Raw genomic sequence first — 72,089 nt, 5'->3', positions numbered from 1 at the left:
TAACTGCTGCTACAACGGCAGGTTATCAAGATTTAAGTGAGTTTCAACGTGGTTTTATAGTCGGCACACGGGCGATGAGGGACAGCATCTCCGAGGTAGCGATGAAGTGGGGATTTTCCCGTTCGATCATTTCACGAGTGTACCGTGAATACCAGGAATCCGGTAAAATATCAAATCTCCGATACATCTGCGAGCGGATAAAGATCCTGCAAGAACTGAAACAAAGACGACTGAAGAGAATCTTTCTACGTGACAGAAGTGCAACCCCTCCGCAAATTGCTGCAAATGTCAGTGCTGGACCATCAGCAAGTGTCAGCGTGCGAACCATTCAACGAAACATTATCGATACGGCTTTGGGAACACAAGGCCCACTCGAGTACCTTTGATGACTGCACAACACAAAGCCTTACGCCTCGCCTGGGTCCGTCAGCACCGACATTGGGCTGTTGATGACTGGAAACATGTTATCTAATCTGACGAGTCTCGTTTCAAATTGTATCGAGCGGATGGTCATGTACGGATATGGAGACAACCTCATGAATCCATGAACCCTGCAAGTCAGCAGGGGACTATTCATGCTGGTGGAGGATCTTTAATGGTGTTGGACATGTGCATTTCGGTTGATATGGGAGCCCTGAGACGTCTAGATACGACTGTACGTATGCATCCTGTCTGATCACCTGCATCTATTCATGTCCATTGTGCATTCCGACTGCTTGGACAATTCCATCGGCACAATGCGACACCCCACACGTACAGAATCGCTACAGAGTGGCCCCAGGACCGCCCTTTGAGCGTAAACACTCGTCTGGCCTCCAAACTCCCCAGATATCAACATTATTGAATATATCTCGGATGCCTTGCAACGTGCTGTTCAGAAGAGATCTCCACCTCCGCGTACTCTTAGGGATTTATGGAGAGCCCTCCAAGATTCATGGTGTCAATCTCCTCCAAAACTACGTAAGACATTAGTCGAGACCACGCCACGTCGTGATGTGGCACGGTTGCGTGCTTGTGGGGGCCCTACACGATATTAGGCAGATGTACCAGTTTCTTCGGCTCTTCAGTGAATATGACAATAAGAAAGGAGCTACTGTATCAGCACACTCTGAAAAGAATCTGATGGTACACTATGTGTATCGGAAGCATGCCTGTAATAAATAAATGAAGCTGGTTTGCTATCTGACTTCACTAAGGATATCTATTTCTAGGTTACTCGTTTTGGCAGTAGTTCTTGCTTCGCATTCTGTAATATTTACTTCTTAGATGAAGGAATTTCTGAAAACTGTTTCTGTAACTTCGCTTTAGTGTCACTGTCATCGTAACACTACCATTGCCATTACAGAGCCAAGGTATTATAGCGCCGTGTACTTCACACACAATCAGAATCTCTTTCGATTTTCTGCCAGATTTCTAAACAGAGTTTCGTTGTGGAAACTGTTAAAACCATCTCGAATTGAAGTTGACACTAAGTTTCGACATTCTGTGAAACTTGGATAATGTTGTGGAATTTGCGTTCTTTTAAATTTGGTACACTTTTACCGTTGCTTCTCCAACAGTGTTCTGGCCGGTTTTACGTACCATGCATGGTCAGTACCACGAATTATTAATTTACATGGAATATAACTCTCAATTTCAGTCAATACTATTGCTCTGAATTCAAGCCACATCTTGTTTACACTTACATAAACAGTTTGATAGGAGTGTAGAATGTCTGTGAAAAACGCGTCAAGGCAGTTTTTCTCTTCTTTTTTAAATAGGTAAATTTTTTTTGGATTTAGATGTTACCGTGTTTAGTCAGTCTACAACGACCTTTTTGTCTGTCACAATGCTCCGTATTTGCTCGGGATTGTTTGTCGGTAAGAGGTCAAGCACGTTTTCATATCTATTAACACCTCGAGCGGGCTCCTGAAGTACTTCCTGAAAATGAAAGTATTTAGCATTTTCGATGATGTTCTATGTCTAACAACGACTATAAACATGTACTTTCGGCAACATATCGAGGGGAGACCGAAGTCGCCATCAAGTACAATTTTGTGGCTTGAAATGAGACTCATGTCTTCCTTGAACTGTTCAGCAACTGCATCATTTGAGTTTGGAGTTCCGTAAAGGAAACAATCTTTTATTTATTTTGGTTGTCAAGTATAGACTCTGCCCATACTAATTCTCAACTATCTACTTCAATTTCGTTACAGGGTAGATTACTTCTAACAGCAACAAACACGCCGTCACTAATTGTACTTAACCTCTCTTTTCAGACATCGTCAGGTCCTTCGTAAAAATTTTGGCTGAATTTATCTCCAGCTTTTACCAGCTTTCAGTACCTATCACGATTTGTGCTTCAGTGCTTTCTATTAGCGGCGGCAACTCTGTTTCTTTCCCAACACAGCTACAATAATCTACTACCATAATACCCATGGCTCCTAGGTCAGCCCTTGCCCTGCCCTTGCCCTGCAACCTTTGAGATTACAACTGTTTTTGTTCTTTGCAGGGACACTCTGACATAAAAATCCTGTTAGTTCTCTCCACACAGTCCCACCTACTCGGGGATTCGTCTCTTGTGTGTGGTGGACCCCTGACCTAGTAAGCAGAACGTGAGCACCACCATCCTATGGCCCAAGTCGAGGGATCGCTAGCAAAGTCGGCTGTACAACTGGGGCGAGTGCTAGGAAGACGCTCTAAACCTGCCGTGTGGCGGCGCTCGGTCTGCAATCACTGACAGTGGCGACACGCGGGTATGACGTATACTAGCGGACTGCGGCCGATTTAAAGGCTACCACCTAGCAAGTGTGGTGTCTGGCGGTGACACCACATTCCTCCCCCCGCGAATCGGCGGACGGTTGTGGTATAAGGCTTCCGCCCGCCGTGGAGAGGACCCCATGTTGGCGTAGGCGACGAGGTGGGGAGCCTAACAACAGGCGAGGCTGTGCCACCCGCACCATGCCATTCGGCCCGAGGGGGGCTAGGAAACGCCTGAAAACCCGCATCAGGGTGCACGCCAACATGCAGTGTATGCGCCCTTAGAGAGAGAGGAGGGGCCGAAGGGTCGACCTCCATCGAGCTGGGGCACCCGGGCGAAGACGACATATGGTCCGGAGCGGGCAAGAGTTCCATGGCGGAGGACAACTGGTCACGGGAAGCGATCGGCGGCGCGTGACCCAGGGAGGCGCCTGGCGGTTGCAGCGACGCGTCCACTGCGGGCGTCGTCGGCGGGAGAACAGGCGGCGGCGGCGGCGGCGCGTCATGGGGCAAAATGGAAGGCAGCGTCGGTAACACCTGGGGCTGAGGCGAACCAGTAGATGGGTCCCCAGGGCGCTGACCGGACGGCACCGTCGTTGAAAGCAGACGGGGAGCGGCAGATCCCGTGCGACGACAGAGGCGCAGCTGATTGAGATGCCGTCGCACCTCACCAGAGGCCCCCAAAATCAGATACATAGCGCGGCCGAGGCAGCGAAAAATGCGCCCTGCGAGCCAACGCCGTGAACCTCGATAGGTGCGATAGTATACAACGTCGCCCGGGGCAAAAGCAGATGACTGCCGCTGCACAGGAACCTGATGCGGCGGATGTAGCAAAGACATCAAGGTTCGATGAGGGCGATCGTGAAGCAACTGAGCCGGCGAGTGACCATCTCGGGGCTGAGAGCGATACGAGGAAAAAAAAAAAAAAAAAAAAAAACCGCGTCCTCCCGAGAATGCGACTCTTTCAACTTCAACATCTGTGACTTGAAAGTCCAGACCAAACGTTCAGAGGCACCGTTGGACTGTGGCGAAAAAGGCGCGGACGTCAGATGTTGAATACCATTGGCCTTGCAGAATGACTGAAATTCTGCGGACATGAATTGTGGGCCATTGTCGGAAACAATAGTCTGTGGAAGAACTGCAATGCAAAAGATAGTGGACAACGCTTGGATGGTGGCAGAAGACGTCGTGGAAGACATCCGGACAACAAAAGGAAAATTACTGAATGAATCGACCAGAACCAACCATCGAGCATTCCAGAAGGGACCAGCAAAATCGATGTGTAAGTGTTGCCAAGGGCAAGTGGCTTTTGGCCATGCAAAGAATTTCCGTGGTGGTGCTGATTGTTGTTCGGCACACACCATGCAAGAAGAGCACATTTGTATAAGCGCAGCATCGATTCCGAACCTAGTACAGTGCTGACGAGCAAGTTGTTTCGTTCTCACTATACCCCAATGTCCTTGGTGGAGAAGCCATAATACAGAGGACTGTAACGAACGTGGGACCACGACCCTGGACTGATCATCATCAGAACGAAAAAGCAAAACACCACGTCATACAAAAAGTCTCTCCTTGTGAGCAAAAAATCGGCGAACCAACGGATCCTCGATCCGTGACTGACAAGGGCCTTTGCGTAGCAACAAAACGCAGAACGGTAGCAAGGACAGGGTCGGCAGCTGTGGCTGTAGCTACACGACGAAAATCAATCGGAAACGATTCGACCACGTCATCGGTTTCCGAATCAATGATCATGCAAGCAAGTTCGGAGGAATCGAATGCTCTATCCGCAGCAACAGACAAACGGGACAACGCATCGGCGTTTCCGTGCTTAGCAGTGGACCGATACAAGATATCGTAGCGGTACTGCGAGAGGAAAATAGACCAGCAAATGAATTTCTGCGCTGTACGTGGAGGTACAGGCTGGGTCGCATGAAAAAGCGATGTCAAAGGTTTGTGGTCTGTGATGATGGTAAAGTGACGACCATACAAGAAATCATGAAACTTTGTAACACTAAATACGAGAGCCAATGCTTCTTTCTCGATCTGTGAATAATTTCGTTGCGCAGACGAGAGCAATTTGGACGCAAAGGCAATAGGGCGATCATGTGATCCATCTTTGTGCGCAAGCACAGCACCGATCCCGAAATCCGATGCATCCACCATCAACAAAAGGGGCTTCCGGGGATCGAATGGCGTAAGGCAAGTATTGGAAAGCAACGCCGATTTCAACTGGCGAAAAGCGCGTTCGCATTCCGTCGTCCAGACGAACGGGACACCTTTACAGCGTAAGCGATGAAACGGAGCTGAAATGGAAGAGGCGTGGCGCACATAGCGATGATAGTAATTTATTTTGCCCAGCACACTCTGTAGCTGCTTCAAATTCTGCGGCGAAGGCAAGTCTTGTATGGCACGGAGGTGCTCTGGACTGGGATGTATGCCTTGGGCATTGAGTACATGTCCCAGATATGGCAAATCACGAGCAAAAAACACACATTTGTTCTTCCGCAAGCGAAGACCATTTTGTCGCAAGACCTGAAATAATGTTCTAAGATTGGCTAAATGTTCTTCTTCCGTCTTTCCGGAGATCACAATATCGTCCAGATAGTTTGCTGCAGTAGGGACCGACGCACAAACAGTTTGTAGATATAGCTGAAACAATGCAGTGGAGGATGTACACCCGAATGGCAGTCTTTTGAATCGGTACAAACCAAGATGCGTGTTAACCACCAAAACGCTCTGGGAGCCTTCGTCCACCGGTATTTGCAAGTACGCATCTGCTAGGTCCAACTTCGAAAAATATTTACCCGGGCACAGTCTGTCAGAAAGATCTTCCGGGCGGGGTAAAGGAAAAGTTGCAGTCACTAGCTGTGGATTCACTGTTGCCTTGAAGTCCACACAAAGTTTCAATTTTCCGGAAGGTTTGTGCAAAATTACTAAGGGTGATGCCCAGAGAGAAGCCTGCACACGTTCAATTACACCTTCTGATTCCAAATCGTTTAATGTTCTTGCGACCTCATCACGCAATGCGTGGGGAACATTGCACGCTCTGAAAAATTTTCGGTTGCGCGTTTACTTTCAGTTCCAAATGTGCTTCATAGTTCTTAGCGCAACCCAGGCCCGGTGCAAAAATGTCTGCCAATTCTTCACATAGACGAGAAACACTGGCTGAAGGCACAGTCTGGTTCACTGACAGGACCTGATTTACTATAGACAAGTTAAACAACTGAAATAAATCTCAACCAAACAAGTTCACTGCAGAAGAAGAACGAAGGACGTAAAATGACACAAGTTTTGTTTGTCCCTTGTATGTTGCAAGAAGGCTGCACTGTCCTAACACAGGGGTCGCTTGTCCAGAATGACTAGTTAGCTTAACATTGGCGGCACGCAATGGAGGTTTGCCCAGCTGTTTGGACGTGTCATGATTGATTAGGGAAACCACAGCTCCGGTATCGAGGTGGAACGGGATCACTTTGCCATGAATGTCCAAGTCGACAAAAAGTTTATTGTCCTGCTGATGACAAGAGCGACTCTGTCGTGCAAGGTGAAATGATACTGGTACAGAATCACTTGCGACTTTAAGGGATTTCCGGCGATGTCGACGCACACTATTTGTGGAATGAACACATTCACTGTTAGAGAGAGTAGCACTGGGCGGAGCGGCATGATCTACATGAATTTCCATGGGCGAAGTGTCGCGAGCCTGAGTATTCTTGGTTCGATTCCAATTCCGGCGCAAACCAATGGGCCTGGAATGGTTTTGAGCTTCCGATCTGAGCTTTTTCTGGCAAACACTCTGAACATGGCCTTTTTTATTACAGAAAAAGCAAATAGCCTGGCGTGATGGGCAATTCTCACGCGAATGTCTAGTAGCACACCGCGGGCATGATTTCACTGCATTTGCATGCTGGCACGGGACGTGGCTGAGAGCCAGGCAGCTTCGGCACAGCCGGGCGCGAGGACTGTTTACTGTTCTGTGCAGCTCGCCCGGCGGGCCGGTTAACGTGACAAACAGGTGGTGAAGTTTCAAATGATTCCTGAGCAAAGTCAGGTGTGTCCTGCCGATCCAATATGTCCATCACTTGTTGAAGGGAGGGATTGACTAGTTTCAAAATCTGTTCCCGTGTACGAACATCAGAAACGTTCTGTGCAATTGCATCACGCACCATAGTATCTGAATAAGGGAGTCCACATTCACACACAAAAGTACAATCCCTAGTAAGGCCTTGCAAGGTTGCAACCCACTCCCAATTAGTCTGACCGGCCATATGTTTTATACGAAAGAACGTATACCGTTTGGCAACTACATTGACTGATTCTTTGAAGTATGCATCTAATGCAGACAAAATTTCGTCGTACGACAGAGTTGCTACGTCGCGTCGGGGAAATAATTTCACTATAACACAGTACGTCTGGACGCCTACGGATGCTAACAAAAAAGGCTGCCGCTCATTACCTTGAATTCTGTAGGCGGCGAGATGGAATCCAAATTGGCGTGACCACTCCGTCCAGCTTTCCAGTGCTGCATCAAAAGGACGAAAAGGTGGTGCAACTGCGTGTTGTGGCTGCGAGAGCGGTGGAGCGGTGGCTGCCGCATCGTTTTGCACTGCACGTTGACCCTGGACGAGCTGTCCAAGGGCATCCAATAAGGCCTGCGTCTGCTGATTCTGCAAGCGATAAAATTCGGACAGTACATCTGGAGATTGTGTCGAAGCCATGGCACAAGTAAATCAGGAAAATCAAAACGAACGCAAAATTCTCGTCGCCAAACTGTTGTGACTTGGCAAGACAGCCAAGCCACTATGCGAGGAAGCCAAAAGGCACGCGTTTAAGCTCACGCAGGCTGGCGTGAGTTCTGGAATAGTTAAGGGAATTTATAGTAGCAAAGAACGTAAGTAACTACTGGAATACTTAACTTTAATTCGTAATTGGTGAACATCGGTGTGACGGTACATGCATCACAAGATAAATAGCAAATGATAATGGCGCCTTGCTAGATCGTAGCAGATGACGTAGCTGAAGGCTATGCTATCATCTCAGCAAATGAGAGCGTAATTTGTCAGTGAACCATCGCTAGCAAAGTCGGCTGTACAACTGGGGCGAGTGCTAGGAAGACGCTCTAAACCTGCCGTGTGGCGGCGCTCGGTCTGCAATCAATGACAGTGGCGACACGCGGGTCCGACGTATACTAGCGGACCGCAGCCGATTTAAAGGCTACCACCTAGAAAGTGTGGTGTCTGGCGGTGACACCACAATTGTATTGTATGGAACTGGGGACCTAGAAACGACGGAGAGGCTTCGTCCCCACTGTAGCCCTCAGTTGTTCACAACCACACAGCAGGCTACAGCAGTCCACTCACCCCACCGTCGCCCCACACCGAACCCAGGGTTACTGTGCGGTTCAGCCCCCAGTGGACCTGACCTGCCCCCCCTCCCTCTCCCAGGAACGTCTCACACCAGACGAGTGTAACCCCAATGTTTGCATGTTAGAGTAATTATGGTGTATGCGTAGGTAGAGAAAGCGTTTGTGCAGCAATGGCCTACATAGTGTAACTGAGGCGGAATAAGGGAAACCAACCAGCATTCGCCGAGGCAGATGGAAAACAGCTTTAAAAACCATCCATAGACTAGGCGGCACACCGAACCTCGACACTAATCCGCCGGGCGCATTCGTGCCGGGGACCGGCATGCCTTCCCGTCCGGAAAGTAGTGCGTTAAACCGCACGGCTGACCGGGCCGACTCCCTTTATCATTAGTAACAAAATTAACCACTATCAGCAGTTCGCTGCAACCTGTGCTCTTCATGGCACGTCGAAGGATCCGTTCCACATCCGGCATCACTCACTTAGGAATGCATATAGAATGCACACCTGTCTTCTTTCTCTCCACGACAGCCATGTCCCTAACGCATCCCCACAAAACACATAAAATTTGAGCTCACAACTACCAGTAGTCCAATTCTCTGGAACTACCCGGATCTTGCCGGCTGAGCGGTTTCCTCTAAAGCAGGACATTTACATACACACACATTTCCCTAACCTCATCTAAGTTGAGTAATAGGAATTTACAGACTAGTGAGACCTTTTATCTTAAGTGGTCGATTTAGCTCCCGTACACTGTTGGTGAAGGCAGGAGACATATGGCAGGATACTGTTTGGGATCATTTACCACAGGATGCTTGAACTTTATGACAGTACATATTCAATTTGTTATAGATAAATTCACGCAGACCCATTTTAGACTTTCATCACTGAATTTTACTTGCTTCGCATGTGGCTCACCCATTATTTATAATTATATAAAGCACATCTTAGTCTCAAAGTCGACGATATTTACGATATTCAGTCTACCAAGAGACGTCTGATTTGAAGGTCTTCAATAGGATAAGTAGCCACTGCAATCCTTGGATCTCTTCTCAGTCATGCAGCTGCTTTCAGATTCTCTGATACTTGCAAACAGTGTAACACAGAATGAGAGAAAGCATGTCTGACTTACAAACGAATTTCCTTGCATTCGTAGATATAACAAGGAATGAAACACATATCAGAAATGCACAAGGGATATGCTACAAGAGAAAAGAGAATATTGGAGCAAGTTTCGAAAATGACCTACATAAGAAGTAACGTTTCAAGCGGAAGAAGGATTAGTAGGTTAAAGATCTAAGATTCTTAACAGTAATTTCAATTAGTCAGCCTTACATTTTTTGGTTGCATATAAGTCCTATCAAGAAAAATCGCTGAACGATTTTGACAGCTTTAAAGGGCACTCAAATCAATACAAGACAGATGGAAAAAAGTAAGTAAGCTGTTTATTTTTTTTTTTAAGTAATCAAATGTGGATAATCCCGGATTCCTGAGACCACAATTCCAATTGTCTGAAATTAATTAACTTATAAAATCATTGATATTAAAAGTTCGGCCCAACATAATTTCAATAGCCTATTTTAATTTAATGCCTATAAGATTCCGAACTTTGACGGCATATTTTTATTGCTGTAATTCTTCTGAATTAGAAAACATATGTCAGTAATTAATTCAGTCATAATTAAATATTTGAATAATTTTGGATCATAAACGATTTATTCCATTGACGTAAATAGGGATTTCAGATGACGGATGAATAATAGTGTTCCATATAAGTTTAATAATCTACTAACCTGGAACATTTGTCGTAAACCAGATAATAGTGAACTCTTAGAGCCCATGCGGAATATTAACATCTAAACTTACTAAATTCCATAACATTAAGTAGTTTTGGAATTGGCGTCATATTCTAGCACCTGCCTTTAAATAGTCACCCCTCCCCCAAAATCGGCAGTCTGTTACCGGCGAGTAATTGAGTAACATCTCCAGGCCGGTTCGCGTCAAAGTCTGCGATAGGCAAGCATTGGGGTTAATATCATGTGTGTTTAATTAAAAGTCTGGGACTACTATTTACTCGACAGTGTTATTAATGATGGTGATCTTAATACAAATCAATTTGTGTCCACTGTTACCTTCACATTTATGTCACTGTACATTATGTCACTCTGAAATTCAATCAATGGCTTTCTCTGTGATTCAAAACAGTAGATTTAGTTCACTTCCGTATGTGTTTATGAAGGAAGAGATGCGCATCTCTACCTGTTTGAACTGTCATATGTAAAACTGAAACTGGCCATCGACAGTGCTATAGTGCAAATAAAGTGCGATGAGCCACCATTAAGAAGTGATCTGTTGTGCGGGTTTTGATAACATGGAATTATCCTTCATAATATCAGTTTCCAGCATATTTTTCAGTACAAGATCTAAGACTTCAAGATACGAAGAACAGAGTGCAACAAAAACAAAAGGTAAGGGGCATGTCCCGACCTCACGCCCTGATGATTATCAACTCGATCTTTCGTGCTATTTCCTTTTGACTCTTAGTTCTCAGATATTTTTGTGGCTAGCGTATGGCAGTCAGTCCATCTTCGACGCATACTTAACGCTTTAGTTCTTAGTCAGTAGTTATACATTGTCTTTACAAAATCCATTCATTTTATAATTTTATTAAAACCATTTTGTAGCAGTTCTTCATATTAAAATGACTGTAATTTCTTAAGTAACTACGCATATAAAAAAAAGTTTTGCATCACTTCCGTTCCGAGAATTCCGGAACCTGTACATAAAATTGGAATGGAACTGAACATAAACATCATTTACTGCTCATGAAAACCGCACATTGCATGTTGTATGACCATACAGCGAGACCTAGATTACTGTACACACCAGTACCTCTAATACCCAGTAGCACGTCCTCTTGCATTTGTGCATGCCTGTATTGGTGGTGACATACTATCCACAAGTTATCAAGGCACTGTTGGTCCAGATTGCCCCACTTCTCAACGTCGTCCATAAACAGCCCTTTTCAATCTACCCCGGGCATGTTCGACAGTGTTCATGTCACGAGATTGTGCTGGCCACTCTACTCGAGCGATGTCGTAATCCTGAATGAAGTCGAATGTATCTCCAATATGTTGCCAATATGGTTGCACTATCGGTCGGAGGATGGCATTCACGTATCGTACAGCCGTTACGGCGCCTTCCATTACCACTAGCGGCGTACGTCGGCCCCACATATAATGCCACTCCAAAAGAGCAATGAACCTCCAGCTTGCTGCAGTCGCTAGACATTCTGTGTAAGGCGTTCAGCCTGACTGGGTTGCCTCCAAACTGGTTTCCGACGATTGTCTGGTTGAAGGCATATGCGAGAACGTGATGCCAAACCTGAGCGGTCCATTCGAAATGTTGGTGGAGCTCGCCATGGAAGTCGGGAGTGAAGTTGCCCATCATGCAACCTACTGTGCACAGTTTGAGTCGTAACACGAAGTCCTGTGGCTGCACGAAAAGGATTGTTCAACATGGTGGCGTTGCTGTCAGGGTTCCCCCGAGCCATAAGCCGAAGGTAGTGGTCATCCACTGCAGTAGTAGCCCTTGGGCGGCCTGAGCGAGGCATATCATCGACAGTTCCTGTCTCTATTTCCTCCACGTCCGAATAACATCGCTTTGGTTCGCACTGAGATGCCTGGACACTTCCCTTGTTGAGAGCCCTTCCTGGCACAAAGTAACAATGTAGACGCGATCGAACCGCGGTATTGACCGTTTAGGCAGGGTTTAACTACAGACAACACGAGTCGTGTACTTCCAGGACGGTGGAATGACTGGAACTGTACGGTTGTCGGACCCCCCTCTGCTCATGCATGGTTGTTTATATCTTTGAGTGGGTTTAGTGTCAGCTCTGGACAGTCAAAGGGACTGTGTCTGTAATACAATATCCACTGTCAGCGATTATCTTCAGGAGTTCTGGGAACCGGGGTGATGCAAAACTTCTTTATGTGTGTACTATGAAAGAAAATGTGTGAAAAGTTAATCCGATTTAGTAGTGGGTCTGAAGGCCTTAATCTGATAACGCTAAATAAGTGAATAAAAATGTATAAATAGACAGAAAAATAAAACTACGTCGCGCTATGCAAAAATGCAAAATGCAAGAATGAAAGCACCACCTTTTTGGCTATAGACGGGCCACTCGGTCCTGGTTAGCTCCATGCCATCTCCCGTCAGCGGTGCACTATGGAGGAGAGTGGTCAGCACACTACTCTCCCGGCCGTTGACGGGCTAGCAAAGCAAGTGCCTCCACTACTTGGTAATGTAGCTCCTCAGGGGCATCACAAGTCTCTGTGCACCCCATTGGAATCCTCCCAGCAAATAAAACACCATAGCAGTACTGGGTTGCTGCCCAGATCACAAGCGTGGCAGATACTCGTATTGACCACTCACTTATGTACGTGGACATCAGCAGCATAGTGAAAGCGCTATCGTAGCCAAGATAGACACGAAGCCAACACTCACCACAGCAGTACGAGTTACATCTCAGTAATCTCTGAAGATGATAAGAGGTTGAAAGAATTTGTGATGAGATAAAAGAAATTATTCAGATAGAGGATGATGTAATTGTTATGGGTTACTGGAATTCGGCACTAGAAATGGGAAGAGGAAAAGAACTTCGGACGGGGGAGAGCAATGATGAAATAGGTAGCCGCTTGGTATTACTCTGCACACAGCACAACTTGATTTAATCATCACTAACAGTTGGTTTAAAAAAATGGACGGAAGGGACCTGGGGACTCTGAAAGATTTCATATTCATTATACAATGGTAGGAGAGAGATTTGTAAAGTATATTTTAAACTGTAAGACATGTGGGAGTAAGTGGCGGCCCCAGACCATAATGCATTTGATATAAACCACATATTAAAACCGAAGAAATTGAAAAAAAAAGAAGGAAACTAAGGAGGTGGAACTTGTTTATAGTAAAAGAACCAAAAGTTGTAAGCGTAGGCTTCCGCGGCCGTTGTCATCTTCAATAAAATTCTTCAGGGTATCAGACCGCATCGTCATAATTTAAAATGCGCCAACGTTTCGGCCAGCGTTGCAGCTAGCCTTCATCAGGGCCTTACGTTAAACTGTTAACTTTAACGTAAGGCCCTGATGAAGGCTAGCTGCAACGCTGGCCGAAACGTTGGCGCATTTTAAATTATGACGATGCGGTCTGATACCCTGAAGAATTTTATTGAAGAACCAAAGTTGTTGAGAGTATAAGACGGAGCATTAGGCTACGTTGGGCTGAAACAGGAGAAAGCAGTATAAAATGGGACGAATGGTAAGCATTGATACGTTTACGGGAAAGAAATCGCAATACCATATCAAAATTAATTCACAAAAATGAAATTTCAGGAACATTGAAATGATTAACACTGCAAGAACGGGGGTTAATGGAAGCGAGACATAAGCCATTGCAAATGTAAAATGCTAGTACTTTAACAAGCTATTGAATGCAAGCATACAGACGTGCATGCATTGTGTGGTACAGGTCCCAGATGTCAGTTTGTGAGATCAACTTTCGTGTCTGCTGCACTTGGTCGGTCAATACAGGGACGGTGACGGTTAATGCTTTTTCTGGGCAATGCTGGAGTTGTCTTTCGGTGATGTCTCGTATGTGCTCGATTCGAGACAAACCTGGTGATCAATCAGGCGACATGTCGACAGTCGGTAGAGCGTACTGGGTTACAACAGCGGTATGTGAGCAAGCATTATGCTGTTCGGAAACACCCTCTGGAACACTGTTCATGAATAATAGCACAACAGGTCGAATCACCAGACTGACCTACAAGTTTACAGTCAGGGTGCGTGTGATAATCACGAGTGTGCTCTGAGCTCTGTGCTCTGGCTCTGAGCACTATGGGACTTAACTTCTGAGGTCATCAGTGGCCTAGAACTTAGAACTAATTAAAACTAACTAACCGAAGGACATCGCACACATCCATGCCCGAGGCAGGATTCGAACCTACGACCGTAGCGGTCGCGCGGTTCCAGACTGTAGCGCCTAGAACCGCACGGCCACTCCGGCCGGCGCTCCTGCTGTCACACGAATTCGCATCCCAGATCATAGCTCCAGACGTAGGTCCACTGTGTCTAGCATGAAGACAGATTTGTTACAGGTCATCAACTGGCCTGCTTCTAACCAACACACGATCATCATTGGCACCGAGGCAGTGCCAACTTTCATCAGAACTCTCCAATGAACTCTCGCTTGACATCAATGAAGTCGAAAACGACGGTCGTTTGGAGTCGGTCGGGGCGCCTGGCTCGGATCTATAACTCTTCATCGCATCTCTGTGGAGCCAACTGCTGCTCAAATTACTGTTACAGATGCAGGACGATGCCCCGGAGCCATACTCCGAACACAGTGGTCTTCCCTGTCGATAGTGACACGTGATCCTCCGGAGCCCGGTTTTCTTGCGACTGTACATTTTCATGACCACCACCGCCCGCACTCATGGACAGTCTGCAAAGTCTTTCTACAGTATCGTAGAAGGAATATTCAATCTCTCGTAGCCCTATTACACAATCTCGTTCAGACTCAGTGAAGCATTGATAACGGCGTCCTGTTGTCGCTGTAAAGGCGTTCTTCACTAAGATCAACTCGTCACGCGCATTCTCAACGATAAGTAACTCTCACGACCGTACAAGATCGTATTTTAAGCAAAGCTGATTTGCATCCTCATGGTGGCGCTACTAGCACCATTCTTATGCGACCGGTGCGAAATTTCAGTAGTCATCATTTTCCGGATGTAGAAAAACGCCTACCGAATTTCGTATATGTCGCAGATCTCCTTGGCGTTGCGACTTTTTTTTCCGTCAGTGTATATGAAATGGTGAAGATAGCAGAGGATCAATAGACAAAAGGACAAAGCATAGTATAAATACTAGCATAACACAAATGATTTTGAAATTAATTGACTAAAGGAGATAATATAATGAAGTAGACAAATGCGAATACAGGTGTCTAACAAATGTGATTGACAAAAAGTGCAAAACGGTCGACTAGGAATGGCTAGAGGACAAATGCAAGGACGGAAGCAAGATTATACTTTAATGTCCAGTTGACAGTGCGATCACCATAGACAGAGCACAACCTCGTATTGCGAAACGATGGTGAAGGAAATCGGCTGTGCCCTATTGGAAGAATCATCCTGGAAATTTTCTGGACTGCTCCAGGGAAATCACGGAAAACTAACCAAAGAAGGGAAAAATGCAAGGTGGAAGGAATCTGTAGAGGGTTTGTACAAGTGAAAGAGACATGATATCACCACTGTGAAAAACGAGAGGAAGTAGTTGAAGATAAGATGGGAGACATGAAACCGCGATAAGAATTTAACGAGCAGTAAAAGCCCTAAATAGCAACAAGGCCACTGTAGTAGACGATATTCCCTCAAAATTACTGAGGTCCTTGGGAGGGCCTGTCGTGACAAAACTATTCGCCCTGGAGCACAAGTTATACGAGACAGGCTAAAATTCATCGGACTTCAGGAAGAACGTAATAATTCTAAGGCCAAAGAAGTCAGGTGCTGACAGTCATGAACACTATCGATCAATCGGTTAATAAGTTATGGTGGCCAAATATTGCCACGAATTATTTACAGAAGAATGAAAAATCGGTAGAGGACGTCCTCTGCGAAGATCAGTTTTGGTTCCAAAAAAATGTAAAAACGCGAGACGTAATATTGATCCTAAGACGTATTCTAGAAGATAGCCTAATGAAAGGCAAATATACATTTATAGCATTTGTAGACTTAGAGAAAGCTTTTGACAATGCGTACAGGAAACCAAGTTTCGAAATTCTGAAGCTAGCAGGGGTAAAATACACTAAGCGAAATGTTATATACAACAAGAGTCGAGGAGCATGGAAGGGAAGCAATTGTTGAGAGGAGAATGAGACGTGATTGTAACATATCTCTGACGTTTTGAATCTGTACACTGATAAAAATGTGAAGAAAACCTGCGAGATACTTGGAAACAGAATTAACATTCAAGGAAAAGAAATGGAAATTTTGAGAACTGCCGACGACATTATAATTCTTCAAAAGATCGCAAAATAATTGGAAGAGTAGTTGATTGGAATTATGTGTTGAAAAGACTTATGAGATGGGAATCAACAAAAATAAAAGAATGGTATTGTAATGTCTAATTACATGAGGTGATGTTGAGAAAATTTGATTATGATATGAAACACTAAAATTAAGTAGATGTGTTTTGTGTTTTCTACAACAATATAAGTGACGACAGCCGAGCCGCGTCGAGTGTTCGCTCGGTACGGATTGCGCGGCCCCTCCCGCCAGAGGTTCGAGTCCTCCCTCGGGCATGGGTGTGTGTGTTGCTCTTAGCATAAGTTAAAGTAGTACGTAAGTCTAGGGACCGATGACCTCAGCAGTTTGGTCCCTTAGGTACTACAGAAGAATGCTGAAGATTACGTGGATAGAACCAGTAAGTAACGGAGAGGTACTGAATCGAATTAGGGACTGAAGAGTGTTGTGCCTCAAGTTGAACAAAAAGTAGGGATTGATAGATAGGAAACATCCTGATGTTTCAAGGAATTGTCGATTAGATAATCGAAGAACGTGAGGGAGGGGGCGGGAGGCAAAGACAGTAGATGTAGACCAAGGTGTAATTAAGGTACGCAGCTTCAAATGGATGTGGGTTGTGACAACTAAGCATAGATCAAGAGGATAGACTACTGTTACGTACCAACCCTGTATCAGGCAGCTGGTCGCAGAATTTCATAATTGCGAGACTTCGTTCACTTTATGATCCTTGCGGGAGTGTCAAGAAGCGCTACACGAAACGGCAGCGTTTCATCACGTCAGCAGGTCATGCGGAAAGCAGGACATAGCGCCTTGCGCGAAGTGGGTAGCTAGCACCAGCAGAAGCTTAGTAAAGCAATATGACTGAGAAGTATCACGTCACCTTGTTACGTGAAGTAAGAAGCCGCGTCGCTAACGCAAGAAGGCATATTGATTATTGTTATGGACCAGCCCGTCGGTATAACATATCTGTTAAGTAAACAGGGTGCGATATGAATTGCTGGTAAATTCCTATTAGCAAAGCCTATCCGATCATTAAAAGTGACGTTGGGTCAACACCAGTCGATATTTCACACTATAAATACTCCAGCATTTGAGTTCCGAAGGGAGTTGGTCATATGGAGCGATGGTGTACGGGACGCGCGTACTCGATTCCCTGACACGGTATTAACGCTGGGTATAAGTCTGTTGTAGATTTCCTGCTCGTACTCAACTCCGCCAACAGACGCCGAAGAGATCTTCCTCTAGGTAAGCACCAGTCACGAGTTCGGCGCTGCTGACAGCTTCCAACGCTTCTGTGTTGACTTGGGCCAGGACATAAGCGTTTCCGACACATCAGCGGAGCAACAGGGTCTATCTGCCGACAACTGTCGTCACGGTTCAGAGAGCAGGGATAGGCCACAGTTTCGAGAGGATATCGAGGACCTCCTAGGCCGGCATGTGTGAACCACATACGCATGCGCCACCTTCTTCGAGTGCGGAGAGTGGAGATGCAGCGTCCACTTTCCGAGTAGCTGCCGGGCGCTCGCGGCGCACTCGGACAAGCAGCGGCAAAAGGACTGCGGTAGCAACGCTGAAGGACAGATGTATTTGAAGAAATTAATGGGTAAAAGTCACTCTTCTTTTACTGCGTCCACCGGCGTACACAGGTTGCAACCCCCTGTTCCCTGAGGAACCGGCAAGTAGCAAACTGGGAGAGTGTCTCCCGACACACTATCCATCTGCCACGCCTCCCAATAGTCGTCACCTGCCCTACTGAATTTGGAGAGCTTCATCAAACCAGTCTTCGGAGCGAAGACCGCAACAACGACACTTCAAGCTCCAATCTACAACAATACACTTTTTTTCACTTGGCCAACATGTTCTGTGTTCAGCGTTAGGGATTGCAAGGAATATTTCAGCCTGTAGCTGCTAATAATTGGATCAACGCATTAGGTGAGGTAAGAAAGTAAATTGCTTGTTGAATCTATGCAGCAGTTTCATGTCCACAATAGAAACATAATTCTTTGTTGAGTCTTGCGCCTACTCTGAAGGAGATGAAATGAAATGCATCTTGAGTCAGCACGTAGCAATATTTTTCAAATACAGGTCTCTCTGTCAGTTGCCTACAGCTTCCATGTGGTGAGTCTCTAACCGCTAGTGACTAGGTCGAGGCATTAAGATATGATAAAAAGGCATACTGCTTGTTAAACCTGAGTGCCAATTTCAAGTCTACAGTAAATGCAAAATTAATTATTGAATCTTACCCACATGTAATCGGATAAACTGCTTAGCATGTAGCGATATTTTCGAAATACAAACCTCTCTGTCATCTTTCTCGAGTTTCCAACATTGACGAAGTACGTGAACTAATCAAATCATCAAATTCGCTACCCGCATTTCTCGAATTCAATGAACAGCTTCGTAGATCAGCAGAGTGGAAGTGGGGTGATGTAAGTGGTGTCCTTAATGGAAACCTATACGAAAAGATCACACAAGATAAAAGTGTGCCCGACATGTGTCTATCCGGCAACACGACAATTGTAGATTTAGATACTGCCTGTTGTCCATAAGGAAATCTCGTTGGTCCGCATATTCCTGAGAAAGAAAATCATGCTCCTCCTTGCGGTGCGTTGCGGTATTATCCAGTGTTCCAGATACATAACTCTTTGCAAGAAAGTTGAATGGTTCAAAATTGATATGAAATGGTTACAGCTGGAATTTTACGATGAGTCTGAACAACAGCAGCAGCTTCCTGGGATTATAATACCTAGACATTGTGCTAGTGAATGACCCACGGAGAAGAAATTTCACTTCGCCACACATAAGGACTTGTCCCGGCAGACCCTAATCTTCCTCATATTAGCGTTCAAATTCTTACGAAACAAGCACGCGCTCTTCTAAATTTCCAAAGAATGACAATAACGTAGTGGATCCATGGCTCGGGGCACAGTCGATGCTGTTTTCGTAGTCAAGCAACTTCAAGGGAAAAATCGTGAAGAACATTGTGACAGGTGTTTCGTTGATTCACAGAAAGCATTCAAGCAGGTGCCAAGGGGTGTCCTATGGAATGTTGTGGAGGAAAACGGTTGTTCTCAGAAAGTCGTTGGTTTCGTGTCTTGGTTCATTACACCAGGTTTGTTCGTATGTACAAGGGCCATCCACTAAGTACTACAACACCTTTTTTTTCACTGTGTATTTCTGTTGAAAAAAATGCCGAGTTTTCTGTGGGATGTCGTGAAATATTCCTGCTCCAGCCCCTACAGTTCAGCGTGGTTCCGACTGGTGCTGGCCCTATGCTCAACCATCCAAGTGGTGCCTGTAACGATGGCGCCTTCCAAGCACAGAGCTGTCATTAAGTTTCTTTCTGCGGAAAACAAGAGCAGCCTAGAAATTCATAGGCGCTTGCAGAATGGCTACAGAGACCAGCCAGTGAACAAAAGCCTGGTGTGTCGGGCGAGGTGCCCGTCATCATTGCTACATGATCGAGTGGTACCATGCGGGCATACAAGCCCTTCCAGTAAGATGGCGTAAGGCCGACACATTGAACGGAGCTTATGACGAAAACTATCGTTTTGTAGCCAAAGAGTGGGGAATAATGTGGCATACTGAAATGTCAAATAAAACCAAACTGCTTTCAGAATAGAAATGTGATGAATTACTTTTGAACTCCTGTCGTAGAATGACAACAAATTCACAGACCTGTTTCTTATTGCAAGTGATGTCGTGGAGGAAGGTGATACACCTTCCACGCTTTTCAGAACTTCCTTTGCTGCTGCTAAGAGCGTTGTTGAAGAATAATCATGATCTAATTATATTGAATTTTGTACCTGATAAAGGCACTTCGACACCTTATGCTTTAGAACTAAACTGAAAACACAGTAATGAACTGTTTTCTGAGACTTTCTATGTTGATTATATCTACCTCATGACTGGTCCAATGCAATGTCTCAAGCAATATCTCCACCATGTATACATCTTGTGCTGGGATTTGAAATGGCACTGTGTTTGAAAACCATGATTCATAGTACAGACATTTGGAAAATTAAATCGCTACCCGCTCCACTAGGATTCCACCCGCCTACGTTATTTTAATCCACAGGGTATGAACGTCCGTCTCGTTGCTGATTGGTCAGTGTGGGTGACAGCCACGTGGACGGCCTTGGTTCGATTCCCAGTACTGCCAGGGGTTTTTCCTTGCCAGTAGGATCGGAGAAGGGTGCACTTAGCCTCCGCATACTAATTGGGGAGCTACGTGACTGATTAGTACCGGATGAAGGTCGCGAAAACTGACACCGGCCGGGAGGGCAGTGTGCTCATACCACGCTTCTCCATGCCGCACCCGGGGGCGCCGCTGGTGGAGGATGACATGGCGATCGGTCGTTACCGATAGGCCACCAGGGTTTGTGGATAGATTTTACGCTTTTGTGGAGTATAAACGTCCCATGACTTTTATTTTAAGGTCAATCAAGCCATTATTTTTGGGGGGGTTATCAGTCTTCTGAATGATCTGATGTGGCCCGCCATAAATTGCTCTCCTGTGCTAACCTCTTCATCTCATAGTAGCACTTGCAACCTACGTCCTCTATTATTTGCTGGATGTGTTCCAATCTCTGTCTTCCTCTACAGTTTTTGCCTTCTACAGCTCCTTCTAATACCATGAAAGTCATTCTCTGATGTGTTAACAGATATTCTTTCATCCTGTCCCTTCCCCTTGGCAGTGTTGTCACATACCCTTTCCTCTCTGCTTCAGCGCAGAACCTCCTCTTTCCTTCCCTTACCAGTCCACCTAATTTTAACATTCTCTGTAGCACCACATCTCAAATCCTTCGATTCTCTTCTGTTCCGGTTTTCCTACAGTCCATGTTTCATTACCATACAATGCTGTACTCAACAAGTACATTCTCATAAATTGCTTCCTCAAATTAAGGCCTATGTTTGATACAAGTATACTTCTCTTGGCCAGGAATGCCCATTTGCCATTGCTAGTCGGCTTTTGATGTCTTTGCTCCGTCCGTCATTGGTTATTTTACTGCCTAGGTAGGAGTATTCCTTAACTTCATCTAGTTCGTGACCATCGATCCTGATATTAAGTTTCTCAGTCTTCTCATTCCTTCTACTTCTCATTATCTTCGTCTTTCTCCCATTTACTCTCAATCCATACTCTGTACTCATTAGACTGTTCATTTCATTCAGCAAATCATTCAGTCCTTTTCACTTTCACCCAGGATAGTAATGTCATCAGCGAGTTGTATCATTGATATCCTTTCATCTTGAATTTTAATTCCACTCCTGAACATTTCCTTTATTCCCATCATCGCTTCCTCGATGTAAGCGTTGAACAGTAGGGGCGAAAGACTAAATTTTTGTCTTGCACCCTTTTTAATCCGAGCACTTCGTGCTTGGTCCTCCACTCTCATTATTCCCTCCTGGCTGTTGTGCATATTGTATATGACCCGTCTCTCCCTATAGCTTACCCCTATTTTTCTCAGAATTTGAAACATCTTGCACCATTTTACATTATCGAACGCTTTTTCCAGGTCGACAAATCCTATGAATGTGTCATGGTTTTCCTTTAGTCTTGCTTCCATTATTAACCGCAACGTCAGAATTGCCTCTCTCGTGCCTTTACCTTTCCTAAGGCCAAACTAATCGTCATCAAGCGCATCATCAATTTTCTTTTCCATTCTTTTGTATATTATTCTTGTCAGCAACTTGGTTACATGAGCTGTTAAGCTGATTGTGCGAAAGATCTCGTATTTGTCAGCTCTTGCCGCCTTCGGAATAGTGTGGATGATGTTTTTCCGTTGTCACTTCCCCCAACGATTTTAGAAATTCTAATGGAATATTATCCATTCCTTCTGCCTTATTTGATCTTAATTCCTCCAAAGGTCTTTTAAATTCTGACTCTAATACCGGGTCCTCTATCTTTTCTAAATCGGCTCCAGTTTCTTCTTCTATCAAATCAGACAAATCTCCCCCCCCCCCCCCCTCATAGTTGCTTTCAGTGTATCCTTTCCACCTATCCTCTCTTCCGTCTGCATTTAATAGTGGAATTCCCGTTGCACTCTTAATGTCATCACCTTTGCTTTTAATGTCGCAGAAGGTCGTTTTGACTTTCCTGTAAGCTGAGTCAGTCCTACCGACTACCATTTCTTTTTCGATTTCTTCACTTTTTCCTGCAGCTATTTCGTGTTAGCTTCTCTGAACTTCCTATTTATTTCATTCTTCAGCGACTTGTATTTCTGTATTCCTGAGTCTCTCGGAACATTTTTGTACTTCCTCCTTTCATCGATCAATTGAAGTATTTCTTCTCTTACCCATGGTGTCTTCGTTGTACTTATGTTTCCCTTCCCAACTTCCCGATTCGCCCTTATTAGGGATGTCCATTCTTCTTCATCCGTACTCCTCGCTAATGTCTTGAACTTCAATCTACTCTTCATCGCTACTATGTTCTGATGTAAGTCTATATCTGCTCCTGGGTACACCTTACAATCCAGTATCTTATTTCTACATCTACATCCATAAGCCACCTGACGGTGTGTGGCGGAAGGATTCGAAATCTCTGTCTTTCCACGATGTAATCTGAGTGAAATCTTCCCGTATCACTCGGACTTTTTCAATTATACTTTCTCCTCTTGCGATTTCTGGGTAGAGTATTCGCTATTACTAGCTGAAACTTGTTACAGAACTCAGTTAGTCTTTCTCCTCTCTCATTCCTTGTCCCAAGCCCATGTTCCCCTGTAACCTTTTCTTCTACTCCTTCCCCTACAACGGCATTCCAGTCCTCCATGACTGTTAGATTTTTCAACCCCCTTTACATGCTTTCTTACCCTTTCAATATCTTCATACACTTTCTCTATCTCTTCATCTTCAGCTTGCGACGTCGGCATGTATACCTGAACTATTGTTGTCGGTGTTGGTTTGTTGTCGATTCTGATAAGAGTAACCGTATCACTGAACTGTTCACAGTAACACACTCTCTGCCCTACCTTCCTATTCATAACAAATCCTACTCCGTTATACCTTTTCTGCTGCTATTGATATTACCCTATACTCATCTGACCAGAAATCCTTGTCTTCTTTCCGCTTCACTTTACTGACTCCTACTATATCTAAATTGAGCCTTTGCATTTCCCTTTTCAGATGTTCTAGTTTCCCTACCACACTCAAGCTTCTGACATTCCATCCCCTGACACGTAGAATGTTATTATTTCGTTGATTAATCAATCTTTTTCTCATGGTAACCTCCCCCTTGGCAGTCTCCTCCTGGAGATCGGAATGGGGGACTATTCCGGAATCTTTTGCTAAAGAGGAGAACATCACGACACTTCATCAATTACAGGCTACAAGTCCTGTGTATACACATTACATGTCTTTAATGCAGTGGTTTCCAGTACCTTCCGCGTCCTCACGCCGTTGATCCTTGCACCTTCAGGGGCAGTTTCCCACCCCTAAGACAAGAGTGTGCCCTAAACCTCTGTCGCTCACCCGTCCTCTTTGACAAGGCCGTCGGCAGAATGATGGTGATGACTTGTTATGCCGGAAGTCTTCGGCCGCCAATGCGGATTATTAACCAAAATTTAAGCAGCGGCGGGATTCGAACTCCGGGCCAAAGACGTTCTGATTATGAGTCAAAGACGCTACCCAATATATATTTTTTTAATTGTTCGTTGAATTTGTTTGCGGCGAACGTCCGATGACACCCTTTCAGGTTATTCGTTGATCCGTTCATTCAGTTTTTTTATTACAGAGGATAGCTAAACCCTCTGACCGAACACGTTGAGCTAACGTGCCGGTATACCACTTAACAGCGGGTAATCTTCTCCATTTCACTACATGCCTCAAAGACTTTGTGATTGTACAGGTGTGACGTCGAAGGTCTCGGCAGGGTGTTATCTAATTGATACCAGGAAATTCTAAGTCTGAAATGGCAAGATCGCTTACCAAACACCGAAATTCCATGATGATATAATACGGACAGCACGGAGTCCCCTTTGATGAGAGGTCAGCTTAGATACGGTGGACACCATATGCAGATTAGTGATCGCAGACTATCTGAAGCTGCATCTTATTCAGAACTTCAGAATGACAAATGTAAGGAAGGTGATAAAGCACCCGCACTAAACTGAAACATAGTCTCAATTGGCCTATCCATCGACGATATCGAGAACAGGGAAAAATTTGTAATCTTAAGGCATTAACTGTGAGTCAAAATAAAATATGCACGTAGAAACTCACAACTTTAAACACTACAGTGCGTAACCACGACCGAAGCTACACTGTTAACAGCAGCAACCATATGTATAGCCGGATCTGTGACCAGTCTTTAACACTAAGCTCTGCCTTCCCAGTAACACCGACGACCATTCCAGAAGACTATCTAGAGAGTCAATATGGGAGACACCTCGGTGAGGCCAAGATTATTATCGAGAGAAAGATTCTGTTGATGGATAAAAAGCTCTTGCTCCTTCAACGAAGAAATATTGGAGGGTTAACTATAGCTCGGTAGATATGAACAGAGAAAAAGTCGTATCAGACAGAATTCAGTCACCCAACAAAGCACCCCAGAGGGTGCTGAGGTCCGTTTGTGGCCATCCTGGTGTGGGTTCTGTAAATCACTTCAGACAAAAGCAGTCAATAAGCTCATATCCATCTAAAACGCTGTTTCAGTCTCAGATACAGCTCCGTCTCGAGTGACTTCGATGTCTATGAGATTTTCCGGCCTAGCGGTTAAGAGGTGCCACTAATCCACTGAGAACTAGCGTTTTGATCGTAATATATGTTGTCCGTTGTTTTTCCAGGGTCTCTTCAACAGCTGGCATAGTTTCTTCAACAAAGTTAACTGCTCTTTATTTAATTGCCTATTTTCCGACATGACCTAAAGATACTGGATGGCTTATAGTCAGTTACAGGAAGAAGTCAAATGCACTATCTGATGACAAGTACCCACACACCGATATGTAATGCGGAACTGACCACTATATGTCACGAGAGGCCGGCTGGCTAGTGTTCAAGAAATTGAGAAGTGTTGTGCTGTCACTAGAGAAGCAGTAATAGCTGAATGGTCGGTCCGGGGAGGTCAGTGACCTCGAACGTCAACTTGTCGCTGGATGTCATCCGAGCAACAAATAAATCACTGACATTTAAACCCTTGTAAAGCTGACAAAGTCGACTGTTGGTGATGTAATTGTGAAGTGGAAATGCGAAGGAACAACCGTAGCTAAACCAAGACCAGGCAGGCCACACGTACTGATGGACAGGGACCATTGAGAATTGTGCAGGATAGCCGTAAAAAATCGCATGAAACCAGTGGAAAGAAACACACGCGAGTTCTACCAATATACCAGGCAGCACAATGACTGTGCGTAGAAATTTAGAAACAATAGTGTGCAGTGGTCGAGCAGTTACTCGTAAACCAAACATTTCTGTGGTGGATGCTGAGCAACGCTTGCTGTGACCTAAACAGCGCCACCACTGGACAATGGATGAGTGGAAACAAGTGATTTGGAATGATGATTCATGCTTTACGCTGTGGCAATCCGATGGAAGAATTTGGTTTTGGCGAATGCCTCAAGAACGTTAGCTGTCATCGTGTGTAGTGCCAATAGTGATGTACTGAGTACACTTTTCTAAAAAGCTGCAAACCGCCATTTGATTGTCTGCCTTAGCAAATATAACTTAACAATGGTCTAACGAATTTTAGTACTGTACTTGATAATGGCATAAAAGGCAAAATATGGATAATACATAAGATAAATACAATAATACACAGCAAAATCTGGGTTTACTGATTTAAAAATTGTTGCATGACTGTGGCACAACGCCATCGATTATCATGATGATGATGATGTTTGGTTGGCGCTCAACTGTGCAGTCGTCAGCGCCCGTAAAAGGACCAACATTTTTCACACTCCAATTTTTTACGCAGTCCAATCTAGTCACTATCACGAATGATGATGATTAAATGATGAGGACAAGACAAACACCTGGTCCCCGGGCAGAGAAAATCCCCAACCCGGCCGGGAATCGAACCCAGGACCCCTTGATCCAGTGGTAGCAGCACTAGCCACTAGACCACGAACTGCGGACAACAACGCCATCGAAAACTTCTTAGGGAGTATGTGCTGTTACGGAATGGGAGATGCTTTTCGCTATTAGAGTGTTGTTCTCCTTATTGCTCTCAAGAAAACGCTAAATGCGGGACGATACGAACACATTTTGCAGCATTGCGTACTATGTACAGTAGTGAAACAGTTCAGAGGCCATAACTATTTATATCAGCATGACAGGACACGCTGTAGGAAAACTGCATCTGTGAGGCAATGGTTTGTGGACAATAAAATTGCTGAAATGCACTGTCTATCCACAATCCCATCCTGAACGCAATTCAAACCTTTGGGATAAGTCAATAAGAATCTTCTGGGTTTGAGGCCTAATACCCAGAAGAATTTTTATTGACTGTGACAATGGCCGCGGAAGCCTACATTTACACCTTTGGGATGAGTTACAACGCCGACTTCGCTGCGGACCCCAGTATCCAATGTCACTACCGTCTGTGTTTTCTTTCAGACATTCAGCCACCTAACTGAAAGTGACCCCAGCAGAGTTCAAGCTGTCATAATGGCGACAGTGGATACTTCCAGTACTAATATCCACGAACATGTGCCTCGATACTTGTTTTCACATAACACATAATGCACAGTGGATACGTATATTCTCTGTAGAGACATGGTATAAGGAAAATCATGATGGACGAGACAGAGTCGTCATCCACAGCTAACTTGACAGCAGTCACCTCACATCCTGGACGTATCATGACAAAATACACTCAAAAATGGCGTTGTATCATGTTAAAAATGTAAACAACAGTACAGAGAGGGGTATAAAAATTCGTGATGGGCATTGGCTGTAATTAAAAAGTCATATCCGACGCTTCCACGAAGTCATTTCAGGTTCACTGAGGCAGAAAGCTATTAGCATGATCCGCGATAGCAGCGGGGCCGCCGCCCCTGCCACACCGGGCCGGTGTCCCTGCACAACAGCCTGTGTTATTCAGGCGCCGGTTATGAAGCACCGACAGGCGGGCAGCGCCCAACACGCCAGGATCGCTCGCAATCCCTGCTGTCAATTGCGGCGCACTTGTGTGTGATCGATGGCTTGTGGAGGGCGCGCGTCCTGGCCGCCATTGTGCCCTGACGCTTAGCGGGCCCGCGAACGGCACGCGGATGATCCTGCAGAGCGCTCGTCCTAGAACATCTCTGATACGTACGTACCTGTGAAATAGTTCATTAAGTTCAGAATTGGCAGAATATGTATTAAAGAAACTCCATGTACCAGACGTGCCAAAAATGTTTACGGAATCGACTAAAACGTAAGTGTGTTAAGAAGAGGCGCATGCGAGCAGAAAGAAACCTCAAGAAGATGTAGCAGACCTTCTGCTGCAGCCAGTAGAATTTACGAAGTGTAAAACATGAAGTTATGTTACAAATAACGAAATCAAAGTCAAAAATGTGTGCGATTTGTGTGTAGGACAATAAAAGAGCTGAATCTGTGTAGCGACAACTGATTCAGGAAAACGTTGATAGTGCACTTCTTTCCGGTCGAGCATCAACATCTACAACGACAGATATCATCCCCATGAGATACAATGTATGAGTTGCGACGCTTTTGTAATCGATATAATAATTATTTTATGTTAATTTAAGAGAAAAAATAGAATAACGGATGGTGGGTGAGAGTTACGATGCAGTTAAAGTCCTAGTATACACTGTCATGCATATGTGCTCTCTACCTCTCCCGCTCTCTCTCTCTCTCTCTCTCTCTCTCTCTCTCTCTCTATCTCTATCTCTCTCTAATAATAGTCTTGCCCTATAAATGTTACCACTGGATCTACACATCTTCACTATTGGTCTGGTTTTTATAGAGCTTCATTGCGTGTGGCGCCGCAGTTGGATTTTAATTCGTGTCTTCACTCCAAGTAGATGACGCGGCGTTGTGATATGCGAGGGTTCAGATCATCAGGTACTATTGACTGAAAGAGACCGCTGCTATGTCTGACTCGAATCTTTCTAGGCTCCGGCATACTAATACGTGATGTAGTCGACATTCCGAAAGGGATACCAATTATTTTATTCACGAGGTTAGCAATGGTCAAAATAAAGGAAATCGTCATTGCAATGTCGTGAGTCATATCGACAGGCGATATATAGATCCTTAAGCAAAATAACTCACTTATGTAATTAGTATGCTTTTCATATGCCAATTAACAACAGATAAAAAACTTCCTAGTGAACAGGGTGGTCGGAAACAGCCTGAAAAAGATGTAAGGGTATTTCAAGAGAGGCTGTGCTGACAAGTAATTGCTCGGGAAGAAATTCGACACGTTGGGTCGTTTCCGACTTATTTAACATTGAAGTTAGCCAATCAAGTTGTGGCGCGAGCAAATTCAAGCAGTCTGTCACACACTATATCGGTCCGCAGCTCGTGGTCTAGTGGCTAACGTTGCTGCCTCTGGATCAAGGGGTCCCGATTCCCGGCCGGTTTGGAGGGGAGGGGGATTTTCTCAGCCCAGGGTCTGGGTGTTTGTGCTGTCCTCATTATTTCAGCATCACTCGTGACAGTGGCTAGATTGGACTGTGAAAAAAAAATTGGTCTGTAGAAAAAATTGGGAATTTGTACGGGTGCCGATGACCGCGCATCATCATCAACACAGAGTATCGCCAAGCGTGTTGCTCGCTTGGTAAAAACGTAGCTTTTGGTCACCCAGCTTAAATTTATCACTCCCGGGAAACGCAAATTTTAACTGGTAATGAGCACTTGAACTAGTGGTAACTCACGGATCCACGGAATGCATTACCGCATTGCTTCAATTTGCTCGCGCAATTACCTGATTGGGTAACTTCAGTGATAAATAACTCGAAAACGGCGCAACGTATAATTTTTTTCCCTTGCCCTGCAACACAGTTACAAGCTTTTCAGACTGTATCTGGCCACCCCGTTTCGTTTGCAGACGATAGAGCGTGAAGAGATTAGAGGTGTTAACAAAGTTTCTCATGTCTTCAATGCGACTAACAGATTATTGTCATTACTACTTCCTAATGACAACACTGATGTGAGAGCATTTGTGCTCTTACAATGCCCCATTTGGTATTTTATTTAAATCAATAATAAGTAATGAAATTAAAGGTTTTGGTATGCACGTTGTATCCCAACAGCCAATCAAAGCATAGGGTCGCTTCACCCGTGTCACGTCAGCTAAATAAAGGCGTCCATCAACCTATGATGCCACGTGAAAACGACACGTATTGCGTTCCCTGGTCACATACATCGCTCATTACCTTCTGATGACACCAGCTGCCTACTACAGCAAGTAGAATGCTTCGATTAATAGTAAAGTAACCATGGCTGCAAGAACCACAGTGTTACCAACTATCAAATGTATTGAAACCGAATGAGTAGGAGAATTATTGCTGACGCTGTAATGCCGTCGTTCACAAAGATTTAGATTCAAGCAGAAACATAAATGAGGCTTTGGCCAGTGTATCAATGCTCAGCTCATCGGAGCATTGCCATTGGCTGTATTTGTCTCGCCGCATCCACCTGTTGACAGGTTCACGATTTCAAGACGGTGCAGTCACTTTTCTACCTATCACGCACTCTTAACATTGACGCCAAACAGCCACTCAACCTTTTTTTCCTGTTTGCCCATTTCATTATCATGTTGTTTACTGCTGACAACCCCACTTTACACTTCGAGCGGTCAACCATGCAGTGCAATGTTGTGCTCTGGTATTTATCTCTTGACATTATTATTATCGTAATTGTGCAATGTCAGAATCCAAGGCCTAGATGAAACTGATCATTCATTAGACTCCAACAGGAAGTTGGAGATTTCGTCACTAAATATTAAACCAGATTCGAAGATAGGACTGGAATGGCTGATACCGCGCCAACCGACCGGACCTAAACACAGAGGGAAAATGTAGACTGCTACACAATATTCTGTGATTTTAAGTAATCTATGCATGCTATTTCTTGGCTAAATTCTACTGTAATCTTTTGAAACATCCAACATAGAATCTAAATTTTTTGTGCATTCCCTATACCGTTGTATAGCACTGCTCTCGAAAATCTTTTAAACGTATTTTGCAGTAAACTCTCATTCATCAGACAATATTTCTACACGACCTAGTAAAATGCTACAGTTTTAAAAATTATCATATATTTATGAGCACATTATCGTCAGTCGAATTGTTAACAAAAAACTTGTAACGTTATGGACTGTAGTGTGCCGTCGCACGGGTAGCTCTTATTACATCAAAGTTTTCTCAGGATAATGACTCCAGTTCGTTCATTGTATCTCTGAAAAGGACTGTCGTTGTTTGACCTCTCTGTTCGTAACACTAATGCACGATGGAGCACTTAGTCCAAGAGATTTTAGAGGATGTACAAATCAACAGCAGAACACAATGTTTGCAGGTTCTGGCAGGTACAGATAAACTAAGTATTGTTATGATAAAGTTTAATAACACTTTAGATAAGTCTGTGTAAGGGGAAAAGGGGTGCTATGCATGACACAAAAAAAGTTTCTGTAAAATAATTTGATTGGTGACAAAAAGCTTCAGAACATTTTGCTTGTAGTCAAATGTGAAGCGAAAGAACCTTATCTGGATGCTCATTCAGGTCTTTAGTCATGAGTGTAAACAATGACAGTCATGGAGAGTCATTACTGCTAACGCTTCCATCACTCCTACTGCGCTACTGATTCACAACAGCTACTGTCTGCCATGTCAAATAAAATAAGTCTTCAGTGACAGCACAACTTCTGCACACGTCGTGATAATGAAACTCGTTAACACACATGAAAACAAGTCCGTGTGCCTCTCCGCCTGTGTGTCTGATTTTTGTTTGCCAAAAATTAATAGGAACAAGCACGACAGTGACCCTCATTTTTTCTTTTTTTTTGTGTAATGGTCATATTACCGTTTTCTCTTAACGTAACCGTGTAACGGAAAGATGCTAATGGTTTCAAAATAAGTTACTAAATAATTTTGTAAGGAGTAATTTCAATCAGTTTAGCTGTTGGCCAGTATTATCTCAAAATGAAGACATGTGTAGAGTACCCACTTTACATTCTTGCACCTACAGTACTTAATTACGTATTTTTCATCGATTGCAGTTTTACACATAATTGTTATTAATAGATTCTCTTCTCAAGCAGGATATTATAAAAAATTCGCCATCACTTACGTTCATTTCCGAATTTTTACACAATAGACCCATGATGTAAAGTTACGGTATATCCAGTATGGGACCAGTGTGAAGTTTTGAATAGGATTTGGATTTACAGTTAGTGTTAATAAAGGACTTTTTATTTCTTTCGTAATTGATTTCCCTTGAGAGTTATTTGGGGTCAGTTTGAAGCCAATAACCATTCAGTTTGATACTTTATTTATAAATGAATCCAGATCAGTACTTATCGTAGGCAGCATGGTATCAACTACCCTGCCTGTGGCCGCGTCAAAACCCATCTGCAAATTTCAACGTCTTATCTGTTTCCCTTCATGTCATAAAAGTATTGACCATGATTTTCTAAATAACAGTGTTATTTTTCTAAATTTTGACTCCATGTCGCACTTTCTGCAGTCTCATTCTCGTAGCGAGTATTATACGAAACAATAATTTACAACGTGTGTGTAATATTACCCTGAAGTTTCCGGCTACTAATTGGAAGATGAAATATATTTAAAAAAGGCCACCATTCGACATAGTGGAAAATACGAAAGAAACTATATCAGTTACATATTCAAGCAGATAAACGAAATTGAAAATATTTCAAAATTTAGTATGGAAGTTTTATGTGATTGCAAAGGATTCTCCGGTGTTGTAATTGGCATGTTTGTAGGGTTTGCAACAGGATCTTCAGTTCAATCTGAAACCGTAATTTTGCGTTCCATCTGGTAGCTATCTTTCAGGTGCGAAGACGAACTGCTAATAAGCTAGCGCTGTCGGCCATAAAAAGACACCAGAAAGCGTGCGTGGCATGTGCCGGAAGCCTTCAGTGTTACCCTTTAGCACAGTGCACAAGAGTAGCACTGATGGTGAATTCTGGGATGAGAAATAGGCCACAATAGAGACAAATTCCACTAAGAGCTGCTGCGACCATGTCAGAAGCATTGTTAGACAACAAGTGTTAAAACAGGCAGTCACGTGCCCCTTGAGGGAAATGTTACTGTGACCATCAGTTAATGTACACCATAACAAGACTGTCTGAGTCTTCTTACGTCTGTGACAGCGGTGACAGCGCCACTCGATTAAATAATGTTCGGCGATTGAGAATTTCTCTGTGTATTAAAGCCTTTTGTGACGACGACGTTAAATACACATGTTCTAGACGTACGAATTGTCTGGTCAATATAGGGTTTGCCACATGAACAAGGAGTTATTCTATATGTCTGGCATCCTTACTCCTCAATCCTCTTTAACAGAGGCAAGGAGCGCTCTGGTCCTGGGTGGCGGATGAAACAACTTGTTGAAGTTAATCTTTTTAAAACTCTTCCAATTTTGGACAAAACCTTTCAGCAAAAGGATGCAAAGCAGTTGATAAACATCCATATTTTTGTGCTACCGACGTTGCTCTAAACTTCAAGGAGTGGCCAATCGGAGAAACCACTCTCATGAACATGGATTTCGGATATTCAGTTTATTCAGTTTGTGCCGTAAGCGTCGGAGGAGACTAATGGTACTCATGGCAGTATTCTTAGTACCCCAGTGTGTTGATGCCGCTCATGGCAGCTAAATGCAAGTAAACATCAGCCAGTGTTTGTAGGTTTCCGGTACATAGTGTCTATGAGCTTTATAATTCCTTTCATAGAGCTATAATCACTGAAAAAGACTTTCCGTAAAACTTCCATTGTAAGTGTAATGCTGCGATGTAGAAAAAATATTTAAAAGCAATCATTCCATGTGTAAAGACGCTGGAAAAGCCGTCGCGTACCTCTGAGCCAGATTGGTTTTACAGCTACCATCCCCAAAGTCGCGTCTTAAAAATTTTGCAGAAATAAGTTCACAACTATAGATGCTAAACGACTGTAACCTATAAACATTCTCCGATAATTTAACGAAATGTGTTTCCCAATGTCCTGTAATTTTAAGGAAAGCATCTATTCCGAAGAATTTTTTACCGACAGAATGCAGATAAGTGTAGTACTGAAAGCTGTTATGCCAACAGGGGCACGTATATTTGTGGTGTCACCGCCAAACACCACACTTGCTAGGTGGTAGCCTTAAATCGGCCGCGGTCCGTTAGTATACGTCGGACCCGCGTGTCGCCACTATCAGTGATTGCAGACCGAGCGCCGCCACACGGTAGGTCTAGAGACACTTCCTAGCACTCGCCCCAGTTGTACAGCCGACTTTGCTAGCGATGGTTCACTGACAAAATACGCTCTCATTTGCCGAGACGATAGTTAGCATAGCCTTCAGCTACGTCATTTGCTACGACCTAGCAAGGCGCCATTACCAGTTACTATTGATGCTGTAAAACATGTACCGTCAAGAGCGATGTTCACCATTTATGGATTAAAGTTAAGTATTCCACAGCTACGTCCTTTTTTGCTAGTCTAATTTCCTTGTCCTGTTCCAGACCTCACGCCAGCCTGCGTGAGCTAAAACGCGTGCCTTTCGGCTTCCTCTCAAAACCGGATTGGCTCTCTTGCCAATCCACAACAATATTTTTGTTTGGTTAGCGCTGGTATCAAATGGCTCAAATGGCTCTGAGCACTATGGCACTTAACAGTGAGGTCATCAGTCCCCTAGAACTTAGAACTACCTAAACCTAACTTACCTAAGAACATCACACACTTCCATGCCCGAGGCAGGATTCTAACCTGCGACCGTAGCGGTCGCGCGGTTCCAGACTGAAGCGCCTAGAACCGCTCGGCCATACCGGCCGGCGTGCTGGTATCAGCTGAGATATTTAAGTAAGTTCTCTTTCAGTGGAACCGTGTTTTTTTATAACTGCATTGGATAGTTCTTGAAAAGTAACAACACCGATATACCTGTCGTAAAGAAACTCGAGAAATGTCCTGGAATGCGAGAGCACGGTTGCCGGGAACAGCATTTGTGTTGCAAACACTGCCAAGAAGGCGTCTCGGACGTGGCTGCGTAATTGTATACCGTAAGGTCGGCATGCACTACGAGATAGATTTAAGTTTTATTTCTCCTTGAACCAACTCACGACCTACATGGAGGTTCATCTACGAATATTGTATATGTAATCACGACATAAAACTTAGGGAAACTATTTCACATTTGTGTATTCTCCCAGATTCGCATGAGCTGAAACAGAGGAATCAAATATTTATTCTTGAAAGATAAAGAGGTCTTATACGCTGCGAAACGCAACTACTGTATTAAATACCTAAAAATTAGAAAGAAACGTTAGAGGTAAAATACACGCTTTCGAATAACTGTCTCTACTTACAATGCTATAAATTACATCATGTGGGATACATCCATTGAACTAACCAGTTTATTAAAAATACATCGCAAAACAAATATTCTTCTTAACGAAAAGTCGTTTCATCCTGAACATAAGCGCGTAATGACAGTGTTAACAGCTATGCACATTGTCGACTTATTTGATGTTGAAATGCGATTTCGTACACACCTACATTAAATAACTAATTTACTAACAATGATTTGGTAACAACCCAAACCACGTAACATACATTTCGTCCTCCAAAAAAGCAACTTCATCCTTTATTTAAACATGTATTCAGACAGTTGACCATGAACTGAAAGGCACGTTTGAAATCTCCATTCAAAAGAACTATATATAGATGTAGTTACAGTGAATGATGTCGTAGAGCATACACTGGCAATTCGACGACACATATCGTCCTGCTTCATCATAGACAGCATCTTTGAGTGCTCCCAAATAAAGAAATCAAGAAGAGTCAAGTCGGGGGCCTTCGCAGGTCATTTGACAACAGGATTTCATCCTATCCAACGTCCAGGAAAGCTCTCATACAGTATCTGAATTGCAACACGGGACGAGTGAGTTGGAAAACTGTCGTGTTGCAGACATATACACTGTGAAATATCCAGTGGTACCTCTTCTAGCAGAACTGGCAATGCTCTTCAGAAGGTGGGCGTACGAATGTCCATTTAGAACGCCTGAAACGAAGTAAGGTCCCACGATGTAACTTCCTATGCTGCCGCACCATAACATTAAGCTCTATGGCCGTCGATGTTGCACCTGACGAAGTCAATGTGGATTTTACGCTGCCTACTAGTGCACGCTATGCAAATTTACATTAGCGTGGATAGTAAACGTTGCTTCATACGTAAAGAGCACACGCTGGACAAACGTAGGGTCGACTCTCGTTTACTGAAGCTCAAACCGATAAAATTCTGTACGATCTTCTAAAACACGTTCGTCGAGTGCTTGATGTGTTGAGAGATGATTGGGATGGATATTCTGTTGATACAGAACGTGAATGACAGTCGTCTAGCTTAATCTGCATTTCTTGGCAATATATCTCTCTCCACTGTGCGGATTCATCACCGTTGTAGCTAGAGCAGCTTCTCCGTGTTCTCTGTCAGTTGTAGTCATCTTTCTTGTCCTCTTTTTGACGTTCAAGCAGCCTGTCCGCTTCTTAATAAATCGTGAAATATCCTGGCGGATAGGACACTGGCTATCCGGATAGATATCCCTATACCTCTGTTATGCAAATCTACATGCATGCCACAACTGTTTTACTGTAAAACAATGAAAGACTGCAACTACAAAGGAGATTCTCTCTACAATTACGTGCAAGCAATAAACAATAGCAACACTAATTACACAAACTACAAGAAAAAATCAGAAGATTCCAGAAAGGTATCCTGGCAGGGTCGCCATATGAAACGTCCCCTTAGAAAAATTGTACAAGACTGTGCTTAAACTGACACACAATATTTTTAGCGCAACGCAATCTGACTTTCAAAAATCCCTACAAACTACTGATAGGCATAGTTAGCAAATGAAAGATTTTAATAGAGAACAAACAATGTATTTACCTCAATAGTGTTCAAAAGTCATAATGTATATAGCAGTTTATGACATCCAGTCTTACAAATTTCAAAACTCCGCCATTTCTCTCCCCACAACCACCACTGCTGGTGGCTCACCTCCAACTGCACAACGCTACGCGCTGTTAACATCCAGCTGCCTAACACTACAATGGCGAATATTACAAAATGCCAACCAGCCACTGACTGCACACAGCACAGCCAGTGATTTTCATCAGAGCGCTACGTGGCGTTACCAATATAGAAAACCTAAAAAGCCTACTTACATAGCCCCCACGCTCCCCACAAAAAATTTTACAAACTGTTGGCAGTGGCCAATATAGATTTGAAAAAATTTTTCATAATTAAAATAACAAAGAAATGAAATGCACACACTTATCGAGACAATGTTGGTCAAAAGCTAAAATTTTCTCACAGTCCATAAAGACAGTCCTGAACATTCATCACAGTAAAATTGCAGTGTTTTTCTCAAAGTCTGAGCAGTAAAAGAAAATGCACACAGAAGTAGTGGATTGCTATGCAGTCTTGAAGAAGTAGTGTTGTCCTTCCAACGGAAAGACAGTGCTGACTCTTGACATGCAGACAGGTAATGGTCCACCACATAGCAAACCCACAGCAGAGTCATTCGAAGTTTTGAATAATATTGGTAGGTAGCTCATCACAGAGCAGACCCACTGTAGTCCTGGTAGAGAGTATGGTATTGATGGGCCACCAGAGGTGCAGACCCACTGCAGTCCTTGTAGAAATAATGGTATTGATGGATCATCAAAGGTGTAGACCCTCTGTAGTCCTTGTAGATACGGCCAGCAGTCATCTGTTGCGACTGTGCAGGTGCACAATCACCATAGAAGAGTCTTGTGGACGATATAGCAAGTCCATGAAACACCACTTGTGCACTCACAAAAAAATTTTTTGAAATATCCTTAGAACCAGCAATGCTGTTATCCAGTCCCTTGCTGAATTATTAACACACGTGCAAACACTATCAGTCCCTGCTTCTTACATATTGTCCATATACTATGACCAACAGAAACATGTGCAGTGAAATGTAACTTACAAGTTACTTAATTCGATGAACTGGTGTCAATTACAATTTTATAACATAAGAATACAATAACAAAGATACAAAATACCTCATTAAGGAACATAAAAATACATATAACATTTGTAGTAAAACAGGCTTTTCAAAAGAATAGAACTAACAAATACATCAGTGTTACATGAATTATGACATATGTAAATATATAAAAGATCAGAATAACTTTTGAAACATCAACTTTACACATGAGCATTAAAACAATACAGAATAAATAATGTCTAAGCATATTTACTAGGTAAATAATGCATTATCAGAAAAATTCTACAACATAAATCTTATTAGCTAGACACATACAGACAGGAAAAACACAAATACACAAGGGAACACAAACACATAGAGGGATAACACAAAAGGAAAGGACAGGGTTTGTTTTACTACAGTATTTTGCATGGAGATCTCCCTTCGTTCATCATTATTCCCAAAAAGTCATATCTAAGCCTGCTTTCTGCATTCTGTTCACATCTTCTTCCAAAAATAGTTTTTCTCCACTGTACACTACTTTTTTTGGCCAAACCATTTTCTTATAGCTTCTCAATGCATTTCTTTCCATTCATCACAACATTTTCTCTTATATAGCCCACCCCATCTTAAGCTAACTTAAATCTACTGACTTTGGGTGCTAAACTAAGGGACGAGGCAATGCAGCAGCACAAAACAATTAATAAACAGCAATGACAAAAAAATGGAAATTGGCGAAGCAACCAGCATTATAGAAATTAGCAAAGCAATTGGAATATTACAACTAATATAAGGCATGTGCAGCAAACAATAAAAATAAATCCGTAGTAAAACTGGCTTAACAGCATAATACAAAGTCAAATTCAGTAACATTATGCCTGGCAAACAGCAGCAGCAAATGCAATAACTTATATCTAAACATGACAAAGCTCAAGCAGAAAAAATATTACAGTAAAAATGGCCATGTTTATTACCTATGTCACATCTTAACACTAGAGTGATGCATCACTGTAACTTGCTCTAGCAGACAAGTTACCAAGTCACTGACAAAAATTATGTATACAATTCCTGTGAAGTGGAAATGTCTTATTGTGCTCCCTCATTTTTTTGGAGTACATCCATCATAAAGTTATTTTTTTACTGGATCTGTAGGCATAAAATATTTATATTAGTACATCTATAAAATTTTATTTTAACCAATGCTGCAGTACAGCTAGGAACTAGATATTAAACAAATTTAGCAATCCCTCAACTAGAAAGACAATAGATGTAAAAATGTGTCTCATCATTTCATTAGGCATTTTAGTAAATATCATAAATTAAGAGCTCCAAAGTGTAATCATATGTTTTCAAGTTTGAGCGTGTCATATTTGCGACGCTTTCTACAAAGAAATGTCAATAGCGAGGATAATGGCCTTTTTTTTCACCTGTGTCTCTGAAAGGCACACACTAATGGCTTTTTTCCAGGCGTCTGTCGTGCAGATGGGTGCCCATGACGCATTACGTGACGGTGTTCACTTAACTTTCTTACCGAAATATTTACGACAGCAGTTTCCGCTACAGTGACAGTCTCATATAAAAATATTTCACAGGTCAAGAATTTGCGTTACAAATCTGTAGAAACAAAATCGTATTCATATAACAGTGTCCAAAAAATTTTCGTTGGCATTGTAATACATTCACGCATTTACATGCATTTCATAACTCTTAAAGTACGATTCTTGGTTTCCAACAACCTTTTTTCACAAAAAGTGAAAACCACTACTCATTATTCCTTACATTATTACACATACATATTCGTAGACATTCTTCAATATTTCATCATAACAGACACGTAGCATAATCAAATAACTCATATAGCATCAGCCTATTAATCATAAACATACCGCAACAGCATAATACACATAGTCATCGTAATAATAACATCATAACACCTCAGTCAACTCTCAAAATCGTCGTAGCTTCCTCCAATAATTTCAAAACCTAAAAAAATTCTCTGCTCATGTCAAAAGTGTCATCTGCCTCAAACATACTTTAAAAATCGTGATCCCATACTAAATATATCATTCAAAGCTCTCATAATATCACAATGGGCCCGAAAAAATATGAACAGTTCACAAAGTACAGACAAAATACAATTTTGTAAGTGTGAAGTTATCCAACGGTGTAACTACCTAAACATCTGTCACTGCCATAGTAAAAATGTTTGTCTCTCTCAGTTAAATGATCAGATAGCTGTGTAATTATGTGTTAGAGAAATATGGTACCGATGTGTAAAGTTGTGTAAGCAAATACCATATTAGCTAGGGCTCCTTGTGCTTGCCAAACACATGATACACAAAGCAAGCGTGTACCCCCCTGAGGATTAATGTAATTATACCCTCAGGTGTTACAGATTACAGCAATGGAATGAAATGTATCACGGAAAACCTTTGTATCATTGTACTTCAAATCTCTTTAAAAATAAATGTTTTAAGTACAAAATTAATCACTCAAATACGTGTACTGTAGTGCTAAACTGTGTGTCTTGTTGTAAGATAATCTCTGTGGAAGTGTCGTAGTTATCGTCCTCCGAAAGCTAAGTTCTGCAGAAGTCAATGTACTTACTTCATGATAAACAAAAGTGAAATGCTTTGCGTGTAAATATCTCAGTTATTACGCTTATTGCTGTGATGAAGAAAGTACTGTGCTGTAACGTATTGTTGTGCTTTGGAAAAGGCTGCCTCATTGTAGCTATACCACAAAAGTTACTACTAAAACATGTTTTACTTTCCAGAATAATTCAGAAAAACTGTGCAGATATAAAACAGAAACACCGCAAAAGCAACATTGTAAATTGTCACTCATTAGTAGTGTCGTGGTAAAATCGTGTAGCTGTCACATAAACTAACCACTGTGTCATCTGGTATCTCACAGAAAGTACTTTAAATCCAGAATGTAGTTTCAAGTAAACCAAAATGTTGCATTAAAATCTCATTAGCAGTACTGGTAAATGTTCTAAATATGTGATTCTTATAGTCGTTATGTAAATCGTGCAACTAACAAGCAAGAATGTACACACACAATTACACTGTGTCGTCTGTTCGCAATAACAATACATTCATAATTTCTGTTTAAATAAGTTATCTTGGTTCTTGACTGGATATTTAACTTCAACCATTGTTGCATGTTAACAGATTCTAAGTCTGACAAAGCATACTAGCAATGTAAAGTGAAAAGATATATGGCAAAGACAAAGTTAAAAAGCAGATTATCTTTCAATAAAAGGTTTTACATGTGAGATGTGGTGTAAACCTTTACTCTTCCTAGGACGCAGAGTTTCAACTTCAACGCAATTATTATGTGTTATACGTCGGATTCTATAAGGTCCATTGTAAACTAAAAAGAATTTGTGACTCAAGTGTTTCTTCTTATGTAACAATGAATGAGCTTTAATGAGAACTTTCTGACCATATAGTTTTCTCCTTTTGTCTGCTGCAGATTTTATATTTTTAAGAGCCAAATCAATTATGTCTTTGTGTAGAACTTTACGTGTATTCGGGAAACGTACAAGCACTCTGATTCTGTTCGGTGGTTCTTCATTCTTCAGTACAAGAGTAGGTGGTAAAGCAGTGGAGTCATGAGGCATTTCATTCAGCACGTTTTGAAATAAGTGTGAATATCTGTCCCAATGCTGATGCTTTCTGTGACAATAAAGTCTGCAAAGCTTATTGATTTCTTTCATAATCCGTTCGGAGGGGTTACAATGTGGTGAGTACAATGAAATAAAGACAGGTTTGATTTTATGATTCCGAAGCACAGATCTGATTTGCGGTCCGTTATCTGAAATGACTTTACTAACGTGTCCAACTTGACGTAAGAAATTTTTAACATAGGCGTTGGATACAGACCGTCCAGTGGCTTTACGTAACGGTGTGATAGAAACAAATTTTGAAGTAAGTTCAACAGCGACTAGAACGTACGAAAATCCATTAGATGTTCTGACAAGCCGTCCCAAGAGATCAACAGCAACAAATTCTTTTAATTTAGAAGGAATGATAGGAAACAGCGGAGCACGATGTGAGATAGTAGATGGTTTCGCCTTTTTAACAAAGTTTACAAATAGACAAGACTCTTCGAAATCTCTTTTCCATATTGTTAAAATAACAAGTCGTTCGAAGAATATGATAACATTTTCGTGGGCCAAAATGTGCACAGCTGAAATGAATGTACCAAATGAGCTTATTAACAAAATCGTCAGGAATACAAAGAAGCCATAGCTTGTCATCAACAGTGCAGCGTTTGAAGAGTATGTTGTTTCTAACCAGATAATAATGCCGAATCTGTGTGTGTGTCTTTTCATGCCATTTGCTCTTGATGTCTTTCCAAATCGGATCTTTATCTTGTTCATGAGCAATGTCCTTTAAAGATGTGGTGCTGAAGTTTTCAAAGGCGACTTTCTGAATGTAAAGAATACTGAAATTTTTCCCGAGGTTACATTCTGTGTTACTTTTCTCAAACCCAGTCGGTGCGCGTGACAGTGCGTCCGCAACAATGTTCTCCTTGCCGGGAATGTAGACTATTGTGAAGTGGAATTCTTGCAGAAACAATGCCCAACGTTTTAAACTGCCATGTTTTAATTTTGAAGACATAATAATTTGTAATGCACGATGATCACTGTATACTTTTACGTGCTTACCAGAAAGAAAGAAACGGAATTTGTTAAATGCCCAAACGATAGCTAAAGCTTCTAATTCAGTAACACAATAATTTTTTTCAGATTTTGTTAGCATCCAGATAGCAAAATCAATGGTTTTCTGAACAGTAGTGTCATTTTCTGTGGCTTCTTGAAATAAATGGGCACCAAGACCGACTTTAGAAGAATCCGTGCTAAGGCAGATCTGGATGAGCTAGTATTGGCGCGTTAAGTAGCGATTCTTTCAAAGAACTGAATTCCAACTGTGCTTGTTCGTCCCAGTTCCAAATAGTATTTTTTCCAGTGAGAGAACAAGGTTTTTGTGTAACTAGAATTTGCATATTCAGAAAACGACGGTAAAAATTTACGAGACCTAGAAAACTGCGGACTTGTTTTTTTTGTGGATGGAACTGGAATGCCTCTGATTGCTTCTAACTTTTCAGGATCCGGCTGAATGCCTTCAGAAGAAATAATATGTCCCAAAAACCTCACCTTTGACCTACCGAATTCAGACTTTTCCAAGTTAACTGTAATTCCAGATTCTGCAAAAATACGTAACAAACTGTTAGGGATGCGATTATGTTGTTCCCATGAAGCTTCTGCTATTAGAATATCATCCACATATAAGTTGATGTGACGTTTTAAGAACTCAGGTAATATGGAATTTAGCCCGCGAATGAATGCTGGCGAAGAAATGTTCAAACCAAAAGGAAGTTTCCGAAACTGATAACAAACGCCGAAACAAGGGAAAGCTGTGTATTTTCTACATTCTGGATGAAGTTCGATGTGATAAAAGCTGGATCTGAGATCAATGGAAGACAACACTTTTACACCATTAAAATTTTGAAGAAGTTCTTCCAACGTTTGCGGCCTGTCTGTTTCAGGAATAATGACAGTATTGGTTTGTCTCGAAACTAAGACAAGCCTGATCGATCCATTTTTCTTCTCAACATCATGTAATGGATTGTTGTATGAGCTTACTGCAGGCTCAATAATACCCTCGTCAAGCATAGATCGTATTTCTGTTCTAACACGGTCCCTATAATGTGCTGGAATTACGTATGGTCTAACACAAAATTTAGTATGCTCACGAACACGAAATTGGTATTGAAATCCCTTGAGTGTTCCTCTTCTGTGAGTGAAAACTGTGGAATTTGCTTGTAAAAACTCAAAAAGGTCCTGCCTATCAGTGTCATTACAATTCTCAATTGTTTGAATTTTATTCTGAATTAACTCATTAGTTTCAAATATGCCGTCGATATCATCCCTGTCAGTACTTGCAGAGTGATTGTTAGTGTCTAGTTCCGTAGAAAATTCCGAACTGTTGTCTAACAGAAGGTAAAGCCGATTAATTTCCTCATCATGGTTTGAGAGCCAATCTTCAAATTTCAAAGCTATTGACTTACCTTCTTTCTCTAAACTTATTTCAGCATCGTGAAAGTTTAAGATTGCTTTGTATTCATTCAAAAAGTCTACTCCCAGTATATTTTCCGTCGACAATAATGGAACAATAAGAAAGTTCATAGAGAAGCTGTGGCTTTGGCAAAAGAATTCTAAGTTGGTTTGTTGGCGTACATCTACACTTTTTCCAATGATTGCACCTTGTAATTTAATCTTACGTAACGGAAGTGTGGCGCAATCGTTCGATTTGTTGCATTTGCTAAAAGCTGTTTTACTAATTACTGAAATGGGACTGCCAGAGTCAAGTACTGCTGTAAATTTTACGTCATTTACAGCAATGTGAATCACAGGATATGCAATGTTGTTATTTTTTACGTTGTGTTCCTGGAGTAAGATGTCCCTAGTGTCTTCCATTTTCACGTAATTACTAGCTACGGTAGCTACGTCGTCAGTTTCATAAGTACGTTTTGTGGCTGCCAGCGGTATGAGTCACTGCCTATTGTGTCTTTGTTGGCGCGCGTCGTTATTGGGATTTGGAGACCTAACTTCTACAAATTCACCTCGTCGAGAGGGCCCCGCCCTGTTTAAATCTCGCCAGTTCTTATGCAATTCAGGTCCATCCTTAGGATTATATCGTCTGTCGTCATGTCGGTAGTTCCTGTAGCTTCTTTCTTGTTAGTTACGTGGTGGAGAATTTCTCCCTGAATCGTAACTGCGCACTGGACCGTAGCGTCTGAAGTTATTCTGTCTCCCCTGATAGTAATAGTTTTGGTTCTCATATTGTCTGTTTCTATGGTAATCTCTGTCATATTCATTACTACGGAAATGCGATCTTTCTCTGTAACTATTATTACTCTGCCAACGGTTGTCATACGGGTGGTGTCTGCTTTGCTCACGATTTGTGTTGTGAAAATAGCCTTGTCGTGTCCAGTTATTATTTCTTTCATCGCGGAATTGCGACGGATGTGACCTGTAATTGTTGTGTTCCTGTTTTCGCGTTCCGCGATTGTCAGTGTCAATTTCTAATTCTTGTCAGAGTCCCTGAAAAGCTTCAATGTCGTCTTTGCAACGTCCTGCCAAAATAGTATGTCGTAAATGTTCAGGCAATTTGATTAAGCAAATGCGGATGAGTTCTGAGGGGCTGTATGGGTTTGACAGGTACTGATTCTTGTGCAACATGTCTTCAAAATATTTCACAAGACTGAAAAATTCAGATTGTTCGAAATGTTTCATCATTATGATGCCATGTTTTACTCGGTCTTGTGTGGCTTGAGACCAATATGCTGAGAGGAAGGCATGGTAAAATTCTCCTTCACTGTGGCAATCGTGAATGACCGATCGCATTCTTACAGCTGGTTCATTCTCTAAATAGCCACACATAAATTCTAATCTGTGCTCTAATGACCAGTTGGGAGGAAAACAATGAGAGAATTGATGAAGCCATGCTTGTGGATGAATGTCGTTGTCAGAATTCTTAAATGTTTTGAATTTACATGTAGTAATGAACAGCTTATAGTCAAAATCATTATGTCGGCGAGTCGCATGCCGGTCATTGTTACTTCGTTTCGGCGGTCCCATCTCAAAATCCAATGCGCCTTGCCAATTTCTTTCATAATTTCCGAAGTGCCCTGAGTTATTATTTTGTGGTTGTACCATATTTCTATGTCCCTCTTCCCGTACTGGAGCGCGAGTGTCCTCTGAAATATGTAATTCTTGTATTACTTGTGCCAACTGATCTTGTACTTCCCGGATTTCTCTTTTGTACTGTGTATTGATTTGATTTTGATTTTGTTTGAATTTTCTAATTCGTCATACTCTTCAGTGTCCGTGAAGGCAAAAGGTCTTGTCTCATTCAGATCATCATCTACCTTTGTAGATAAGTTAGTGAACTGATCCGAAAGTTCAGCTACTTTATCCGATAGTGAAATTATTTCCTCTGTGTGTTTTTCTGGACCAAGTTTCAGAGTGTCCACTTGTGTTGAAATCGTATCTACTGTGTCCTTTAAGTTTTCCTGAGTTTTTGCAAGTTGCATAACGGAATCGGTAGATGCAACTGAGTCAATTTTAGCTAACAAGGTCTCATGATTTTCATGAACAATGGTTTGCAGTTCTTTTATGGCTGCTTCGTGATTCTGTAATGTATTTTCATGCCGCGAAAAAATAGGTTGAAAATGCTCACAAATTTGTGTTTTTACGTCATTACAGACTTTGACATTTCGATTCCATGTTATGTAACTCAGTAGTTAAATCTTCACGTGTTTGTTCAAGTGTGGTTTCTAACTTCAGAAGATTTTGTTCCATTGTGTCTAACTTTTGAAGCTTTTGCTGTGTTTGTCTCTGATTTTGTTCCATTGTGTCTAACTTTTGAAGCTTTTGCTGTGTTTGTCTCTGATTTTGTTCCATTGTGTCTAACTTTTGAAGCTTTTGCTGTGTTTGCCTCTGATTTTGTTCCATTGTGTCTAACATTTGAAGATTTTGCTGTGTTTGCCTCTGATTTTGTTCCATTTGTTGCATTAATTGCAATAATAATGTATTAGTGTCTGGAATATGTTTCACTATGCTTTTTGGCAGTGCATTTTCACCGGCAACATTCACATTTTGACAAGCAGAAAATGTGTCTTGACTCATTTGAGAAAACGGTGAGGACCCAAAACCTAAGTCTACAGTATTTGCAATATTGTGTTCTGTCATTTCGGATTCCTGAGGCGAGCTGTTGCCGACCGATCGATCGATAATGCTTCCCTGTTCACTACCTGTTTCACTGTCTACACCATTATTTGCCGCCCGCTCCATTTCCCTATGCACAATTACCAAATTACTACTTCGAATGTCTGTTAATTCACTACATAGTGGTGCTGATAAGCTACGCTCGTCGTCACTATTATTTCTCAGTTTACTTTGGAGCCTAGTGTTACGTTTTTCACACGCCATTATCGTCACAATATTTCACACGATAACACAGAAAAGCACAATTTGAAGAGGAAAAATAAGAGAACACATTAACATAGCACTGAAAATAATATCTAGTTAATTGCAAGCGCAGCTGCGAAATACTTGGTGCAAATCTACATGCATGCAACAACTGTTTTACTGTACAACAATGAAAGACTGCGACTACAAAGGAGATTCTCTCTACAATTACGCGCTAGCAATAAACAATAGCTACACTAATTACACAAACTACAAGAAAAAAATCAGAAGATTCCAGTGAGGTGTCCTCGGCTAAGGGTCGACATATGAAACGTCCCCTTAGAAAAATTGTACAAGACTGTGCTTAAACTGACACACAATATTTTTAGCGAACGCAATCTGACTTTCAAAAATCCGTACAAAAGAATGGCCCTGACTAACATTAACCTATACCTTTCACAAATCACTTACCTCACCAAAAATCTTCGTTACTCGCACTACTGCAATACAGCGAGCGCCACTGCTGCCAGCTAAATAAAAGATTCAAACTACTGAAGGCACTAACTACTGATAGGCATAGTTAGCAAATGAAAGATTTTAATAGAGAACAAACAATGTATTTATCTCAATAGTGTTCAAAAGTCATAATGTACACTCCTGGAAATGGAAAAAAGAACACATTGACACCGGTGTGTCAGACCCACCATACTTGCTCCGGACACTGCGAGAGGGCTGTACAAGCAATGATCACACGCACGACACAGCGGACACACCAGGAACCGCGGTGTTGGCCGTCGAATGGCGCTAGCTGCGCAGCATTTGTGCACCGCCGCCGTCAGTGTCAGCCAGTTTGCCGTGGCATACGGAGCTCCATCGCAGTCTTTAACACTGGTAGCATGCCGCGACAGCGTGGACGTGAACCGTATGTCCAGTTGACGGACTTTGAGCGAGGGCGTATAGTGGGCATGCGGGAGGCCGGGTGGACGTACCGCCGAATTGCTCAACACGTGGGGCGTGAGGTCTCCACAGTACATCGATGTTGTCGCCAGTGGTCGGCGGAAGGTGCACGTGCCCGTCGACCTGGGACCGGTCCGCAGCGACTCACGGATGCACGCCAAGACCGTAGGATCCTACGCAGTGCCGTAGGGGACCGCACCGCCACTTCCCAGCAAATTAGGGACACTGTTGCTCCTGGGGTATCGGCGAGGACCATTCGCAACCGTCTCCATGAAGCTGGGCTACGGTCCCGCACACCGTTAGGCCGTCTTCCGCTCACGCCCCAACATCGTGCAGCCCGCCTCCAGTGGTGTCGCGACAGGCGTGAATGGAGGGACGAATGGAGACGTGTCGTCTTCAGCGATGAGAGTCGCTTCTGCCTTGGTGCCAATGATGGTCGTATGCGTGTTTGGCGCCGTGCAGGTGAGCGCCACAATCAGGACTGCATACGACCGAGGCACACAGGGCCAACACCCGGCATCATGGTGTGGGAAGCGATCTCCTACACTGGCCGTACACCACTGGTGATCGTCGAGGGGACACTAAATCGTGCACGGTACATCCAAACCGTCATCGAACCCATCGTTCTACCATTCCTAGACCGGCAAGGGAACTTGCTGTTCCAACAGGACAATGCACGTCCGCATGTATCCCGTGCCACCCAACGTGAAAAAACTCTGACTTTATCATCGTGTCTACTACATTTCCTAAAATATTGTTTTCAAACAATTTGTAGTAACCCCGCGTAATAGTATTTCAAATAATTATTACTGATAATAAAATGACAACATACTTATTAGTTCTACAAAAAGCAAAAATGTGAAAAATATGAAATACTATGGTGTAGCTTTATGTGACTTCCGATAGCCTTCCGTCGGTCTGTTCAAGAACTCCTGCTACTGAAAAAAACGTTGGGTAAAATGACCACATAATGTCAAATCTGCATCATTTCCATGTCCAACTTTTCATTGTTTAAGCTCATGAAATCTTCAAATGAAATGTACATAAAACAAGACATAACATCAAACTTGACGAGAGAATCTGATGGACTGAGGTATAAATATTTGAGTCACCATAGGAAATACATGTATGTCGAATTATGGTTATCTCCTACCTGACGGAAGAGCGAATAACCCCTCCAAATAAATAGCCAATATCATTTGGCGTGCCGAAAATCGACATATAAGGATACATTACGTTACATTGTCAGCGCCTTAGATGCATCCACCAACTATTTGGCCAAGTACAGTTGTAAACTTCTCATCCACTATACTTCTGGCTGTTAATTAAGTCAGTCGCGGGAAATAACGCCGAGGATCCCTGCTGAAATCGTTGTCCAATTTCAACTTCATTCACAGTGGGCGTGTAGTGTCGATAGAAATTGCCGAGGTGAAGACGAGCTGTTGCGCTTTACACAGCTCTTAGTGACGATTTGGTCATAAGAAACCCAGCACAACTGAACACAAACATTTGGTGTTGTAATCTTCTCTTCAACGAGAAGATTACAACATCAAACACTGCAATCTTAATCATTTTGTGTTCCAGATATGATTCGAGTTAACGTTATTAAAAATCACCACAATTTTATTTGAGGTATGTTTACTATGCCACAATCCGTTTTGTTCCAATAAACATCATAAGATGACACAGAAAATTTCTCAACAGTGCTTGTTACTAACTCTCACAGAACTGTGCCATGAAGTAAGAGGGCAATAGGCATACTGGGTAAAATTTGAGCTTGAACTTCCCTTCTCCCATGCCCCTCTCTTCACTCCAATCCCCTCACCCACCAGTCACGTTCTCCTCTCCCATTTCTCCTCATTCCCCCAGCCCTTCCCTCCAACTGTTCCCCTCCCTCATTCCTAAGCACCCTCCCCCCTTCTTTATCCTTCCTATGACAATTGTTTCAAATATTTAACCCTCCCAACTTCAACTCAGTATTTTACTGCCATAAAAATTAAGCAGCTAATCAACTTCCTGCAACACAAAGAGGTAGGGAACTTAACACCAATGTTATCCAATGGTGTAAATTGAGTAGTTGTCCATCTTACAGGTTGTGTCAGACTTATGAAAAACTTTGACCTAAGTGGTTCATAATCCACTTCTTAAAGTGTGTACATACATAAGCCATCAGTCACATCCTCATAGCAGGCCACATCAGATGTTAGAGAAGACGAAAATAAAGAAAAACCTTAAAAATGCATATTAAAAGGCATACATTACAGACTACTTTTTTAAACTGCTGACATCTTCTAAATTTAATATCAGAACAACTGTAGCAAACTGTGGTCATCTACATCACTCAAATTTATTTGTGAATGACAAATAATATCTTAGTCGCTTAAAGTTCAGTGAAGTGAAATGGAAAGAAAACAAGGGTTTTTAGTTAGACGAATATAGGGTAATAACAACAGCAGCAGAAAATGGTATATTGGGGCAGGATTTCAGAGATCAGATATAGGATTGTAAGATATACCCAGAGACAGATAAAGACCCATATCACAGTTTAGTAATGATGAAGAGCCAGCTGAAGTTTAAGAGACTAGCCAGGAAGGATTAATGTTGCAAAGAAGTGCGATATGGAAATATTAAGGAATGAAGAGATACGCTTGAAGTTCTCTGAGGCTACAGATACTGCGATAGTAGATAGGTTAATAGGCAGTTCAGTCGAAGAGGAGTGGCTATCTCTAAAAAGATCAGTCGCAGAAGTTGGAGAGAAATACATAGGTGCAATGAAGATAACTGTGATGATACCATGGGAAATAGTAGAATCATTTCAGTTTATCGACGAGAGAAGGTACAACAAAAATGTTCCAGGAAATTCAGAAATGCAGAGATACAAGTCAGAAATGAAATGAAGAGGAAGTTAGTGAGGCTAAGGCGAAATGGTACATAAAAATGTAAATTATTGAAACAGAAATGATTGTCGATGGAATTAAAAGCAAGGGCGGTAAAATTAAGAGTGCAGTGGGTATTCCGCAGTTAAATGCAGAGGGGAGAGTGAATGTGTGGGAAGGGTACGCTGAAGGCCTCTATGAGGGGGAGGATGATAACGTGATAGAAGAGAAAAATGTAGTCGATAGCAAAGAGGTAAGGAATCCAGTAGTAGAATCAGAATTAGCTTTCGCACACTTAAGATAAAATAACACAGAAGCGCTAGGTAACATTCCATATTAATTTCCAAGATCATTGGGAGAAGTGGGAACAAAACGATTATTCACGCTGGCGTGTAGAGCCTGGCGATATACACTCCTGGAAATTGAAATAAGAACACCGTGAATTCATTGTCCCAGGAAGGGGAAACTTTATTGACACATTCCTGGGGTCAGATACATCACATGATCACACTGACAGAACCACAGGCACATAGACACAGGCAACAGAGCATGCACAATGTCGGCACTAGTACAGTGTATATCCACCTTTCGCAGCAATGCAGGCTGCTATTCTCCCATGGAGACGATCGTAGAGATGCTGGATGTAGTCCTGTGGAACGGCTTGCCATGCCATTTCCACCTGGCGCCTCAGTTGGACCAGCGTTCGTGCTGGACGTGCAGACCGCGTGAGACGACGCTTCATCCAGTCCCAAACATGCTCAATGGGGGACAGATCCGGAGATCTTGCTGGCCAGGGTAGTTGACTTACACCTTCTAGAGCACGTTGGGTGGCACGGGATACATGCAGACGTGCATTGTCCTGTTGGAACAGCAAGTTCCCTTGCCGGTCTAGGAATGGAAGAACGATGGGTTCAATGACGGTTTGGATGTACCGTGCACTATTCAGTGGTCCCTCGACGATCACCAGTGGTGTACGGCCAGTGTAGGAGATCGCTCCCCACACCATGAAGCCGGGTGTTGGCCCTGTGTGACTCGGTCGTATGCAGTCCTGATTGTGGCGCTCACCTGCACGGCGCCAAACACGCATACGACCATCATTGGCACCAAGGCAGAAGCGACTCTCATCGCTGAAGACGACACGTCTCCATTCGTCCCTCCATTCGCGCCTGTCGCGACACCACTGGAGGCGGGCTGCACGATGTTGGGGCGTGAGCGGAAGACGGCCTAACGGTGTGCGGGACCGTAGCCCAGCTTCATGGAGACGGTTGCGAATGGTCCTCGCCGATACCCCAGGAGCAACAGTGTCCCTAATTTGCTGGGAAGTGGCGGTGCGGTCCCCTACGGCACTGCGTAGGATCCTACGGTCTTGGCGTGCATCCGTGCGTCGCTGCGGTCCGGTCCCAGGTCGACGGGCACGTGCACCTTCCGCCGACCACTGGCGACAACATCGATGTACTGTGGAGACCTCACGCCCCACGTGTTGAGCAATTCGGCGGTACGTCCACCCGGCCTCCCGCATGCCCACTATACGCCCTCGTTCAAAGTCCGTCAACTGCACATACGGTTCACGTCCACGCTGTCGCGGCATGCTACCAGTGTTAAAGACTGCGATGGAGCTCCGTATGCCACGGCAAACTGGCTGACACTGACGGCGGCGGTGCACAAATGCTGCGCAGGTAGCGCCATTTGACGGCCAACACCGCGGTTCCTGGTGTGTCCGCAGTGCCGTGCGTGTGATCATTGCTTGTACAGCCCTCTCGCAGTGTCCGGAGCAAGTATGGTGGGTCTGACACACCGGTGTCAATGTGTTCTTTTTTCCATTTCCAGGAGTGTATCATCATATTGTCGGGAAAACACCAGAAAACACCATCCACACAGCTGACAAGTGCGAGAATTATCGCGCAATCAGCTTAACAGCTCATGCATCCAACTCGCTGACAAAAATAATACACAAAAGAACGGAACATAAAATCGTGGATCTGTTACATAACGATCAGCTAAGTTTTAGGACAGGTAACGTTCGAGCCATTTCCGAGACTGCGATTGATAATATTATAGGATGCAATGGATAGAACGAACGGTCTAATGAATACAGGCTATGGACTGAGAGTAAATGGAAGAAAGAGGAAAGAAACGAGAAGTAGCAGAAATGAGAACAGCCAGAAACGTAACATCAGAATTGGGGACAGTATGATAGGACATCTGTGAAGACATCAGGACACAGGTTCCATTGTACTAGAGGACACAGAGTGCGAGTGTACTTTAAGATGAAAAGGTTGGTGTAGGAGAGGAATTCGTGGTGGACCGTATGAAACCAGTCAGAAGACTTATGATTCAAAGAAAAAAGAGAATCTACAGGACCCATCTCACATACATTGTGAGATAACCAAGATTGAGCAACATCATGTCAGGGTAATTCAGCCAGACATCAGAGATAAGCTTGTCGAGATGCTGTTGCTTAAGAAGAACGTCAGGCGACCATGATCGACTGAAGAACATTCTTTCCACCGCTACTCAAAGCCAGTACCTACTTAAGTTGCGTGTACTGTACCGTCTCCAAACACATTTGAGAAGCATCGAAGGATTCCTATTTGTTCAGTAGTGAAACCTTGCAAAGGGGCACTTTTGGATTTCCCCTTGCTGGCACTGAGAGTTTAGGGATTCTGGATGGAGCAGCCGAAGCGACGGCTCTATCATCGGATTTCGATGCATGTGCCTCTAGGGCTGTATCCTATCGAAGGAATAGCGTGGAGGACAATTGGATGTAGGTCAGTAAATAAGACGGAAGTCTAGCTGGAATGTGGTGTGGCAAGGAGCTGGGCAGCCTGTGTGGTCAATTGTCAACGCGAGGCGTGGCCATGTCCTACCTGAAAAGTGGATGTGTCTTTACCCAGTGGCCAGGAAGATGTCAGCCATAAACAAATGCAGAGAGTAATTTTTTTTTATTCCTGTGGTATACGGAGAAGTAGGAGTGTGCCTTAGTGGCCGGCAGTAATTGGTGGTCAGCTGACAAGTTCCCAGACTGAGATTATTGTACAGAGGGTACTGTGTGCAGTGAAGACAGCTGTTGTATGTGTCTTGAACATTAAGTGATCGTTACAAGTTCCGATATTACATGGCGTGGCTGTGGTGGCACAAGAGTGTGTTTGTTTAATATGTCTTATATCCAGGCTGAGAGTATGTTCTACTGCTGTACAGGAGAGAGTTAAGTGTTCTGTTTGTAGTCATGCTCAAGGCAAGTTCTACTGTAGCATTGAATTTTATGTTGCTGTGTTTGTCCATATGCTAGGTAGGACTTGAAGCCCTGTTGTACACAGCAGTGTAAGTTGTTGGTGAGGGTCTTCTGTGAGACAGGTAAATCCCTTTCTGTTTTTATTCATTTATTGTACCTTGTTTGTATGCCTCCATGAATGTAAAATGTAACGGTCACAGAAAGTGAATATTCTTCTTTATGTTCTGTTGTTCTTCACTGGTGCCTGCTCTTGGCTCTCATTGGCTGAAATCCATTTGACTTTTGTATATGCCAAAACCTCACTCCACCCAAATCCTGCACTACTACTTACAGCAGAGTGTGGTGTCATGTTCTGGTGACGTGGTGCCCATAGTCGTAGCCTTAGGAGTATATACACTCCTGGAAATGGAAAAAAGAACACATTGACACCGGTGTGTCAGACCCTCCATACTTGCTCCGGACACTGCGAGAGAGCTGTACAAGCAATGATCACACGCACGGCACAGCGGACACACCAGGAACCGCGGTGTTGGCCGTCGAATGGCGCTAGCTGCACAGCATTTGTGCACCGCCGCCGTCAGTGTCAGCCAGTTTGCCGTGGCATACGGAGCTCCATCGCAGTCTTTAACACTGGTAGCATGCCGCGACAGCGTGGACGTGAACCGTATGTGCAGTTGACGGACTTTGAGCGAGGGCGTATAGTGGGCATGCGGGAGGCCGGGTGGACGTACCACCGAATTGCTCAACACGTGGGGCGTGAGGTCTCCACAGTACATCGATGTTGTCGCCAGTGGTCGGCGGAAGGTGCACGTGCCCGTCGACCTGGGACCGGACCGCAGCGACTCACGGATGCACGCCAAGACCGTAGGATCCTACGCAGTGCCGTAGGGGACCGCACCGCCACTTCCCAGCAAATTAGGGACACTGTTGCTCCTGGGGTATCGGCGAGGACCATTCGCAACCGTCTCCATGAAGCTGGGCTACGGTCCCGCACACCGTTAGGCCGTCTTCCGCTCACGCCCCAACATCGTGCAGCCCGCCTCCAGTGGTGTCGCGACAGGCGTGAATGGAGGGACGAATGGAGACGTGTCGTCTTCAGCGATGAGAGTCGCTTCTGCCTTGGTGCCAATGATGGTCGTATGCGTGTTTGGCGCCGTGCAGGTGAACGCCACAATCAGGACTGCATACGACCGAGGCACACAGGGCCAACACCCGGCATCATGGTGTGGGGAGCGATCTCCTACACTGGCCGTACACCACTGGTGATCGTCGAGGGGACACTGAATAGTGCACGGTACATCCAAACCGTCATCGAACCCATCGTTCTACCATTCCTAGACCGGCAAGGGAACTTGCTGTTCCAACAGGACAATGCACGTCCGCATGTATCCCGTGCCACCCAACGTGCTCTAGAAGGTGTAAATCAACTACCCTGGCCAGCAAGATCTCCGGATCTGTCCCCCATTGAGCATGTTTGGGACTGGATGAAGCGTCGTCTCACGCGGTCTGCACGTCCAGCACGAACGCTGGTCCAACTGAGGCGCCAGGTGGAAATGGCATGGCAAGCCGTTCCACAGGACTACATCCAGCATCTCTACGATCGTCTCCATGGGAGAATAGCAGCCTGCATTGCTGCGAAAGGTGGATATACACTGTACTAGTGCCGACATTGTGCATGCTCTGTTGCCTGTGTCTATGTGCCTGTGGTTCTGTCAGTGTGATCATGTGATGTATCTGACCCCAGGAATGTGTCAATAAAGTTTCGCCTTCCTGGGACAATGAATTCACGGTGTTCTTATTTCAATTTCCAGGAATGTAGAAACTGCGTTTTGCTTTCCCTTCTGTTGATGCAGCTATGTCCACTAGGGAGGTGATAGGTGCAGCGTGGCTGCGCATGTATGATTCAGACTGTGAGTTATCCATTCAATGACAGGCCCTGCAGCACTGGTACCAATTTGTCCCTGCGACTGCGGCGGGTCATTGGGAAGCCATAGCTGTTGAAAGTGAGGGAGTAGATGGACACAAGAAACGTCATCAGCACCATTACGTTGGACTTCGTAGAGACAGAATTAGTACTGCTGTTTTTGTAAAGCGAAACACCTTCCTCTGGGCAATTTTATAGGTTACAGGGTATGCATTACGTCAATAGGGTTAGTGATTTGTTTGTTTTAGTAAATGAAGGAAAAAGTAAGCAGGCAGTAAGTGAACTACAGGATAGCACGGCACGGGTATAGGTTGTAACTAGCGATTTATTGGCTGTGTCATTCTTGCAGTGTAGCAGGACAGATATAATTTCCGTACTGGATGGCGGATGTCAGGGCGAGAAGATAGAATGTGTAAAACGTAATGCAGTAGCTTACCCCACCCGTTAACAGGAATGTTGAGAACTCTAGAGATATCAGCAGATTTGATACCTGACAGTGTGAAATCTTATGGTATATAGTGTCACTAAGTGAATTAAAACAAGTGTTTATGTTAAAGGATATGGAAGTATTACAGTTGTTTTATGCCCATGCTAGAGATAATTCGGTAATAAGAAACGCTAATGTCAAAATTGTAAGGGGAATCTGCGGCAGTCTTTCACCAAAATTTCTGTAGGTCGGTTGTTTCCGCTAGAGAAATATATAAATTAGATGGCCTGTATTACGGATAGGAATAGGAATTACGGGAGCCATCTGAGGAATGTGTTAGCTGGGTACACATAGACACAAGTGGATTTTGTCTTTAAGTTACGGAAGACGGAGTGGTAACCAGTTTTGAGGAAGGGTTCAAGCCTGCTAATCTTTTGCAGTTAATGTTCACTCAGCTTCCTCATACAGTGAAAGATTTAGATAAATTAACGTTATCAGTCCAATGGGTATGGACATGTTGATCCATGTTGGCCAGGAGAGGGATGCCAAACAGGAAGTAACTATGATACACGACCAAGTGCATGGAGAAACCTAGGTTCAAGATCTAACAGCTGTGTTCTTCATGGTGTCCTAGGACATTTACCTAAAGCTGAAGAAAGAGTTGAACACAAGCAGTGGATGGTGCTCTAATGTTGCACTGGGAGTTGTGATCTCGCTCATTGCACCTAGCGGTACTAGGGATAGATCTGCACATCAGTGCCATATGACTCCATTCGTGGCTTCAAAATTTATAATGAGTCATTATGACGTCTTCTTGATACTCTGTCATGGTAATGAGTGAAAGATGGTTTCATATTTAGCAGGTGGTGTGTCGTTGACAAGGTTTATCCAAGTATGAGACTTTGTATTTTATGGCCAATTCATGCGAGGGTTTGCATATATGATGGGACTTTCCATCAAATACGTTCTGGGATCTGATGTAATGAGACTGATTCCTAGTATGGGAAAGGATCACTTCACCTTCCAGTTTCGCACTACACGCCGGAAGCGGCTACAAGGGTAGCGGAGTACGTGTGGAGTGCACATGGGGGTTTTTTAGGTTAGAGAATCCCCTTCCTAGGCCCGACAAGACTCCTCCTGAGACGCGGCAAGGTAGGAGTAGGCAAAATGCAACAGGAATAACAATAATAATGTGCTAATAGTAAACTGCAGGAGCGTCTATAGAAAGGTCCCAGAACTGCTCTCATTAATAAACGGTCACAACGCCCATATAGTATTAGGGACAGAAAGTTGGCTGAAACCAGACGTAAACAGTAATGAAATCCTAAACTCTGATTGGAATGTATACCGCAAATACAGACTGGACAATGAAGGGGGAGGCGTGTTTATAGCGATAAGAAGTGCAATAGTATCGAAGGAAACTGACGGAGATCCGAAATGTGAAATGATTTGGGTGAAGGTCACGGTTAAAGCAGGCTCAGACATGGTAATTGGATGTCTCTATAGGCCCCCTGGCTCAACAGCTGTTGTGGCTGAGCACCTGAAGGATAATTTGGAAAATATTTCGAGTAGATTTCCCCACCATGTTATAGTTCCGGGTGGAGATTTTAATGTGCCAGATATAGACTGGGAGACTCAAACGTTCATAACGGGTGGCAGGGACAAAGAATCCTGTGAAATTTTTTAAGTACTTTATCTGAAAACTACCTTGAGCAGTTAAACAGAGAACCGACTCGTGGCGATAACATATTAGACCTTCTGGTGACAAACAGACCCGAACTATTTGAAAAAGTTAACGCAGAACAGGGAATCAGCGATCATAAAGCGGTTACGGCATCGATGATTTCAGCCGTAAATAAGAATATTAAAAAGGGTAGGAAGATTTTTCTGTTTAGAAAAAGTGACAAAAAGCAGATTTCAGAGTACCTGTTGGCTCAACACAAAAGTTTTGTCTCAAGTACAGATAGTGTTGAGGATCAGTGGACAAAGTTCAAAACCGTCGTACATTATGCGTTAGATGAGTATGTGCCAAGCAAGATCGTAAGAGATGGAAAAGAGCCACCGTGGTACAACAACCGAGTTAGAAAACTGCTGCGGAAGCAAAGGGAACTTCACAGCAAACATAAACATAGCCAAAGCCTTGCAGACAAACAAAAATTACGTGAAGCGAAATGTAGTGTGAGGAGGGCTATGCGAGAGGCGTTCAATGAATTCGAAAGTAAAGTTCTATGTACTGACTTGGCAGAAAATCCTAAGAAATTTTGGTCTTATGTCAAAGCGGTAGGTGGATCAAAACAAAATGTCCAGACACTCTGTGACCAAAATGGTACTGAAACAGAGGATGACAGACTAAAGGCCGAAATACTAAATGTCTTTTTCCAAAGTTGTTTCACAGAGGAAGATTGCACTGTAGTTCCTTCTCTAGATTGTCGCACAGATGACAAAATGGTAGATATCGAAATAGACGACAGAGGGATAGAGAAACAATTAAAATCGCTCAAAAGAGGAAAGGCCTCTGGGCCTGATGGGATACCAGTTCAATTTTACACAGAGTACGCGAAGGAACTTGCCCCCCTTCTTGCAGCGGTGTACCGTAGGTCTCTAGAAGAGCGTAGCGTTCCAAAGGATTGGAAAAGGGCACAGGTCATCCCCGTTTTCAAGAAGGGACGACGAACAGATGTGCAGAACTATAGACCTATATCTCTAACGTCGATCAGTTGCAGAATTTTGGAACACGTATTGTGTTCGAGTATAATGACTTTTCTGGAGACTAGAAATCTACTCTGTAGGAATCAGCATGGGTTTCGAAAAAGACGGTCATGTGAAACCCAGCTCGCGCTATTCGTCCACGAGACTCAGAGGGCCATAGACACGGGTTCACAGGTAGATGCCGTGTTTCTTGACTTCCGCAAGGCGTTCGATACAGTTCCCCACAGTCGTTTAATGAACAAAGTAAGAGCATATGGACTATGAGACCAATTGTGTGATTGGATTGAGGAGTTCCTAGATAACAGGACGCAGCATGTTATTCTCAATGGAAAGAAGTCTTCCGAAGTAAGAGTGATTTCAGGTGTGCCGCAGGGGAGTGTCATAGGACCGTTGCTATTCACAATATACATAAATGACCTGGTGGATGACATCGGAAGTTCACTGAGGCTTTTTGCAGATGATGCTGTGGTGTACCGAGAGGTTGTAACAATGGAAAATTGTACTGAAATGCAGGAGGATCTGCAGCGAATTGACGCATGGTGCAGGGAATGGCAATTGAATCTCAATGTAGAAAAGTGTAATGTGCTGCGAATATACAGAAAGATAGATCCTTTATCATTTAGCTACAAAATAGCAGGTCAGCAACTGGAAGCAGTTAATACCATAAATTATCTGGGAGTACGCATTAGGAGTGATTTAAAATGGAATGATCATATAATGTTGATCGTCGGTAAAGCAGACGCCAGACTGAGATTCATTGGAAGAATCCTAAGGAAATGCAATCCGAAAACAAAGGAAGTAGGTTACAGTACGCTTGTTCGCCCACTGCTTGAATACTGCTCAGCAGCGTGGGATCCGTACCAGATGGGGTTGATAGAAGAGATAGAGAAGATCCAACGGAGAGCAGCGCGCTTCGTTACAGGATCATTTAGTAATCGCGAAAGCGTTACGGAGATGATAGATAAACTCCAGTGGAAGACTCTGCAGGAGAGACGCTCAGTAGCTCGGTACGGGCTTTTATTGAAGTTTCGAAAACATACCTTCACCGAAGAGTCAAGCAGTATATTGCTCCCTCCTACGTATATCTCGCGAAGAGACCATGAGGATAAAATCAGAGAGATTAGAGCCCACACAGAGGCATACCGACAATCCTTCTTTCCACGAACAATAAGAGACTGGAATAGAAGGGAAAACCGATAGAGGTAATGAAGGTACCCTCCGCCACACACCGACAGGTGGCTTGCGGAGTATGGATGTAGATGTAGATGTAGAACATTCTCGTGAAGGCTACGTTTTGAGCCTGTGGTCCAGCCTTTCAACAAGAAGAAGGAGCAACAGATGTAGAGCAGCTCTTTTCAAATGGTTCAAATCGCTCTGAGCACAATGGGACTTAACATCTGAGGTCATCAGTCCCCTAGAGTTAGCACTACTTAAACCTAACTAACCCAAAGACATCACACACATCCATGCCCGAGGTAGGATTCGAATCTGCGACCGTAGCAGCAGCGCAGTTCCGGAGTGAAGTGCCTGGAACTGCTCGGTCGCAAGGGACAGCAGCTATTTTTATTTCTGTAGGAGAATGATGTAGAAACACTGAAGATGTGTTGGTTGACAAACTGTGCTCACCAACTAAATCAAATGTCGCATTGAATTTATTGATGCAGTGCTGGTCAGATGAGCACCGTGTCAACTGACGCTACCGTGCGTAAAAGAGTTAAAATGGCTTAAAGAAGTAATGTTACAGCAAGGTGTCGTTCAGCCTTCCAAGTCGTATTTAGCACCCATGTTTCTTATTGTGAAACCATCAGGAAATTCCAGACCGGTTGTAGATTACAGAGAACATAATCAGATGATGATCCTTTGGTCTATACCTTTGTTAGATTTGCAAACACGTTTTGGATGATTCCCATGTGACAGTGTTTTTACAACATTAGATCTTAACGAGGCAGGCACCAAATTCCATTAGACGAGGGATTGAGACGCATTATAGCGTTTTCCATGGATTTGAGCCTGTTTGAATTTGATTGAGTGTCCTTTGCTCTCATCAATAAGGCAGCTGTTTTATCACAACTCTCAGATACGTCGTTTAATATAGAGTTTGTGTGTCACTATCTGGACGATTTCGTGATTTTTAGTAAATTCTGGTATGAACACAAGAGGCACTTAAGAGAAGTGTTCTCATGGGTTAGGAAGGCGGAACTGCTAGTTAAAACAGAGAAGGTGAAGGTCAGGTTCTAAGACATCATTTCTGGAATGTACTGTGTCCCACAAAGGAATGCCAAGGAGATAGCAAGATTTGTGGCCATTCTTAATTCTTTTAGGGGGTGCGTGATCTGAACTTGCGCAGCTGTCTAGGCCACTAAATGTATTACATAAAAAGCGTTGTAGATGTGGATAGAATGAGTCTCAACAAGATGAATCTGAGCCGGAGCTCCTCTCCTAGCCATACCCGACTTTGATAAATCATTTATTGGTCAGACTGACAACGCCCTTGGCAGCAAGTAGTGGCTGTGCTGCTTTAGGAGTATCCGGAAGGAAGACGACCTGTCTAACATGTCTCGAGAGGACTGTCGCAATTAGAGAAAATGCAATCATTCTATGAGGCTGGGTCTTTGGCACTTTTGTTTACATTGGAGAAATTAAGGTTCAGTCTAAAGTACAAACGCTTTCAGTTGGAGACCCACAACTAGGCCCTCATTTGGGTGTTGGCACTTCCTGGGCACACAGGCAGACTTGGTGGCATACGCGGATTTCGGCCTTTCAGTTTGCATGTGAACAAACCAGGAAGACCAATAACGTCATTGCGGACAGATTTAGTCACATGTTTCACTGAGCTTCGAAAGAGATTGAGGCAGAAGGAGATAGACTCCTGGAAATGGAAAAAATAACACATTGACACCGGTGTGCCAGACCCACCATACTTGCTCCGGACACTGCGAGAGGGCTGTACAAGCAATGATCTCACGCACGGCACAGCGGACACACCAGGAACCGCGATGTTGGCCGTCGAATGGCGCTAGCTGCGCAGCATTTGTGCACCGCCGCCGTCAGTGTCAGCCAGTTTGCCGTGGCATACGGAGCTCCATCGCAGTCTTTAACACTGGTAGCATGCCGCGACAGCGTGGACGTGAACCGTATGTGCAGTTGACGGACTTTGAGCGAGGGCGTATAGTGGGCATGCGGGAGGCCGGGTGGACGTACCGCCGAATTGCTCAACACGTGGGGCGTGAGGTCTCCACAGTACATCGATGTCGTCGCCAGTGGTCGGCGGAAGGTGCACGTGCCCGTCGACCTGGGACCGGACCGCAGCGACGCACGGATGCACGCCAAGACCGTAGGATCCTACGCAGTGCCGTAGGGGACCGCACCGCCACTTCCCAGCAAATTAGGGACACTGTTGCTCCTGGGGTATCGGCGAGGACCATTCGCAACCGTCTCCATGAAGCTGGGCTACGGTCCCGCACACCGTTAGGCCGTCTTCCGCTCACGCCCCAACATCGTGCAGCCCGCCTCCAGTGGTGTCGCGACAGGCGTGAATGGAGGGACGAATGGAGACGTGTCGTCTTCAGCGATGAGAGTCGCTTCTGCCTTGGTGCAATGATGGTCGTATGCGTGTTTGGCGCCGTGCAGGTGAGCGCCACAATCAGGACTGCATACGACCGAGGCACACAGGGCCAACACCCGGCATCATGGTGTGGGGAGCGATCTCCTACACTGGCCGTACACCACTGGTGATCGTCGAGGGGACACTGAATAGTGCACGGTACATCCAAACCGTCATCGAACCCATCGTTCTACCATTCCTAGACCGGCAAGGGAACTTGCTGTTCCAACAGGACAATGCACGTCTGCATGTATCCCGTGCCACCCAACGTGCTCTAGAAGGTGTAAATCAACTACCCTGGCCAGCAAGATCTCCGGATCTGTCCCCCATTGAGCATGTTTGGGACTGGATGAAGCGTCGTCTCACGCGGTCTGCACGTCCAGCACGAACGCTGGTCCAACTGAGGCGCCAGGTGGAAATGGCATGGCAAGCCGTTCCACAGGACTACATCCAGCATCTCTACGATCGTCTCCATGGGAGAATAGCAGCCTGCATTGCTGCGAAAGGTGGATATACACTGTACTAGTGCCGACATTGTGCATGCTCTGTTGCCTGTGTCTATGTGCCTGTGGTTCTGTCAGTGTGATCATGTGATGTATCTGACCCCACTAATGTGTCAATAAAGTTTCCCCTTCCTGGGACAATGAATTCACGGTGTTCTTATTTCAGTTTCCAGGAGTGTAAGTAGTGTAACAAACTGCAAGGGATAAAACCGATACTGGGTGACTTACAGATGCTATTTAAAGGGATCATGAAGCAGCAGGAGGGGTGATGAAGCCTTAAGGACTGTGAAGCTGAGAATAGGAAAGGGGAAGTGGTCAGACCATATACACTTAAAAATCGGATACTCCAGTGCAATACCCTTCGCAGCAATTAACCTAAGTGTTATTTGTGTATTGTCGTCAGTCACCAGTGGGCAGGCATTTGGGAGCCTACAGAACATGTGCAAAAATCCGAGAGGAATTTATGTAGTGTTATGGGATGACTGAAGCGGGTGACGTGGTTGGGGTTGTAAGGCGTGGCTGGGTAGAAGAAGGTGGCTGTTTTTAGCAATCTTCTCTTTATTGTTGGTTCTCCCAATACAATTTCCGGTAGCTCAGCCCCACCGCTCGTGTCGTGGTGGAGACGCAGTCCGGCGAACGCGACGCCGCGCGCGGTCAGCGGCTGCGCAGGCGGTAGGAGGTTAGCGGCACGAGGTGCAGCCCAGCTCGGAGATGCGGTGGCTCGTGACGACGCCGGGAGTCGCCGATGCAGCAGCGGGAAACGCCATCCGCCAACCGGTTCTCGGGGACGGCGTCACTGATGACGATGACGTGACAGCGACTGAACGCCCAGTCGGTCGAACCGAATGCCGACGCCCACCTCTGATGCCCTTAAATAGTGCAGGCCGCTGCTGAATCCGCCGGTTACGCGGCGGCCTGTTTATTAGAAGGCTCTCGATGAGTTGGATAACGTAACCGCGCCACACGCGGCCCGCGCCTGCGTAATTCTGCTAATGCTGCGTTCTGATGGCTGCCGCGTACGTACACACGTACCGATGCTCGTTGCAAAACTGTGTCACCCGCATAACGCGCCAGCCAGCCTTCGTCCGCCGTTTGCTGTGAGGCTGGCGCATCACGCACTGAAACACACTAAATCACAATTTCGCACCGTATTTCCTAAACATAACCTCTTGTCCTCTACAGTCGGAAAGAATGGACAGTAATATCAGGGCAATAGTGCAGGCATGTAAGACATGTTCCATATGCAAACCTCCACAAGATACGAAGCAAGGTATGTTGGTATCGAAATTGGTAAAGCGACAGAGGGAGAAGTTGTATGTCAATTGTTTTGGTGCATTTCTGAGGTCGCGGGCAGGAAAAAAGTACACTCTGGTACGTGTGGATGCCCTTTCAAGACTTTGGAATAGCTAATGTTTGAATTTAACACGGCTAAGCTTCCCTGTTTCCTAACCTGTGGTCTACTCAGGAATTATTGCCCGGTAGGACATTCCCCAAGAAGAGGAGAAGGTGGAGGAGAACCTGGAAAAATAGAGTGGCCGCCAAAGAGCAGAGTCCTCAGGGTTACAGCCAGCAAAGGCGTCCCAATCCACTTAGAGTTGGGGATCGCGTGAGCCCAGATTATTGGCAAAATAAGTAGAGCCGGGCGAGGTTCATGGGGCCACTGTTGTCACGCTTTAAGGGGCCCTGGTGTATAATCTGAACGAAGTACAGTTCGTATTACCATTGAAAACTCAGATGGTCCTATGCAAAGGTGTACCTCTGCACTTCCGCCCGCTGGGTCCGAAAGCTTGGCGGATTATGCGTGGTCCGTTCCACCGGAGAGCTTGGTCTTTGACCAGGCTTCAGTGCAGGTGCCTCTAGAGCGTTATTATAGCGAAGGAGGTGAAAGTCCGGCTGGAACGTGGTGTGCCGAGCAGCCGTGTAATCTATGTAATCAATGGTCGAAGGAGGGCACAGTCGAGATGTTGTCGACATTGCCTACCTGGAGGGCGGATGTGTCTTTACGCAGTGGCCGGAGATGTCAACCACAACCCGATACAGAGAAGAGTAGTTTTGTTGTCTGTTATTTGCAGAGCACTAGCGGGTGTGCTTAATGGCCTACAGTGTATGGTGGGCAGCAGGAAGATTGTCAGATTGACATTGTCGTATGGCGCTTACTGTATTCCTCCGTTGATTCCAGTTCTTATAATTTATTCCACAGACATTCACTTAAGTTAAAACTGCAAACGAAAAGGGACGTACCAGGGAACACTGTTTTCATAGCTTTAATTGCAGCCCTTTGAAAGCCTAGCACTGGTGTTTTCGGTTACCCATAGATAACATATTTTTCAATCTAGAAAAACATCTTTCGTGCATATTTTGACTGTTATCTTGCAGCGAAGTAACTAAATGAGATAATACCTTAGTCTCTTCTTCCGTACTTCCGATATCAACGTGTATGTTGTACAGTTGTTTGAATTGTTTCGAAAACATATGACGTGTACCGTTCGTAAGAACAATTCCATTTCCACACAAGATTTTCTCTGCTTCTTCACAACTGAAGCAAGGGCTTTTTGGCAGGAACAGATCTGTCGACAATTTTTTAAACAATATTACCTTAAGCTAATTTCAAAATGTCTTCAGTCAATTGCATCGCGAACTAGAGCAAGGGTTCTGGGTCATCCCGATAACTTCTCTTCTCGCTTTACTCAGTGCGTCCTTGGAGTTCTCATAATTTGGCATATTTAGACCTTTATCTTTCAAATATTGTAATTTTTCCTTAAAATTTGGAAAACATGCACTGTCTTTTCTTCGTGGACTCTTTTCCTGTATCTACGCATTCGTTTCTTAATCCGCAAATCTGTCTCGTCAGGTGGGCAAGAATGTTGCCGTTCAACCACGATTCTGCCACTTGTAATTTTATAACGGTCTCAGCACTCAATCCGTTCGGAATTCACACACAACCAGGTAGTATACTCGTCACATTTCCTGTGCACTGGTTAACGATGACCATCCTTGACACGGGATCGCTTTTATTATCGTAATTATTTTCATTATGCACTATAGAACTCAAGTAGCTTAAGCCTACGAAACAACCCGTTAACGAAAGCTGGAGTAGAGTGCATTGTCAGACTAACGGCGATAACTCATCTCCTATTGGTGAACGACTGCCGTAAATTAGCAGTGGGGGAGGCTCTCGTCGGAAAACCCAAGGTGGGAAACTGTTTGGTCGGAAGGTCCACAGTACCGTCTTCCCCTACAAAAGTGTCAGAAATACCATGATTGGAAAGCCAACGTAACCCTCTTCTGTACATCACTATTGCCAGTAAACGTAGTGGCGGGTAATATTATCCAGACATTCCCTATATCCAAACATTTCCATCGGATTACCACAGGGTGCATCACTCAAAAAACACTAATTGCTAGTCATGCACTGCCCAGTGGCGCCGCTGTTAACACCACATCTAGCGTCGCTTCCCACTGACAATAGAAATTTGTAGCATATGAGGACCTGCTCGACCCCTTTATCCCAACCTTTTTAACTCCCGTCGGACAGTCATTGTACTAGTTGGACTGCTGACAGCACTACGTAGTTGACGAGTATTTTCTTACGGTGTGATTTTTTTAGAACCATCTTCCGCAAAGGTCCCTGTTGTCAATCCACGAGGTGGTTGTTCCTTCGCGTACTCACTTCAACGCCACATCAACAACTGTAGATTTTGTCTGCTTCAGAGGGATTGAAATGTCCCTGATGGATTTGTTCCTCGAGCAGCGTGTAGTGACTAGTCCATAATCGAAGTCAGTGACCGACGCATTCTGCTGTTCCTTCCTCGCTGCTGACAACACAGCTCTCCTCACCGTCTTTTACATTGGTGGGTCCGGCTCTCCTCACATCTGGTGGTCAATTCCGCACTACATATGGGTGTGCGGATACTTTTGATCATATAGTGTATATCCAAGGGACTTGTGATGTACAATTGAAAATATAATGATCTGGTCTCTCCTTTTTCGCAAAATTAATAAACAGAGGCAGACCTCACCTCCATTGCAAGAAAATATCGTCAGTATTCATTAAAAGTACACCGGAGACTGAAGGGGTGAAGTATCCCAGCAGATGGGGCTTACAGCCGGTTGTGGATCCAATGTTAACGTGTGTGGCCCACAGCAGACGGCTATTGTGTAATCAGTCTCTGGATTCCTGTGCTGTTGTGCTCACGCGTAGCCAATAATCACGCCGACGCATTCGCTACGCCGAGAGGACGCCTTCAGTATGCCAATAACGCTCACCTGCGTGTGGTTAGCATACCAGTAGCCACATTCCTGACGCAGCTCTTCTCGCGAATTGCACGCTGTGTCTGATCTCCATTTGATCAATTGGTTGCGCGATGGGCTGTGCTTAAAAATGACGTGGAGATCGCTGATTTTTCAACGGAGAAATACAGCTCAACAGCTCTCCCTTTCCTAGCGTTTATGCTGGGCTACTTGACTCGCTGCTTTCCATTGTTTGACAGACGTATTTTATTTAAACTTTGTGGCGGGAAGCCCTTCCTGTTGGCACAGTCGTCGGTAACCGAAGAGTTCGGGTGAAAAAGGAGGGGGGGGGGGGGGGGTGGAAGAGGGTCCGAGCCATTGGCGTCATCTGTTTATGAAGTGAGAAAAGTTTATTCTGAAGGTTTTCCTATTCTAAAAGTTGACTAGCGCAGCATTTGCCTAAACTACAGTGAAAAACCGCCTAAAAACCACACTCGGGCTGCTAGTGTACCACAACATCGTTCGTTAACCCGTCGCGCGGTTTCGATCTGAATCTGGCGCACTTCTTTGTCTCGTAAGCAAGCGTACCGGTACTGCACGCCATGCGGCACAAGGGGGTCAAATACGTCCAAACAATATTTTGCCAGAAACATTCAGTGGCAGTGACACTGAAATGGTACAGAGCGTTGAGCGAGGCATAGTAATGTGCAGAGCAACTTTTAACAAAGTTTGCTCGCCTCTGTGAAAGTTAAACAACATTTAAGACTGGAATTAAATTTTAAAGTTTTTGACTTATGATTTAGAAAACGATAAACAGTGAAAGAATGAATACTAATGAATTTTAAATACGAAAACACTGAAAATATTAAGATAGGATTAGGGACTGCGAACCACACACAGGGTAAAATTTAAAACCACATAGCAACAAAGTGACAAAAACAGAAGTGAATTACAGTTTGCATGGCAAAAAAGTCTGATAAGGTCCTTTCAGGCTTTAAATGTGACTCAGAAGTCTTGAGAATAATCATGACGATTTTAAAGATTATTTTCTTTTCCAAACAGTGTTGTAGGCTGTGGAGTTTAGCGGGATTAGCTCATGGACTCTTGTAAATAATACTGTTCATAAATTCAGATGCTTTGTGTTTATTGAATACTGTTTCCTTTGCTTCTTTTGGTAAATTTCAGTAGTTTTGTCACTTCTTATGTCACTATAAATCTGATGGTTTTCATGTTTTTATTAATCTGGCATCTAATTGAGCAGTATGTTTTCTTAAACAGATGTTAATTTGGTGAAAACAACGAGCTATCTGATGGGTCTCCGTTCCACGTGTTGACGTTTGCTCCTTTGCTGTTCTGAATCTGTTACCTGAGTTTCAGACGTATGTATGGAAATTTGTAGTCACCATGGTAGAGGTGGTTACACGAACTCGTACAGTACATTACAGCTGACAACACACTGCCTTTCCCTGTTGTTACCTGCGTTGTTAATACAACGTCCAGTCACATTAAAGTAACCAGCTTTTAAAAGCCTGAAGACCGCAGACGCTTAGGAAGAGAGTCTGCGAGTTTCCGAAATGTACCAACAGGGATGTGGAGTGTAACAGAACGTGCCGAGTCCACGTGTGACCGATTCGCCTTTGTATTTTAAATATTCGAATCGCGAGTAATCGAATCCATTTTTAACGTTACTTAGCAGGGAAACGAATGCATTTTAACTACAAACGTGATAATATTTAGCTATATTTTTCCGCTAATATCGCTTAAAATGGAATTAATTATGTGCAGGATAAGTTTTGTATCTCTCCAGATGTGAAAATACGGTGTTGGCAGCGCTACGGAAAGTAAATCCGGTTGGCGGCAGAATTTACGACACCAAGCGCATGTACAGCTAGCCGCCGGAACTGCCTCGCCAAAAACAGCGTTCGTTCCTCCTGCGCTGCCTACGTGCCGTTTCTCACAAAAATGCAGCTTTTAGTTCGCCCAGTAGAGCTTTTCCATTAAAACTGCACAACTTTACGCTGTTTTTACTAACGTTAACAACAATCTCTGACAAAAATTTTGACACATATTAATTAACAAAATACTGTTATTAGCGAGGCCCCTACTTATGCTTTAAACTTCTCTCCAAAGCGAAGTGTGGATCATGGGGCTCGATTTTCAGGATTGACGCACCACACAAGTTGTTACACACCCCCACGCTTTATACGTCTTACCTCTATGTGGTCTTATCAACACACCCGTATCAAACGGTTTGCAACTGTGTAACCTTACCTTACGACAGATCCGCTGAAAGGAAAACTGCGTCTACTGAGACTGTCTTAGTCGCCAGCTATGAAGAAGCAATTCAAATACTTTCTTTCAGTTTGTGTTTTTGAATGTGCCAGAAGTAAATTTACGTTAATGAATTTTGTGGCAACAATTTTATTTGGATACAAGATGGAGGCAGAGATATACTTACACAGCTTAATGGCTGACCTCTGAATAATCACTTGAAGTTAATACTCTGGTAAAGCAAATGTAAAGGTAAGAAATCTCATACAATGAAACTTTTCAATGACATATCAAAGCGACCACACTTACTATCTCTTCAAACTGAAAATAAACAAATATTATTGGAAATTAATTTCATATGACACTGAAAGATTGTCTTAACACCAAAGACCATTTATAGCAGAAATAACACTTTCACATCTCGACATAGTTACAGGGGTTTCCTTAATACTAACCTTTAGTATAATAACGATAATTTTACCGTGTCGATTTTCATTCGATGCTGTTTAAATTTAAAAATATTACACATTTCAGTCTGAATTTAACTGTAGCATCACAGGGGGCATGCCAACTCCATCACTGTGGCCAGCTGTGCTAGCTGCTCTAACTCCAGGATACGTGGCGCGAGCAGTCTGATCGAGGTGGTACCACCGGTTCACAACTGGCTGTGCTAGCTGCTCTAACTCCAGGATACGTGGCGCGAGCAGTCTGATCGAGGTGGTACCACCGGTTCACAACTGGGTTTAAATCTTGAGTGTTTGTTGGCCGGGGGAGTACGGTAAAGTCACACTGGTGCTCTTCGGACCAACTGCTGCGGCCTGTGTCTCACGTTGCGTTATCTTGCTGTTACAGGTCGTCGTGGTGAGGAGATCACAAACTGCATTTTGGGGTGTAAATGGTCCCGAAGGACAGACGCGTACTTCTGTTGATCCACCGTGACTTCCAGAATGACGCCATCACCCAGGAAATTCTACAAGAAAATTCCCCACACTCTAATGCTGCCTCGTACGGCCTGGATACTTACGATGTTTCTTGCAGAGCCATACAGATTGTAGGTCATATGTCTGAATTAGCAAAAAACGTGATTCATCTGAAAGAGGTACCTCTCGTCACTCAGTGGAGGTCCAGTTGCGATACTGGCGTGCTAGTTCCAGCCTCCGTCAGCGACGAATAGCAGTCGGCATGGGTGCATGAACCACGCACGGAGGCTCATACGCAACTACGTTCGCTGAACTGCCATTGAAGAGACCCAGCTGCTAGGCGCTCTGTTCGTCTGGGTGGTCAGTTGCTCAACAGTTGCCCGTACACATCTCCGCAGCTGTCATTCACATCTGTCACCTATGGCCCGTGGTGCACCACATTTGCCTCAATGTTGGATGGGTCATGTTGCCGTGAACGGTATTCCTTCAACTACAGAAGCACCCGAACAGCTTACAGACTTTGCCCTTTTGTAAATGCTCCCACCCCTGGCCCGAAAGCCAATGATCGTGCCCTTCTGGACGTCCGATAAATCTGTCTGCTTCCACACTAAGCGACTGCACTGTTTTCCGCGTCCCTCCCCCCCCCCCCCCCCCGACACACTTTGTGTACCCTTCACTGCTAGTCCAGTCACTCAGTCACTTACCGTCTGTGAGTGGTTGTGAGTGGTTACTGCAATTTGACGCTGAACATAGGCGGTGGTCACAGTGATGTGACTGGACCATGTATTTTTTGTTACGTGTCTCTTTGACTGATGTTTCCGACTGCTCTATCGTGGACGTTTGTAGCAAACGATGGCCGAGTATGCGATTTTTTCTAATACTCACTGACAAAAAAAAGGAGCGGCACCCACAAACATGACCAAATGTCAATGTAATATTGCTCACATATACATCGGCAGGTATGCAAATGATTACCATTCCAATTCTCTGTGACAGAGTGATGACGGAAGTGGATTTGGTGCTTCCTGTTTAGTGTTGTTACCAAGCGTGATAGGGAATATAAGGGACGAGAACAGCGTCAGATTCTGAGTGACGCTGAAGGACAAAGAGATGCCGGCGATTAGTGTGAGACTGCGTTAGCACTACTTAACTCTATTGGAAGGGGGCCTCATTCTGGTCTCAATTTGCTCGAGGCGTCCAATCGTGAGCAGACATGAGGGGCATTTGGATGTGACAGTGACGCACATTTTGGACTGTATGTGGATCTGAGAACAGGCATATTCTTCATCAAGGTTCTTGTAGAATACATATGACCGCTGCAGGATCTGTATTGTGCACCAGCCACATCGAAATCCCTTCAGACTTGTGCCTACCATCTGACAAGAATTAAAGGAATTGAAAGCTCCTGGCAGATTGAAACTGTGCTTCTTACGTATGCTCGACAGTTCCTAGCTTGTTGTGGCGTCTGAATTCAGCGCTGTTAGTTTCGACCCGCCGAGACTACTACAGAGAGCGTCCAAGTTCTTACCTGACAAGGACAGGCAGAAGTTCCTTAAGCCGTTCCCACACGGGACGAGGAACCTGACGTTGACATGGACGTGGACAGGACGTTCTATCTCACGAGAAGCAGCACCGCCGGCGCACGGGAGGAGTTGGTTAACGTGATTTGCGCTCTCATCACCCTCCAGCGGCTGTTGTCGGCTTTATTTGGCTCGCGAGCCACACAGTTTCGTCACGAGCGTAAAATAGGTGCGTTAACTCTACTAGCGATTGTAGAAGAGGAGTGGAGGTAATAGCGTAGAAGATTCTGGATCCTTCGATGACTTTAATAGCGAGTTGTTGGTAGGGGTCCTTTACATAATGCTGCCCAATGACCTGAGACACATACTAGGACAAGTTATTCTTTACCTCAAGTAAATGTTAACCCATTTTCGGTTTAAATTTAATGTAGTTAAGGTACAGTGAAGTGAAACATGGACGGTAAATAGTTTGGACAAGAAGAGAATAGAAGCTTTCGAAATGTGGTGCTACAGAAGAATGCTGAAGATTAGATGGGTAGATCACATAACTAATGAGAAAGTATTGAATAGGATTGGGGAGAAGAGAAGTTTGTGGCACAACTTGACAAGAAGAAGGGATCGGCTGGTAGGACATGTTCT

This window comes from Schistocerca cancellata, chromosome 2 (assembly GCF_023864275.1).
Source record: "Schistocerca cancellata isolate TAMUIC-IGC-003103 chromosome 2, iqSchCanc2.1, whole genome shotgun sequence".
NCBI lineage: Eukaryota > Metazoa > Arthropoda > Insecta > Orthoptera > Acrididae > Schistocerca > Schistocerca cancellata.
Note: the sequence above shows the minus strand (reverse complement) of the source record.